At 49.3% G+C, this 70,620-nt stretch overlaps 1 protein-coding gene across 2 annotated transcripts; it reads left to right on the forward strand.

Annotated features, from left to right (window-relative positions):
- Window positions 1-22,938: 22,938 nt before the first annotated feature.
- Window positions 22,939-50,796, forward strand: KIAA0513 (KIAA0513 ortholog). 2 transcript variants are annotated; one of them, XM_065416753.1, is made up of 12 exons: window positions 22,939-23,429; window positions 30,183-30,282; window positions 30,729-30,802; window positions 31,401-31,471; window positions 33,992-34,199; window positions 35,409-35,449; window positions 36,043-36,130; window positions 36,662-36,739; window positions 44,665-44,694; window positions 48,719-48,799; window positions 49,811-49,905; window positions 50,724-50,796. In XM_065416753.1, exons 1-12 carry the CDS (start codon window positions 23,077-23,079, stop codon window positions 50,771-50,773), a joined length of 1,269 nt encoding a protein of 422 aa, XP_065272825.1. In that variant the 5' UTR covers window positions 22,939-23,076; the 3' UTR covers window positions 50,774-50,796. The 2 variants fall into 2 exon arrangements, with proteins under 2 accessions (XP_065272825.1, XP_065272826.1); XM_065416754.1 differs by lacking the exon at window positions 44,665-44,694.
- Window positions 50,797-70,620: the final 19,824 nt, after the last annotated feature.

A 70,620-nucleotide genomic window follows, 5' to 3' on the forward strand; every position in this document is an offset into this window, starting at 1 on the left:
GCGTGTCTTCCCCGGTGATTTTGATCAAATGTATTTACAGCTCATGAGTAATTCTCCCACCGGATCCCTTGTTTGAGTGGACAATCAGACGGCCTTTTGATCTGGCATTCAGCAGTGTCCTCTCCAGTGCCTGTGAGATGGGGGTTGGGAGTTGTGCCGCCTTCTCTCCCTACCTCTTGGGAGACTTCAAGAATTTTACCCTAGAAGGAGGAGTTACAAATGTCCCAGCTGCTCCCGTGTTGGACTCACCTGGCAGCTCGGGTGGAGGAGGCGCACGTGCTGTTATCAGTCTCTGTCTGCTCTGGGAGAAGAATGGTACCACTTTACACACAATCACAGCTAGCATGATTTTACTCCCAATGAGGACAGGGCTCAAGACGGCTCTCGAAGTGCAAGGGCGGAACTAGTTAGTGCTACATGATTCGCTGCCCTTGATTGGACAGTGTTTGTGTTGCCCTCTAGTGGCTGCAGCTCTAATTAGTACAAGGTCCTAATCCTGTGGCGAGAAAAGAGGTTCTCCCTTGTAACAGGAGCAGGTGGTAGAGTGGGGCTTTTGCTGAGATCTGTGAAGTCAGTTCAGTAGCCATGTTTATTGCTTGCTAGTGACCACAAAACACTTAGTAGCTGCTGTACTGTTCTGTGGGAATAGAGAGCAAAGAATACCAATAGAAAGAGACGGAAGATGCTAGAATAAAAAATGGAAGTGAAGGGGCTAGCTATTGTATTGGAGCAAACTGGTGCTTCATCAATAAAGCCTCCCTGATATCCTGCTCCTTTATAAATACAATACAACAGGCTCCTAGATGCTGCAGTGTCGCTGCTGTCAGATGCAGGGTTTGCACCGTTGTAGAGATCTCAGCCTTCTCCTTTCCAGAATCCTTTTCCCACTGAGTGGGGTAGGAAGGGCAGAGTGGTCGCATACCCCTGCTGTGGAGCTTATCTGCACCGGTTGTTTCTAGAGCAGGCTGGGAAGAGTGGTGATTTTTCAAAGAAAAAACCGTCAACGTTCCAAACTTTGGATGAACCTTTTCTGCCTGTTTCAAGGCTCCCACCCTCTCACTTGCTCTTTTGAATCCACATTTCCACCTCCACCACCCACAGGGAGGTGCAAGTGCCAAACGCTCCATCCGCTAACCTCTCACTTTAGTGCTTTGCGGAGGATGGTGAGGTGGGTTCCCGGCTTGTTAGTGATGCATAATTCACATAGCCCCTTGCTGGGTCGGGGGGAGAATGCTTTCAGACCCCTTGACGTCTAGGGTGACCAGACAGCAAGTGTGAAAAATCGTGACGGGGTGGGGGGTAATAGGAGTCTATGTAAGAAAAAGACCCAAAATTCGGGACTGTCCCTATAAAATCAGGACATCTGGTCACCCTATTGACGTCCCACCATTTACTGCTCTGATGCTCTGTGGAATTAAAATGTCAAAGCCTTTTGGTAGCTCTGGGACGTGCTCCTCGCTATCTGCTCAGAAAATGGCATTATAAAAAAAAGTCCCTCGGCGTTTGACCTTTAAGTGAAAGAGAGAAATTATTAGCTGAGTCAGTGAATATGTTGTGTGCGAATTGCTAATTGGAACTCAGGGGGTGGGGAAACTGACAAGAGCCTATTGTGATCAACAGGGTGCGTGTGGGTGTGCACGTGTGTGGCTGATTTGGAGACGGATGCACGAGGATTCACACACACACGCAGCTCTGGGGGCTGCTGGATGTTGCGTGCTGAATTGCTTTGCGCACTGCGCTGAGCATCTACCCCTTGCTGTTGGATTGTTCTCTCCTCCCCTCTCAACAGCTGCCTAGAGTTGGACGTTTCTCCCTCTCTCCTCTTCTTCATTTTCCTGGCACAGATCACCAGGCAAGTGGCAAAGCAGGTAATTTATGACCCGCGGTAGTTACAGTAATTGCATTGCTTTCGAACGAGATCACCAGAAAGCCGGAGATATTTATTTTAACTTTGCTAAACTTAAAGATGCATGAAATTCTTCATAGTGGAACTATCTGTCTGGTTTAGGGGTTGGCATGCTGTCCATCAGTACAGCATCTAAGCCCAGCATGCGAGACGATGCCCTATAAGTATATTGCTTCGGTTCTCAGACTCCTGAGTGGAAGAGGTAAACCGCTGCCGATTCTGACCAGTGTAGCTTGGTTAGTTTTGCAGAGAGGCAATGCCCTTGCTTTGTGTTTTGTTCTATTTGAGGTTTGCTGTTGGGGAGTTTAGTTGCAATGTTGTCTGGAGTGTGCTGTGCTTGGGAACAGAAACCCACTGGTGTGAACCCTGTCAAAATTACACAACGTTTCTGCCCCCCACACCCCTTCCTTCCTCTTTGAGCTGACATGCAATGAGTGCTGGGCAGGCATGGGGAGAGGAGATGAGGGGTGTACGTTTGGGGGGGGGGTGGATTAGGTGCATATGAGCTCCTGAGAGAGGAATTGCAGCTTCCTCAGTGGAACACCATGGATAATCTTGCCTGTTCCCCATTCCCGTTGCTCCTGTGAAGTCGGATAAGACTCTCTCTGAGCTCTGATAACCTGCCACTGAACAAGCAGAACAGCACAGGGAACAAAGGCGCTTTGACAGGTAAAATCTAGGTGAGGTGAAAAGGAAGGGAAATGACTGAGTGCCAAAGCAGGGAGCCTGACGTGTGCGGGACAGCCTGGAACTGGAGAGATCTCAGTTTTTGCCTGAGAAGCGCAGCTTTTGCAGAGTGGTCTGAATTATTTGGGTCAGGGTGTGTGTGTGTGATTTTTCTCTGTTCTCTTTCCACTGGGGATCCCCCTTGCAAAACATCCTTGTCCCTTTAAAATCTTCTCATTGCACTAATGCAGTGGGTTGCAGATGGCTGGATTGCATTCCCTTCAGAGCCCATTGGTGCAGTGTGGAGCAATCCGTTTTACAGCTTCTCTCCCTGGCTGAGAGGTACCTTTGTGCACGGACAGGCCGCCTGCTGGCGTGGGAAACTCATGATCTGAAATCTTATCCCGAGGCATTGGCAGTATTGTGCTTCAGTGACAGGCTTCCAGCTTTGCTGATCAGCTTCTTGGAGTAATATCCCAGTAACTCAATAAAAGGCTGGAGGCAGCAGTTCAAATTAGTCAATGCCTGAGCTTATTTCTGAGAGCTCTAGTGCGTGAAAAGCTTGTTAAAAATATTTTCATTTAAGGGGTTGCAGCTATGAAAGTAGCTGGGTCATCAAATGGCTTAGCAAGGTCAATCTGGGCTCCTGTCTCTCTTCTCCCCCCCCCCCCCCCCCCAAAATGAAATGAATAGAAAAAAGGGATCTCTCAAATATCTGGCTTAGTCTAATATCTCCTCTGGATGCTGAAAAATATGTCCTGCTGGATGGAATTAAAGGGAAAACTTTCAGTGCAGTGGAAAAGGTGGTCTAAATGGTGCTCTTGAAGAGCCTGTCCCTTTAAGAGATGTTTAATTTGTTTTTTTTTTTTTAAATATAATAAAATAAGAAGCTGGCATCTGATATAATGGAAATGATGCGGTTGGGATGCACAAGAAAAGCAAGAGACTTCCAGAATTGCAGGATAGTTCTCTTCTTTAAAAAATAAAATCAGCTTTAATATTCAAGGTTAAATTATCCATCTCTTTAAAAGAAAAGAAGTGGTCTGGGTCACCCTTAAAACGAAAATGAGTAGAACTTAGTTGACCGTGAACAGTAATTGGTCTACCTGTGCCTCAGTTTCCCCATATGTGAAATGGGGATCATGTACTGACCTTCTTTGTAAAGTGCTTTGAGATCTACTCATGGAAAGTGCTAGATAAGAGCTAAGAATTCTTACTGCTATTGCCACTTTCCCTTTTACATTCCTGTACTTCCTAGGCCTGAGAAATATCAAAACAGCATCTTCCTGCAGACATACTAGCACAGTTATGAAATAGTGACAGGTTCTGTAATTTTTAAATGTTTTGAAAAATTGTGTGTTTTGTATGTATATTCTATTATGTAGGTACATTTTTTGCGAATACAGACTAACACAGCTGATACTCTGAAACCTGTCATTTATTTAAACAGTTGCTTTCAGGTTCAGTTCAGCCCCAAAGTTTTGGGGGAAGGGTTTTTATAAAACCTTCATAATTTATTTTTTTAAACTCCAAAGGAAGCAATTTTTTTTTTTTTTTTTTTAAAGTCAGTAAATGATCTCTGTAGTGTCTGCAACCCAAGCATTGCAGCCCTATGTTGGTAGTGGGAAATAGACCAAAAAACAAACCGGAATTGATTGAATTTCTATTTTATTGTCCAAGAGAGAGCAAGCGTCAGCAAACAGCATTAATAGTGACAAGTAAGTTAGTGTATGAAGCCTTCCAGTTTTAATGATTTAGAGGCTGTTGGTGACATAGACAAGCTTATTGGTGTGTTGGGCCAAATTCTGTGTGCTCACACCAGTATAAACCTGCAGGAGCCAATAGAGTTACTCCAGTTTTACACTGGTGTACAAGCAGAATTTGGTCCCCAGTGTTTAGCCTGACCACATCCCTTACACATTTCCCTTTCTAGCTTAGATGGGGATACAGCTCATCACTGCAGAAAGACTAAATATGTGTCTTTTTAATAGATACCAGGGCCTGTGATTGACTGACGGTTGATTTCCTTTACAATTCAGAGTGTTACTTGTCAGAAGTAAATGATGGCAGGTCATTGACATAATTGGCTCTTGTCTCTCAGTGTCTCAGGCTCTGTTTGTTTGTTCCTCCCTTGCAATGAGGGTGTGCTGCAGGAAAGGAAGAGGGGGTTGATGGGATGCAGGAGGAATGAGGCAGGGTCGTTCTGACGCAGCTGGAGAGATGTTAAACTCACTTTGCAGCAACTATTTAGGCTGTCTCTGGTCTGCGGAGACTATATTGGCATAGCTATGCTGGCATAAGCCCATAGAGGAGATGGTCTACAATGGAGGAAGGGGCTTTTCTATCTCTGTAGGAACACCACTTCCCCAGACGACTGTGGCTACATCCCGGGAAGCATTTTTCCATTGACACAGCTGCGTCTGCACTGGGGGTTAGGTCAGCATAACTATGCCAGTCAGGGGTGTGGCTTTTTCACGTCCCTGACCAACGTAGCTTTGTTGACCAAACTCTTCCGTGTAGACCAGGCCGTAGCTTCTGAGAGGGTCCCTCTTCCTGCTGTCGTTGGGCTTTGCTGGGAGGGGAATGGTTGGACTTGGGGACAATGTGAGTCAAACAGGAGGCTACAGGAGTGTTCGGTATGAGCAGAACTGTTTCTCAAACGATTAAAATGTGTGTTCGGTAGATTTGGAATGAAGATTCGGTTATGTGGGGGAGGGGGGAGTGCATGTGGAGAAAGGAATTCAGTTTGTCTCTCGGATTTATTCACAGATGGTGCTAAATAAGAGCAACAGTGAAAGGAAAGGTTGGGTCTCCTGGAGATGATCTACCCATTTGGGGAAGTGGCACAGGGGACCTTTTAGGCCATGTCTACACTACAGCGGCACATTTCTGGCTGCCACAGCGTGAATGCTGCTGTGTCGATGGAAGGGGTTTTTCCGTTAATGTAGTTAATCCGTCTCTCCGAGAGGCAGTACGTAGGTTGACAGAATGGTGCTTCCGTTGACCTAGCCGTGTCTAAACCAGGGGGTTAATGGACCTAACTATGGTGCTCAGGGAGCTAGGTCTAATTTGATTTTTAAATGTAGACCAGGGTTTAAATGGATTGTGAAGCTTTGATGTCCCTCTCTCCTGGCTTTGCCTGCATGTTAGCATCGTGCATAAAGACTGGCTTTTCCTCACAGAGTTAGACGATATTGTTACTAGAGGGTCACACGCTTTGTTGCTTCCGTTGGCTGGACCCATTGCACACACCTGGGGCTCCTTGCATCCCTCCCTTCCTCACTCTCCCCTGAAGCTCCCTGGGCACCACCCTCCCATCCCCCTCTGTCAGGGACTCCCAGCAACCCCCTACCTTCTTCCTCTTGCGAGGGGCTCAGTGTGCCTCCTCCCCTATATAGCAGGATCTCTGGGTACCCCATCCCGCTCTTTCCCACCATGGAGCGAGCTCTGTGTCCCCCATGTCCTTCCCCCCCAATACCATTGTCTCCCACTGAACCTCCATGCCAAGAGCTCTGTGTGTCCCCTTATTCCGTCTTCTCACCCTTCGGGCCTCCTGTTTCCTTCTTCCCTACCATGGCAAGGGTTCTGCCTCCCCCTCCCCCATACCTTTGTCCCCCATTTCCCCACTGTATCAGGGCTCTGTCTCCCTTCCCCCACCATTCTTCTTTCTTTTCTCTGTCTGGCAGGTAAGTCGTCCAGGGTGTCAGCGTGTTAAACTGTGTCCTGGGCAGAGCGGAGATGGGAGGTGTGCCAGGCTGGAATGGCGCCATCAACCGGTTCTTTGATCTGTAGACGGTTACGGACTTGGTTGAAACTACTGAGCCTGCTAACCGGATGCCAATTTTTCCCCGTGGACACCTAGAACGTTCCCTGGAATTTTGGAACCGATCGGGTGCAGAGTTCCGTTCAAAAGTTGTCACGTTACAGGCAGAGAAATGCCGCCAGGCGTAAGCCCTCCATTTGTTCAGCCCTTTATTCTATGGGTACGTCTATGCTGCAGCTGTGCCGCTGCAGGGCGGACACTTCCTACAATGACAGGAAGGATTTTTCCGTCGTCGTAGGTACTCCGGTTTTCCAAGAAGCGGTAACTAGGTCGACAGAAGGAGTCCATTGACCCAGCCATTTCTATGCCAGGGGTTAGGTCGATCTAACTGTGGTGCTCAGAGTGTGAAATTTTTCACACCCCCGAGAGACTTAGCTAGATGGACCTACATTTTAGGTACAGAATCAGGTCTTAAACTGTTCGTGTTCTCTCTCGCCTGATCCGGCAGCGAGTCCTGTGACATCGTGATCCCTTCCAGAGGGACTTGCTCTGATTCTAGGATTCGGACATCGCTGCTGGGTCCAGTAGGAGGGGAAGGTATGTTGCAAGGGAGAAAGCTGGCCTGAGCTGATCATTGTAACGGGCAACAAGAGTACGGAAAATCAGTGGCACAGCATAGAGGGGATTTTGTTCAACTGGGTGGGTTTTTCTGTCCCTTCTGTGGTGATCTCTCTACTTGCCACAGTGCCTGGGTTGCAGGATAATATTTAATAAGTATATTGCATTCTCATCCCCGCCCTCCCATGAAGCAAGTAAATGTCACCATTTTACAATTTGAAAACTGAGGCACGGGGAGGTGAAGCATCAGTGGCAGAGCTGGTGGTAGAACCCAGGAGGTCCTGGCCGCTAGTCCCATGCTTTTAGTCTACTTAGACCATGTTTTTTAATACCGGGGACCGACTTACTGCCTTCCTAATCTGTGTCAGGGAGATCTCAGGGACCGGTGCCGGGGTGTTGAGAAACTGCACTAGACCACGCTGCCCCTGCCTGTGCTTAGACACATCACTCCAGTCAGTGCTTAAAACTCTGGCAACAGAATGATTCAAAATTCCGCCAGCGGCTGAATAGGCTCGGCCTGACGATGCGCTGTTTTCTTTGTTTGCACGTCTATCCCAATTGCTTGCACAGTGGCAGGAATTGCCGTCATGAGGGCATACGCGTTTTTGCATGCGCCCGATGCTGAAAAGATTGGTATCCCTGCATATTGAGCATCGGCTTGCTATCCACCGTAAACTGGAGAAGCTAACGTTTCTCTTCTCATAGACTCAAAGTGAGGGGCGCGGCAGATCCCTGAAGGAATATTTGCTCGCCAGGAGATTGCCAGCTGGGGTTGGGGAGAGCATGGGTGCAAGCTGCTATTGTGGCTGTTTTGTACGTGCAAAGAAAGCAGCGAAAGGTTGTTTCATTTTAATTACAGCTTTTAATAGCCTCTGACTTCAGGGCTGGAACTTGGTCTCCATGGAGCTCGCAGATGTGAATATGGGTTCCAATGTCATAATTATGCAAATTGCACCGGCACAGAAGGGATGACTCAAGTTTATAATTCCAGTGATAATAAGTGACACTGGTGGGCGGGGTCGAGTGGCCTTTTAAACAAATGCAGATGGGGAACAAAAGCAGCTGCGGAAATCGCAGATGCTAATTGTGATGAGACGGGAGCAGTTTTCTCTCTGGTCTGATGCTGAGGCCTCGCTGTAGTGGGGCTTGACAATTCTGCAGCTGGGCCGCGTTAATCTGCCCGCTAATCTTTCGCAGGCTCCCTGCGTCGCACCTACCTGGAGCACAGTGTGTGTTTCATGTTCCAGGGCAATGAAGCAGCCAGTGCCCTGCTCTGCTCTTTGTATTTCCATTGTAGTGCTAGAGCTCTTCAGAATAATATACTCCGAGCTCCTGCAGCGTCTTTATGTGAGGATCGCAAAATGCTGTGCTAAGCTATACTGACTCTCCTGCGAGGTACATAGGTGTTGCCTTGCATCTTCCAAAAGCAATCCATGAAGCAGAGAGAGTTAGGGTTAGTGCACACCAGCCTTGACTTGGGCACAAGGGTCAAGGCTGTGCACGGACCATAATTTCTCTTGAATATTTGGGGCTTTATTCCCATTTTACAGACAGCTAAAATGCAGCACAGAGATTAAGAGATTTGTCCCAAAGTTGCAGAACGAGTTGTTGGCAGAGCTGGGAACGGAACCCAGGAGTCCTGACTCTCTCCACCTTAGACAGCATCACATACGGTAGTGGGCTTTACAAAATTCAGGGCTTCACAAAGGGACTTCCGCTGTCACTGGTGCATATTAACAAGGATCTGCTGTTTGCTTTGACTCAGTATCCTACAGGGACCTGAAGAAATTCAGAGCGGGGAGAAACGTCCAGAGATGAATTGCTAAGAAAGCACCACCTGCAATTTGCTGAGAGGTGCAAACTGCTCTCTGTGGTCCCACTGGCGAGGAGGGTCTCACACCCGATGTTATCTTCTGCCTTCAGATGCCTGGGTTGGCTGTGTGTGCTGCTAGGCCTAAAGCCTCTGACCCAGTTCTAGAGAGGCTTAATCCATTTACCTGAGAGCTGCAGGGAAAAAACCTCCTCAATTTCATTCGTTCTTAAATCTGCCTTGCGCAAAGGGCCAGCGTGAGGCCTGTTCACCGTTTAAGACTGTGGCTGTCAATGATAAGTGATGCATAGGTCTGGTGCTGACCTTCTGTGAGCAAGCCAAGTATGAAGGCTCTTGTTGAGGGTGAAGGTCATGTCGGTAATTGTTTTATTTCCTTACTCTCAGAACCTTGCAGCGGGTGTTGGTCTTCCCACGAGACCCACTTCTCTGCTGCTGACACTTGTTATGCAGGATTTCCTTTGGCTTTCTCATGTGTTACCCCATGTCTGTGATCTGTGTGACCTTGGCAGGGTAACTCGGTTTCCTCTCTATGCAGTCGAAACAGTTCAGCCATGGATGCTAAACCCAGTCGTCCCTAGTTGGGCTAAAGCACATCCTTTTTTAAGGTTGTGTGTCCTGTCCTACGCGGATCAGACTGCTGTAACCCAATCGAGCTGTAACTATGTTGAACACCCTTGTTAAACTCCTTTTTTTTAATGTACGGAGACTGATTTATTGACCAAGAAGCCTTGTCCTTTCACTTTTTAAAAATGGATTATGCTGTTTTTGTAAATGAGTTTCTAAGCTGCACTGTCTTCCATTGGGGGGGGGGAAAGGATAATTAAAAGCAACTTAATCGTCTGATTGCTAGCATTACCTTGGCATCTGCATCACTTTCCTCTCTAATCCTGCTCCTCTGATGGTTTTCCAGCCAGTGGTTTTAAATCTTGGTTTCTTTGTCTTCCTGCTGGGCTAGTGAATGAGCTTGTCTTTGTTCAGTTCCCTTTTCTCTTTAGTTATAACATTAAAGTTGGTTCTGTACTTCCCGAATGACTCAGTCTTCATTTGGGGTACTGGGCTGTGCCCTGCTCATTTGCATGTCCAGGCCCAGAATTCTCCTCCCGCTCAGTTACAATCCATAAGGTTTCGGGGTGGGTAATTCCTTCTGGGTTAGCTGTGGGAGTGGAAGTGTCTGACTGCAAAGGCCGTGTCAGAAAAGGCCATGTCTACGTCGGAAAAATGTGTGCTGAGCCTGGAAATCCCAAGTCACCGTCATCCCCCAGCCCATCCAAAATGAAACCTACAAAATTACCTCCTGGCCTGTTGCTCTGATTTAAGCGCTATGCTCTTTGAACCCATCCACTGGCTCACTCCCTTTGCCTGCCACTCCGTAGTGCTGACTTACTGCCTTCAAGGATCTGCACAGCTCTGCCTGGGTTGCGTCTCAGATCTGCTTTCCCATCGCATCCCCCTCCCGCCCCAGCAATGATACCAGCCTCAAGGCTGCCTTTGTTTCCTTCCCCGCTCTCTCCTCTGTGCATCCGTGCATTGAACCACTAGCCACAAGAAGTCATTCCAACTCTAGCGTGCTTGCCTCCACCCTGTCCTCTGTCAAATCCTCCTAGACCGACTCTCCTCTCTAATGTGGCCCACACTGCCCTAACCCTTCGTCAGTCAAATGTAATGTTCTATCTTAACCCCTTCTTCTGGGTCACCCAGTACATCCGACCTTCTCCGTGTCTGTTAGACTCTACGTCGCCGGGGGCAAAGCCTGTTGCTGTTTGTATAGCAGGACCCCCAGTTGTGGAGCCAAGACCCCATTGTGTTAGGCGCTGTACAAAGAAACCTATCTTTGTTTGTATCTCTTGGTACCAACTCCAGCATCAGGCACTTGGCAAACATTGTGCATTTGAGAGCTGGCGATACTTTAATCTCAGGAAATTTACAGGGTTATTGCAACACCTATATTTATGCCATCACTGCCACGCATTACACTGTACTGCACCCCCCTGAGCTGCAGTGTTGGATCAGCAAAAGTCTTATTACGAGCTGCTGCTGAGAGAGCTGGGGTATATTTCATCTCACGCTTGATTAGGAAATCCACAGATGGCGGCAGCTTTTCTTCATTCTTAGATGCAATTTCCTCTCCAGCAGTGTATAAGTAGATAAATGGATGCAGTCAGATCTAGCATTGGCCTTTCGGAAATTTCATCATCGCTAAAGAGCTGTCAGGCATTCTTCTGGCTTTCTGTGCTCTCAGCGACCAAGGTTTATTCGGTAAACTCTGATCTTAACGTTCTTATGCTGGCAAAGCAATTGATTAGTAGCGTAGGCCTTGTTAGAACGGATATAAAAGCTCCCACCTGTATCCAATTCTGGATGATATGTTTGAATAAAACAAGTTTTACAGGGGTATTGGGTGAAATTCTATGGCCTGTGATATAGAGGAGGTCAGACTAGATGATTTAATGGTTCTTTCTGGTTTTAAACTCTATGAATCTATGAAATCGGAGTCTCCTTCCTGGTCTGTCTTCACTTGGATTCTTTTCAAGGGCTGGTTCATGGTGTCTGAGATGACCCTTAAAGACGGGCAGGCTACATCTGTGGTTAGCTGGGCACATACAGGTCGAGCTAACTTATCCCGCTTGGTTTAAAAGGCCACCAGCTGGTCAGACTGAGCCTGATTGATGCAAATAGGCCATTCCCAAACCTTAAGGCTGGCATCAGTATGTTTAAAATACATCGTTCCCCTTGGAATGTTTTTAAGCAGTCTGGCATTCCCTGGGAGCATTACGTCAAGGCAGGAGTACCAGGGAGTGCAGTTGTCTAGCAAATGAACACAACCAGTCTCTTTCCATTGTCCAAGCTGAGAGGGGCAAAAAGATAAACAGCGTCAACAATAAAAAGTCATTTCGCTTCCCCCTTTTTTTTTTTACTGTTTTGATAATTGGGGTGATATTTAACGTAGCAAAGGCTTTTTTTTTTTTTTTATGTGATTAAGACAGTGAGGGTCCCTTTTAAACTAGAAATGGGTGAATGTCAACACTGCATCTTCACTGTTAACTTTCGTTTATATAGTAAGGGGTTAAAGATGTAAATTCCATTAGCCCACTCAGAACAGCGGTTAGGTCAGGCCCACCATGCACTGCTGCATTGCAAAGTCATCAACCTGAATCTGAAAGCACTTGGAAAAGATTCCCATTTCCTTTCCCCTTCAGGGTACTCTAATAATAAAGTAGACGGTTTTAGAATGTCAGCTGGGATTACAAAATCCTCTTATGTGGTGAAACCCACAGGCCCAAGGCAGCTGAATTTACAGTCGGCTCCAGCCAACTATTTCTCTGCTGCTGCTATTTCACTCTTGGGTTTTCAATGGGAAGAAGCTGATTAGTGTATGTATTCCAACTTTTCTCCGCCTCTGAGGAGGCAGATGTACTCCTGGGTCTTCACTTGCTACCCAAGCAGGTTTGCAGCCAGCTATATGTACCACTGACCTTGTTCGGCTAGTTGAACGGTGTAATTTTTTTTGTTTAGAAAGCGGCCCTGAAATTGCAGTACCTAACAGATGTGTTAAACTCCCAGAATCTATTTCATAATCCTGTAAATGAATCAATTGGGAAGTCCCTTTCCATTTCAGTTCACTACTGAACTCAGAATGGGAATCCTAATCCAGTTGAAAAGAGCCTTGTGCCTCTGAATCCACAGGCTTTGCTGTTCCTAGCTGTATTTTGGAAGTTGTGGAACATGTCTGATTTGATCTAAATTTGCCCATGTAATTATTGATGATGGAGGGAGGGAGGAAGGGAAATATACCCTAAAGTTAGGAGCAGGGAAATGGAAGACAAGACTCTTGACCTCAATTCCCGGCTCTGTCACTGACTTTCTGTGCTTCAGAGAAGCAAGTTCCTTCACTTTTCTTTGCCTCTGTTTTCATCTGTGGAGCTGGTGTGATTTCCCGCTTTATGCGGGTGCTAAGGTTTAATTCATGTTTGCAAAGTCCTTCAAGATCCTATAATGAAAGTGCTGAGCAGTGCTAGGAAGGGACCTTTCCCAAGTGTTTGGGATGGTCTGTTTTTTTCAAAACATGATCTAGGTTCAAACTCAGAGCAGCTAAAAATATAGAAAAACTTCTTTTTGTTGCGTAATGACGTTTTATTAAAGAACAGTATAGTTAGATACCCAGTGAGCGATTACAAATCTTTATCGGCTTTCTGGGGGAGGTACCTTTCTGAGCCTGCTCACAGAGACTGCAAGCCTTCTAGAATAGAAATTCACCCCCTCCTCCAAAAGTTTGTTTTTCTTAATGCCCAGTTTTAACAATGTTCAGCTCAAACCTTCTTTCCCGGCTTGATTGCTCCTATGGATCCTCCCTTAGGACTGCTCAGCCCGCACACTTCTATGTCCAGGCAGGGGAACAAGCCACCTGCCTCAGTGAATCAGCAGATTCTAACTTAGCCCATTCACTGGAGATAGCGTCAACGCCATCTGACAGTAGGTGTGTGGAAGTACGTTCTAGACCAGGGGTGGGCAATAATTTTTGCAGGGGGGCCACTCCAAGTATTTTGGTAAGTCGTCACGGGCCGCACATTTCTACTATATTAATGGAGGGAGTGTGGGGTCTGGGAGGGAGTTGGGTGCAGGAGGGGGCTCTAGGCTGGGGCAGGGGGGAGGGATAGCTCAGTGGTTTGAGCATTGGCCTGCTAAACCCAGGGTTGTGAGTTCAATTCTTGAGGGGGCCACTTGGGGATCTGGGGCAAAATCAGTACTTGGTCCTGCTATTGAAGGCAGGTGGCTGGACTCGATGACCTTTCAAGGTCCCTTCCAGTTCTAGGAGATGGGATATCTCCATTAATTATTATTATTATTATTATTATTATAAGGGGATTGGGGTGCAGGAGGGGGTGCGGGGTCTGGGTGCAGGAGGGGGTTCTGACCTGGGGCAGGGGGTTGGGGTACGGGAGGGGGTGTGAGGTGCAGGCTCTGGCCGGGAGGCGCTTACCACAGGTGGCTCCCGGCCGGCGGCGCAGCAGGGCTCAGGCAGGCTGCCTGCATGCTGTGGCCCCATGTTGCTACCGGAAGTGGCTGCGGCTGGCTGCTGCTGCACATCTCTGCGCACCCCTTGGGGGGAGAGGGGCAGTGTGTCTCTGTGCACTGCCGGTGCCCACAGGCACTGCCCCCACAGCTGTGAGGATGGGGGTGGGCGGTGGCAGTGCTCGGAGCTGCCTCCCGCCCCCCTCCCTCCAGGTGCGTGCCGAGACATGCCAGCAGCAGCCGGCCGCTTCTGGGAGTGGCGTGAGGCCACGGCAGGCAGGCAGCCTGCCTGAGTGCCCCAGTGCGCCACGGGACTTTTAGTGGCCTGGAGATCCTGAGGGGGCAGCCAAAGAGCCTGGCGGGCCAGTCAGTAAGGTTAGAAGGGCCGGATCTGGCTTGCGGGCCGCATTTTGCCCACCCCTGTTCTAGACAAACATTTGCTAGCCTGTTACAGTGCTTTGCAGGAAAACTTGAATTAGATGTAGTGTGTTGCACTGAATTATCCATTAGGTTCTTTATAGGCCTGACTTCTCCCAGGCAGAAGCCTGGCACTGCCCTGGGTACCGTCCTAGGACCTTTATCCTGCTGAGAAGCAGATAATGGTGTCTAATGTGGTGAGATTTGTATTAGTCAGTGCTGAGGAAAGTGTTCTGCGTAGTTGTTTGTTACAGGGAGATGTTTGAGGGGAGAGTCCTGCTATTGTGTGTGTGTAAGAGAGAGATGAATGGCACACGGACAGCGCTAGGCTGCTGCCCGTGCATTTCCAGCCATGTGGTATGAACCTTTTCAGTGGTTTAAAGCGGAACAGTGTCAAAATGAGGGATCTTTGCTCTTTTTTTTCTTAATGCTCAGCTTCCCAAACCTTGAATATCTTTTGTCCCTAAGCTGTACTTGCTCGATGCTAGGATGCCTTTGCATGCCGTTCTGATCTGCCTGGTACAGGATTGATCGGACTCCGAGTGCAGGCTGGTGCAGAGGACCCTATTGATCAGTCTGTCTGAGAATAATTGTGCTGAGATTGAAAAGTGCTCTTAATGTGTAGCTGTCATGTTCCAGGAAGTGCAGCTAAATGGGAGCAAAACAGAGTGGGATGGATGTGTTTTAAAAACCTAAATAAATACCCGTGATCTTCCTTTTCTAACCTCATCCTTACTAAGCAGCTGCCCTTCTAAGAGGCCATCTCTCAGTCTTGCAGGTATACTGAATAAAACTTGGTTCCATCTTTGGCTCTGCGTTCTGCAGCGCATTTTTGTTGATCCTTTGCATGGAGGTTTCCTACATATTAAATTGAATTAGTGAGTTATTGGCTTTCATTGAGTGGCCAAATGCACATCTATTTTTACTGGGGGAGAGATGCTGTTGCTCTCCAAGCGCGTTTATTTCATTAAAGATTGAAATAAAAAGCATTTTTTTTAAAAAAGAGCACAATATCCTAGCCCAGTGGCTGAATATGGTTACTCTGGACACACACACTTGCAAATCTGTTTCCAAGCCTTGTTTTCAGAATTCAGTCTTTCCCCAGAGCAGTTGATGCTGCTAACACCCTACTGCAGAACTTCTACCTGGATTCCGCACTTGATTGTAGGTTTTCTCAGTCATTAGCTCTTGGGGGGGGGGGGGGGAACTGACCCTTGAACTCTGCTTTTGGTGGGTATCTAGCAATTTTGGCTGCGTTCCTGCTCAGTGAACGTCAGGCCCCTTTCAGGGGTCTCAAGCTGGGCATCCAAAATCAGTATTGCTTCTGAAACTCTTGGCCCGGTGTCTTTGGAAATTGGCAGACGAGGTCTGGAAAGCCTGTGGAATATGTGATGGGCGAGCGGAGTTAACCTGTGAATAGGGTATATTTGCTTCTCCCAGTACAGGAAGGTGGTTCTCCGAAGTAAAACAACCTTTTGTGGAGTGGGGGGATGTCTCTCAACCGAACGCTGCCCTTGCTTGTGGTATGAGATGATGTGCATGTCGGAGGGAAAGAAGCCTGGCTTTATTCGTGGCAGGGTTGCCGTGTCAGTTTAATTCCTAGCGTGCCATTCTGGGGAATAGAAATCCAATAAAGCAAAGCAAATCGCAGCCTTTAGATTGTCCTTTGTGTTACGCTGGGCTTCCTCCTGTGTCCTTTTTGGTGGGAATGTTTGGGTGTGACTTCAGGAAGGGAGGGCAATGAAAAACAGCCAGTTTTGATAATGTGACCTGAGCATGTAAAAATATGGCACATCTCTGTGGGGAGAGACGGGCATAAGTCACAGAACTCAGGTGCGAAGCTTGGGGCTGTTTAGAGTTTGTATCCTGGCCTGTCTCTAGTTAATGTGTTACATGCTCCGGGGCTGTTAAAATACAGTGTGGGATTGTGTGGAATAGCCTACGGTAAACACAGTGCTCAGTGGCGTGACTAGAACTCGGGCTCTGCACTGCTCTGCAGAAAGGCCAGGTCAGAGTCCGCGGCTCACTCCCAGGTCTGAGTCCGCGGCTCACTCTCTGAGGCTGGTGGCGAGACCCTGTGTATGTCAGATGGTAATCCGCCTGTTGGAGCAGCGCTGTCCTCGCTCAGAGGAGAGCCTGCTGTAGCCGCCTTCAGCGAAGCAGGTGGGGAGCTGTTCTGGGTTTGGGGCAGGCTGTTAAAGCACAGGGATGGGGGGGGGGGGGGGACCATCTTGGTGGCTCCTGCAGCTGCTGTCTGATGCCTCCTGAAACATCAGCACTCTGAAGGCGCTTATTATTGGTGATTGCAGCTGGCCATACAATTAGCAGATTACTGGGTGTAGCTGCTGAGCAGCTGGCGTAGCTGAGGGGGTGGGCCTGTGTACAGAATGGTGTTTATAATGGGCAGGTAGCCAGTCTCTCCCCTATAGCTTGTCCCTTGTGCTTTCGGCTGGGGCTTCTTGGACGTGTCTCTGCTCCCAAGAAACAGAAATTCTGTCCTCCCCAGTGGTTTTTCGTTGCTCCTGATTTAATAGCAGCAGTGAGTGCACAGATGGTTCCCTACGGGGGTGGGGTGTCAATTGAAAACTTACCCCTGGAGTCCTCCATCCCTTTTGGTTTATGTCCACACTGCAAAAAAGGTGCGTTTCTTCACTAGGGTTAGCTAGCATGGATTAAAATAACAGTGAAGACGTGGCAACTTGGCTTTTAACTCAGGTTAGCAACTCCAATTTAACCCCAGGCTAGTCTATCGGCTTGAGCTTGAGCTGCTAACCCGCCGTGTCTGCACTGCTGTGTTAACCCGAGTTAAGAACGCCCCCGTCTTGCAGTGTAGACGTGCCATGTATGTCGAGGGCAGGGCTGGGGATTGGATCAGGGAAGTGTTTGGGTGTGTAGAATGGGGCAGGCAGGAGGAGGGAATGCGACATGGGGGTGGGGGAGGCAGAGAGGAATCCCTTTCTGTGTGGGGAGCCTTTTGGAGGAACCTAACCAATGTGGACAGGAGTGTCTGTCCACGCTGGAGGCAATTGGAGTTAGTTGGGGGCTTCGCTGACGAGAGCCCATTAAGAATGGAGGGCAGGAGACGGCGCCATCTGCCCTTGGTACTGCTCTCGCTGATGGCGACGTCCTGCATGCCGCAAGAGAACCGCACGCCTGGAAGCTTTCTCCACGGACGACGGGATGAGACGAGTGGCCGAGGCGGTGGCCTGCTGCGTTGGGTGAATGACGGAAAGGGAGAGGCAGCCATCTTTGAGCCAGGAATTGATCACGATGATCAGATTGACGTTACTCACTGGCAAAGAGGTGGGAGAATCTTTCCCCCACCCCTCAGAGCTTTAAAAGAGCAAGTCCCTGTTCTTCCCAGTGAAGGAATGGGATGGGCCAGGGGCCGATCAGCAGCAAAAGGGATTCAGCTAAAGGCGATCTCTCCCCCCACCTGGAGATGTGACACCCTGGGATGGGACGCCAGCAAACCGTTTTCCCTTTCCTCTACAGCAGAAGGCAGATCAGAGAAGGACCCAAGCCCAGCCAATAGGCAGGAGTCTGCACTCCACGCTCCTGCCAGCAATCAGCTAAAACAAATCACATCAGTTCGGTGAAAAATTGCTCTGCCGGTCGGGAGGCAACAACATTGAATGGTGCCGTTTTTCCTGTGTAACTCCAGGTGACTAGGTGGGCAGACCTGGCCCCGTGCAATGGCTGCAAACTAATCGCAGATGCTAACACTGTTTATTGTAATCTGTTTTATTTATATGTGCTAGACCCACCTTTAGAGACAGTTAAAAGGGTAGATCCCTGCCCATGGGGCCCGATGTGGGGGGGAACGGTGCAGATGTACTCCCCCAAGCTCCACCCATTCATGAGATGCTGCTTGCATCTCATGTCCCCATATTATGATCCTCCTTTTCTTTTCTTCCGTGCTTTGTTTAGCAGTGAAATAGTTACATGTTGTTCGCAGTGTTGTTGTAGTTGTGTTGGTCCCAGGATATGGGATAGTCGGTTCCATGAAAGCTTTTGAGCTCCACAGAGCTCTTCTTCAGGTCTGGGCTCTTTCAGCAGCAGATGTTGGTCCAGTTACTCACCCACCTTGTCTCTCCCGTAGTTACATGTTGACATTTAAATGGCGACAATTCGGTTTCTCACGGGTTTGAGCTAGATCTGGGGCCTTCAGTACACAATGCCTGGCGAGACACCATCAGTGTGGTCCCGCTGGCTGGAGCCCAATGGTCCTTAGGAGACTGTGCGTGTTTGTTGATTTGAAATCAGGTTTCTGAGCTGATACCTCCCTCGTTTCAGGCTTGCTGCAGGCTCCGGCAGACATCGGTGTATTGATTGATTCTTGCATGTTTCTTGCCAGCCACGTGTAACCCACGCTAACATAGTGCAGCATGCTCCCTTCGTCCCCTTAGGGTCCCTCAACACCTCACTCGAGAGGGTGCTTCACAGCACGGGAAGACAGACACGCTAGCTCTGCTCAAGCAAGCACGCTAAGTGACTTGCCCAAGGTCACACAGGGAGTCTGTGGCAGAGCATGGAATTGAACCTGGGACTCCCGACGACATACCCAGAGGGTTGGGTGGGATTGCTGCCCATGCTGCCCCGGCCACAGCACGATTTTCAGGGCAAGCAGAGCTAGCACATGTCTGTCTACCTGGGCTGGGCAACATGCTCCCAGCTGCTGTGCAGACATACCTGGGCTAGTTCAGGACCAGCTGTTCAGGTCTGCTTCAGCCTTTGAACTGAGGAGCCTGGTTCTTTAGCTCTGGCAGTAGTGGCTCTTGTGTTTCGATCCTGAGATCCAAGGTTTGATCCTCATTGCCAGTGACCCATCCAAGAGCATCGTGTTACCTAGAGACTTAGGTTGAGCTTTTCAGACAACCATTTATTTTAACAGGGGTTGTGTGGCTAAATCCTCTAGTTATCTTTGGAAAAATCTCTCATAATTATATATATATATATATATATATATATATATATATATATATATATATATATATATATATATATATATATATATTATAATTATAATGAAAGCTGAGATTCTGGCATACAAAACTCATCTCCCTGGGGAAAGTACCGGCTCATTCAATCAGCCCAGTCCAACTCTGGATTTACTAATGTAAATTAGATATTGATGCAGCAAGTAATATTGGTACACAGAGGTGGGGAAAAGCAGTGTGGTAAGGCAAGGGTTAAAACGGTGAAAGAGTATGATGTGTGCTCCAGTTGTGCTCCTGGGTTCACTAGTTCCTAACCCAAGGAGAACAATTGAGACACCAACATGCCATTTGCCATCACATCCACTCTGCTTGTGTTATACCCCAGTCCCCTAGCTGATCTTGTCTTGTCTATTTCAATTGTAAAATGTTCAGGGCAAGGATTGGGATTGTCTTGTATTTTGTGTCTGTACAGCACCTAGCACAATGGGGACCCATTCTTGGTTGGTCCTTAGATGCTACCCGTAATGCACAGGATTAGTAACAACAGTACTTTGAAAAATAAATGCTTTTACTATCTCCGGGTTTGCAGGCATTGGGTGTGTGTGTCTGTGTCTGTCTGTGTCTGGACTGAGAGCCGGCATGCAGGGATTTCTGTGATTGCCTTTTCTACTCTGCCCGTGGTCCGCGGGGTGTTGCACATGCTGTATGTCCTGTTGGGTGGGTGCGTACTTGCTCCTGTTGAGCTGGGTTGTGGGGCCTGTCTCTCGCTGCTGCTGCAGCTTTTCTGTTCGTACTTGGTTTGCTTGTCTGAACGCATTCGCTGCTGTCTGTTGCTCCCTTTGGGTCAAACTAGCTCCTTGGGAATTAAGCTGCTGCTTCCTGATGCGGAGGGTCTTTCTGCAGGGCAATCCTTCACTTGGTGCATTGCTGGGAACAAGCTCTGCTTAGTCCATTCAGCATCCGCTGTCTGTGATGGGGTTTTAGAGAGCGTATGTGCACATGTGCCCTGTGTGGGAGGGGAGCGAGAGCCTGAAGAGGGGAGGTGTAGAGCTTTTCAGATCTCAGTCCCTAGTAAAGCTTTGTCTCCCTCATTTTGCATGGAGGATTCCTTGCGTCTCTGCAATCGAGGGGTGATGGCAGATTGGCTGTGTGGTTCATCTATCTCTAGGAAAGCATAACGTGGCCCTTTCTCCCCGCCTCTCCAGGGAAGGGCTGAGGCCTCTGCGTCACTTCTGTCATCTTTCTAAGGGGCTGTTACTCCTTACTGCTCCTTAAGGGTCTGCTCCAATGCCTGTTGCAGTCAGTGGAAAGACACCCACAAGAGTTGGATTGACAAGGAGTTTCAGGGAGAAATGCAGAGAGGTGCCATGCACTCATATCCCAAAACAGGAGGCTCAGGCCTTGTCTACATAAGAAGGTTGCACCAGTTTAACCTAAGGTGTGAATTTACACTGATTCAGTTAAACCGGTTCAAACCCTTGTGTAGATGCACTCTCATTTGGGTTTGAAAGTGAATTTTTTTCCAGTTGAGCGTAAATCAATTGGGAACAGATGAAGCTAAACTGAAATAAGCCACTCTTAAACCAAAACAGGAATGCCCATACCAGACTGCACCAGTTTAACTAAATTGGTTTAAAAACTAATTTAAGTTGAACCAGTGCCACATTCCAGTGTAGACAAGACCTCAGTCTCGATTGGTTCACTGGTAAAGCTTGTGTAGTTTAATTTAGGCTTATTCCTCTTCTCCCCCCCACCCTCACTCCCTCTTGCAGTGACGCCTGCTGGTAGAGAGTGGAACTGCCTGAACTGTCTCCCCAAAGCCCCCTGCCCATCAGAATTAGCTGTAACCCCTTGGGTCTAAGAATTAAGAAGAGAGGACAGGTGAGTAAGTTAGACAGGATGGTAATTAACAGCCTGTCCACCCCACCCCTACCCCCCGGGTCCTGTGACAGAAATCGATGGCAGACGGACAGGTGTGCAGGCCAGATGCAGGACTGGGAATGAGCACCTACTGAATTCAGCACTGACACTGACTCACTGTCCAGCCTTGGGCATGTCACACCACCTCTCTGTATCTTGGTTTCACTGGCTGGAAAACCGGGATTAGAATACCTGCTGCGGAGCTGAGGACTGGTTAAATGTCTGTGAAACACCATGAAGATCAAAGGCAACCCGGCTTGTATCAGTCAGTGCTAAAAATTAACTTTACGTTGATAAATTTGTATGTGAGGTTGATAATTCAGACCCTGTTCCTGTGCGCCTGAAACAGGCACAGATTCTGTTGTTGACCCGAATTTACCAGTAAAAGCCTGTGTCCCAATCAAGGACTTGTTTTCCTTTTCCCAGCACTGTGCATCTGTGCTGCCCGTTGGGACGTGAGTTACTCAGTATTCCTTCCTGATCCCCGTGTACCGCCACAGAGGTCAGTGTGTCCTTCCCTGGCTCCCTTCTGGCACTTGTGCCATGCACAGTTTCTCTCAGCTGCATTGTTATCCTTAGCAAATCAAAGTTAGTGACTTGTTTCCTGGGCTCTTCAAAAGAAGGTGTGGTCTTGTATGGTGCTGAGCTCTCCTGCCTCTCAGCCGAGTCAATGGGAACCATTGGTGCTGAGCCCCTCCCAGGATCAGACCCCACCCTGCCCCAAATACAGTTCTGAGAAAGCTAATTGAGAGTAAAATCTGCCTACTTTGCTATTATGCAGTGTAGTTGTTGGTCCCAGGATATTAGAGAGACAAGGGGGGAGGGGTACTATGTTTTATTGCAGTGGTTCTCAACCTTTTTATGCTCAGGACCCCTTTGTAAATGTTTATGGCCTGTTGCAACCCAGTAAATAGTCTGGGGGTAGAGGCCCTGGTGAGGCCACACCTGGAGTATTGCAGCCAGGTTTGGGCCCCCCACTACAGAAGGGATGTGGACAAATTGGAGAGAGTCCAGCGGAGGGCAACGAAAATGATTTAGGGAGCTGGGGCACATGACTTACGAGGAGAGGCTGAGAGAACGGGTTATTTAGTCTGCAGAAGAGAATAGTGAGGGGGGATTTGATAGCTGCTTTCAACTACCTGAAGGGGGGTTCCAGAGAGGATGGAGCTCGGCTTTTCTCAGTGGTGGCAGATGACAGAACAAGGAGTAATGGTCTCAAATTGCAGTGGGAGAGGTTTAGATTGGATATTAGGAAAAACTTTCACGAGGAGGGTGGTGAAGCACTGGAATGGGTTACCTAGGAGGTGGTGGAACCTCCATCCTCAGAGGTTTTTAAGGCCCGGCTTGACAAAGCCTTGGCTGGGATGATTTAGTTGGTGTTGGTCCTGCTTTGAGTGGGGGATTGGACTAGATGACCTCCTGAGGTCTCCTCCAACCCTGATCTTCTAGGATTCAACGCCGTGTACAGCAACAAGCCAGCAGAGCCTGAGCTAATTAAATTAACAGGTGAAATGGGCGAATTAGGGGAAAAGCTGCAACTGCCTGATGGGTGGGTTGGTTGGTTTGTTTAGATGGCATTAATAAATGCTGCAAAGCCAGCACCGGCTAGTCACTGTCTCCCTGTCCTGCTAGCAACCATTGTTGGTGGAGGAAGAGTGGGAATCGGCTGAATAAGTGTCAGTCACTGGGAGGATAAAGAGGGATGGAAGGTTCTGGGCCCGCCGCTGTTCTGGCTGGGGCTGTCGTGACCCCACTGAGTGGCTCCATGATGCCAGTTCCCGGGCTGTCCTTTCAGTGGTGATTGTGTCTTGCCTTTCAGATGCCGTCTGATAGCCTGGAGCCTCGGGGGGACGTGCCAGCTCTAGCCGGCTTATCCTAGGAGCGTCTTTGACACACCGAGCTGCAGATGGCCTTGAAATCTCACTGACAGGCGAAAGGGAAATCGAGTCACACCAAAGCGGCCTCCTGCCCTGGTACCTGCCCCTGCACGCCCGCTCTATGAGCCATGGAGGCCACCGACGTGCCGGTGGGGAACCTCATTGACTTTGATTCCGAGCCCCCTGCCTCTGTCCCCGCTGAGTCCCCTCCCTCGCCCCCTCAACCCTCCAGCGGCAATGGGTTACTGGCGGACCTGGGGGATCCAGAGGCTGTAGGAGAGGAGAGCGACACCACGGAGTCGGCCGATAGTGAGAACGACATGGGGGATTCGCCCAGCCATCACAGCTGGAACAACTACCGTCGCTCCTCGTCCAATGAGTCCTTCTCGTCCAACCAGAGCACGGAGTCAGCCAAGGACGAGGTGATGGTGGAGCGCCGGGAGTTCATGAGGCAGTACGTGGAGAAGATCTTCAGTGGGGGGTGAGTGAGCCAGGCACAGTGGGGGTTGCTCTGTGCAGAGGTGCATGCTGGGATAGGACGGGGTTGACTGAGCCAGGCCCGGTGGGGATTGTCCTGTGCAGAGGTGCATGCTGGGAAGGAGTGGGGAATAATGAAGCTGCCCCCTCCTCCAGAGCACGCTGCTGAGTAACTTCCACTGGCATGACTTTTCTCTGTTTGCCCTTTTTCTAAGCTTAAATTCTTCCCCCTTCTGCATTTGGCAAATGTAGATTTTCCCCTCCACACAGTGTTAGAGGAACTAGAGACTGGGATTCAAGAGGTCAGGATCAACTCTTACTTCTGCTTCTGCCACTGACTCACTCTGTGACCTTGGGCAAGTTCCTTTCCTTTTCTGTACCTCAGTTTTGTCGTTCTGTAAAATGGGATATTTCCTTATCTCATGAGTGGGGATGAGAGGTTGAGACTAAATTCACTCATGCTTGTAAAGGGCTTGGAGATCCTCCGATGGAGAGGGTGGTAGCCATGCAGAGGGAGATCAGGTTCTGCAAGTTCCCCTCCTCCTTCCAACAGGACTGAAATTAACCAGACTTATTGTTTCCCCTCTTTGCCCTCACGTGCTGGGCTGCTCAGGGGCTCGGCAGCTGGCCTTTTTCTGTGATCCGCAGCCTAGGGGTGCATGCCCTCATGCATGCTTCCCAGTACTCCATTCCTCCTGTCTAAAGCAGAGATTGGGTTATGAAGCGAGATAATGAACGAGTCGGGGGGTGACAGCCGGGGAGTGGTATGGGGCATCCGCTCTAGGAGCATGTCCGAATTCGGGCACTGCCTGTGCATGTGGTCCCGCTCCAGCCCTATATGCATGTGGCTGTGTTGCATGTACCCAGGAAAGGAGAGGTAGAATTGACCTGTCTGGTCTAACCGCTCTCTAGGCAGCCCCTATACCTGCCACTGTAGCACAGAGCTGTCTAGCAGAGGAAGGCTCTTGGCCAGTGGAGCTGTGCTAAGTACCTGGATTTGGGTGGCTGCAGGGAAATGGCCTTTGACATCGTGTCTTGCCATACACTGGAGCCGCTGAGACATCGAGCATGTCCCCTGCGTGCGGCTCTTCCTCAGACTGCGATGCCTGGAACGGCACGTCCCCTTCTGATTGCCTGCCTGCGGTGCTGACTTACCGACTCAGGCCCGGCTGCCAGATTCGATCACTCTGCCTAGCCTGGTGTAGGATCCGGGAGTGAGGGGGGTCGGCAGAGAGGAGCAGGGAGAGCTTTCTGCATCTAGTCACAATGGGGCTGTGTCTGGAGGCGGCGGGACCGTGTCCCCCGCTCCATTCTCGCCCTGCTGCACATCTCTGCGCTGCCCAAGCTCTGATGCAGACCTCCTCGCTAATCGTAATGTCAGGGGATCCAATGCACACGGGGGTCTGTTTGCTGTTTGTCAGCAACGGATGCCTCGGGCCCTTTGATCCCGACAGCAAAGCTTACTTGTTTCGGTCTGTGTAATATCCCGGTTCAGTGCATCCAGTGTGATTGAGCAGATTGTCTGGTGGGAAGCAATAGGCAGAGCTGATAGTTTGGCTCGGAGTGATTCAGTCGTTGCTGGGGAATTTCTGCGCTGGAAATCGGTGGCTCCTTCCTTCGTCTTGAGAGCAAAAGAGCAGCACGAAGCAGGGAAAGGGAACAGGGCCACCTGTCAGCACGGCCATAAAGCAGTCCAACTGGGAGGTTACCGCACCTGGGGATTGTGCTGGGTGGGGGGGGGCGCGGTAACATGAGACTGCCAAAGCGGCTTTGCTGAACCGCGGAGCTGGATGCAGGCTGGAAGGGAGAGTGAGTAGTTGCTGTAGAGCTGGAAGGATTCAGAGCACAGCTAGGGGTTGTCTGAGACAAAGCGCTCCTTGGACAGGGGATTGGAGCTGCCGGGAAGAGTCAGAGGGGTGGCAGATGGAGCCTCCTCCATCGTGTCAATTGCACAGGAGAAACTGGCCCGCTTCCTGAGTCCCTCTGGGCTGGGGAGGTCGTGTTCAGTGCAGATAAATCCTGAAAGGTAGATGGGACAGGGCATGTGGGGGTCCAGATTGTAGGGGGTCACAGAGGCCTGTCCCTTCTATCTGATTCTGCCAGAACGTGATAGGTGATGAAGTGGCTGAAAGGAGCAGTTTATTATTTGTTTGCATTACTGTAGTGTCTAGCAGCCCCAATCCTAGACCAGGCCCCATTGTGTTAGGTGCTGTACAAACACAGGACAAAAAGGCACTGTCTACACTAGAGACCTTACAGCGGCACAGCTGTCCCGATGCACCTGCGCCGCTGTAAGGTCTCTCGTGTAGCCGCTCTTTGCCGACCGGGGAGAGCTCTCCTGTCGGCATAATTAAACCACTCCCCGACGTAGCCCTGTCCACGCCGGCGTGGGGTGTTTTTTCACACTCCTGAACGACATACATTGTACTGACAAAAGGGCTAGTGTAGACGTAGCTTAAGACAAGAGAGAGCAGATGGATGCAACAGACAGACTGGGGGCAGATTCAAGATGGCAGGAGGACAATACTGGTCAGCATTAGAAGCAGTGGCTGGAGCACTTCAACTGCCGAAACAGTCGAGTTCTTTTTGTAAGAGCCAAATGTCCCAGAGTGATCAGAGTTAGTGGGGATTGGAGCTTTCTTCAGGCCCGCTGGTGCAGGAGATGCCATCCAGACTCTCATCCTAGAAACGTGGGGCTGGAAGGGATTTTGAGAGGGCTAGTCCAGCCCCCTGCCCTGAGGCAGGACCTAAACCATTGCTGACAGGTGTTTGTCCAACCTGTTCTTAAAGACCTCCAATGACAGGGATTCCGCAGCCTCCCTTGTAAGCCCATTCCAGAGCTTAACTATCCAAACAGGAAAAACTTTCTACCTGTTATCCAATTTTAGGTCCTAGCAAAGTTACTTAAGCTCCCAGGCTCATCTTTTGAAGATGTTGTGCAGGTTTCCTTTGGGGACGAGGACAGTGAGGTCAGATACAGAGCGCGTGCCCACCCACAAAACACCTTTCGAGATTCCTGGGTCCTGCGCATGCCTGTCACATGTAGGGGACCTCATCCAGTGGACTAAATGCCCCAATAACATTTATGTGGGTGAAGCCAAACAATCAACTACACACTTGAATGACCTCTCACAACAAAAAATGATAAAAGACAAAAACATTATCACCTGTGGGTGAGCACTTTCCAGAAAGCGATCACTCCATGTCTGACCTCTCAGTCCTTGTCCTCAAAGAAAACCTGCTTTGCTCGACACTAAAAATCATGGTCCTAAAAAGACACTGGGTTTATGGCTTATGACAACAATCTATAACCCACTTATCTGCGCCCCCCCCCCCCTTTTTTTTGTTTAGTCCCGTGACTGCAGAGCCACTGCACTTTGAATGGTCTCTGACAATGTGTGAACTACTTGTCCTAACCAATCTGTTCCACCTTGTATTAACTGTGATGCTAGGGCTACCTTTCCCAGACCTGAAGAAGAGCTCTTTGGAGCTCGGAAGCTTGTCTCTTTCACCAACAGAAGTTTGTCCAATAAAAGATATGACCTCTCTCTCCCTGCAGAGACATCCCAGATCCAAGCTGAGAACTGTGTGTCTGTCTGTCTCTCTCTCTCTCTCTCTCTCTGTGTCTCAAATGGAAACTGACCAGAATTTTTAGTACAGGTCTGTCATATCTTACGCGCATTTAACATGTGCAATTTCAGTTTACGCGGTCTACAAAAACAAAAAAGAGAAAAACAACAATTTTAATACTGTACCTGTAGTGTGGGCAATTCCACCCACCATTACACTCAATGTAATTTTGACTATACTCGATTTTCACTTTGCGTGCTGACTGCAGAACGTAACCCCAGCGTAAGATGCGACAGACCTGTATTGATGTCGTGAATCTTTTTTCATTTCCCCAATACCCAGGAGCTCCTGGGAGTGCATATGCCTGGGGAATATAAGCTCCAACTCGGGCCGGGTTGAATATGATTGTCTTGCTGGTGTTGAGGGGCTCAAGCCCATTGCAGCAAGCAGTGCTGTAACCGTGCCCAGGAAGCTGTCTAGCAGCGAGGGACATTGACCCCCTTGTGTTTAGCCAAAGCTTGAGGCTGCATCTGGCACGCCCAGCTCACTTCGGTAGTGTAGACAAAATTTAAGAGTGATGGGAGCTAGGGAAGGGTTGAGTCCTTGTGACCGGGTGCTGGGCAAAGGGTTGCAGATTCAGCCCTCTGTCTCGCCCACTCCTCGTTAGGCGAACAAATTAGAGTGGGCTGGAGATAACCTGGCCCTAATTGGGGAAGCGGAGACAGCTGCTACCTAATTAGCCTGGGGCTGCATAAAAGCCTGAGGGGAAGGAAGCCAGAGGAGAGCAGGAGGAAAGGGAAAAGGCAGGGAATGAAGCTGGGAGGTAGCTCTCCCCTCCCTCCTGCCTGCAGCTGGTGAAGGGTTACTTGTATGTTGTGAAACGGTGTGGGAACAAGCCTGAGAATAAAATGCACTAGTGGTTACTAAACCCAGGATCTTCGAGTGACTTTGTGAACCTAGCAGAGGCAGAAGCCAAGGGGGCCCTGCCACACCCTGCTACAGTCCTGCTAAAACTCTCTAGGTAGGTAGCACTTGGCAATGGTGAGCTTCCATCGCACTTTCATCTTACAAACCAGTTGACTCCTGCAGTGCTGGTCAGTGCTCCCCGGGCACTGTGTGTGAAGAGCGCAGGCCGGGAGAGCAGATGTTCCTTGGCCCTGCGATGCTCCCTTTCTATTTCCGATGAGGTTTTGCCCTCATTGAGTTGCTGAGTGAATAGCTCTTGAGAGTAGAGCTCTCGTTTCACTTTCAAAAGGTTCCTGGCAAGTCTGAGCACTCGAGAGAGGAGAAAACCCACTTGGCTGCCTCCGTGCTGGCAATTCTTTTCACTGAGAAACACTCTTTCTTGGCACTAGAGAAGCCCCTGAGATGTGTAATGTTTCTCTTGTTTACAAGTGCTATTGCCTGGGGACTGCAATGCTGCATCATCCCAACCCAGAGCAGAAACCTCGGCTCCTCACAGCCACAATGACTTGGTTTGCTTTGGGGGTTTTTAAAACTAAATTGAAACCATGCGCCGAAGAGGCCCCAATTAAAATGCATCACTCCCCCACTAAGCAGTGCGGCTTTGCCCACTCCCCCCTTCCAGGCAGCCATCTCGGCTCCAAACACAGAGAGAATCTATTGTGCATGGCTGGTGTTGGTTAGCCCCTGCCTGATTTTCATTAACAGCTTCTTCCCTGTGCTTCAGCTGCTGTATTGGTGTCTCGCCTCTTACTTCCACCGCAGAGCACTTTATACTCTGCTTATGGTGTGTAAAGAAATTCTGGTACCTCTCTCAGCCCTTCCCTGGCTAAGGAGGGTGACATGCCCATTTAACATGGTTTAGGAGTTGTCCAAGACTATTGGATCATAAGCTTGTCTTGCTACTCCTGTAAAATGCCACGTACCGCCTATGTTGCTATATTAATAGTCATGGTGTCTTTCAGCAGGTAGACCAATAAATGTAATACTCCCACAATCCCTCTCTTCCCTGCGTTGGCGAGAAATATTCATCCCCCGATCGTGTCTTGTCATTAATCCGTATTGCCAGTGTAATCTCTTTGGAGCAGGGACTGTATCTTTACCATGTATTTGTACAGTGTTTAGCAAAAGTCAATAATTGGGATCTCTGGGGGTTACTGCAAGATGAATGTGTGACTCCGGGTATGTCTACACTGCAATGTAAGCCCAGCGTTCGTGGGACTCGAGTCAGCTGACCTGTGTTAGGGAACCCTGGGCTTGAACGTCGACGTATTTTAACCCTATGTTAAGATGTTTTTCTAATCGGTGCTCGAACCTAGGGCTCTGATGTCCACACTGACGTGCACAGACCTGAATCAAAGTAACAATGTCCGAGTCCCCAGCTACCACTTACCCCCGAATGTGGTGCACTGTGGGAAAACTTTACTGTCTGCCCTGTATGTTACCAGGAAGCAGCTCGCTTTTGCAGAAGGCTTGATCGATTCGCTCTCCATTGCAAACCCAGGCAGCTCTCTGGCAGCATGCTTGCAGACTGGTGATCAGAAGGGTACGGGTCAACGCCGACCTGAGCTGCTGCCATTCGCAAAGCAGGGATGGCTTCCGTTTTCAATAGAGTGCATTGCAGATTGTTGGGATAGAGAGGACTAAGGAATCTGTCCCATGGAATTATGGGATACTTCACCTGACTCCTTAGCCCCCAAGTCAAGCGGGGCTGCATCTACACTGCAAAGCAATAGAGCTCAGATCCTGGGTCCCGGCTTAACTTGAGCTTGGACCCTCCACCCCTGCAGGGTCCTGGGACTCTGTGTCGGAGCCCTGAGTTAGCGCAATTGCAGCATAGACTCAAGGGGGATTAGACGTAAACTTGGGCTCATGTTGCAGTGTAGACATACCCTTGGTGATTTGTGATACACTGAACAAAAAAACTGCTCCTATAGACGTCCTATAGACGTACTGCATCTATTAGTGAAGACCAGGAGCAGAATGGAGTGGCCGAGCAGCAGGTATGTGCATGACAATACAGATGTGTCCTGTACATGTAGCGCTGCTGATACAGCTGCGTCCTTGATTGATTGTGTCCTTGATAGAACTCGTGGATTCTTTCCCCCCACGGTCTGCTCCTGGCTCTCCGAATACCTCCGCTTGTTTCACAGGCTGCAGGGATTTTCTGAGCAGCTCAGTGCGGGAGGGGAATTTAAAGTGTTTGATTTCTTGTCCATTCCAGGGAGGACCTGGACCAGGAAGAGAAGGCCAAGTTTGGGGAGCTGTGCAGCGGAGAGAACGGAAAAGGCAGGGAGTGGTTTGCAAGATACGTCAGTGCTCAGGTGAGCAGGGGATAACAGCTGCCTGATGCTAACTACTCTGTGTCAAAGCAGTTGAGGGTGCCTGGCAGGAGGATGGGTCTCCTGGACGTCTGTTAGAACAGCAGAGTGGTGTGTTTGGAGACCATGCCTCATCTCAGTGGGGAGAGCTGGGGGCAAAGGGATGCATGTATTGAATTGCATTAAAAATGCAACTGTATCAATCACTGGGCTGCGGAATGTTAGAAGCCGTCAGTTTCATTGAAAAAAAAATCAAAATAACTCATCAAAACCTCTCCCAGCTCCCAGGTAAAATTCCACACGGTCAAACCAGCATCCAGTGGCCCAGCCCCACTGTGGGGAATTCTCTGGGAGCACTCACGTCAGGTCTTCGGAGCTTGCGCTCTCAGTGGCAATGGAGAGGAAACGGTGCTAACGCTGGCATGTGTCGGCTTTGTTTGTCTTTGCAGCGTTGTAACTCCAAGTGCGTCTCGGAGCAGACTTTCTATCGGCTGGTGCAGTCCTTCGCGGTGGTGCTGTTCGAGTAAGTAATGGCAGATATCAAAGCAGGATTTATTTCCTTTTTCACAACTGAGCCCCCTTGTAATCTACTCACCGAGCCATCAGAGGGACGCTTTGCTTTCACGCCACCTAATTCCGGGAGACCAGCCTCAGCTAAGTAGAAAGCCAGCAACCGGTGCTAACTGAATAGCTGCCTGTCCCCAGTTGAACCGCAGAGCAATGTCTCTGGAAGCACCTTTTGAGCCAGCTGCATTGCACCAAAATTGCTTTGAGGGCCACGTGTCAATTGGCAGCATCTCCAGTGTGAATGCACAGTGCTGCTTGGAAGCGGAGTGTCTGGTTTAGTGTAAAGCATCATGGGGGGGCTGCTCCTGGGTAGGTAGGTGGATTTAGAGACGGTAATGCTGGGGTGGATGGGGCTCTGAGCAGTTGGGATGCGGGAAGTCTGACATTTCCCAAATGGGATCTACAGTACCTGGAGGGTGAGTATGGTTAAGCTGACACTATGGAGGAGGTGGCCTGGTACCAAAACATCTGGTACCTCTGGGTATCTACCAGTTCTGCTATGCTGCTGTAGGTGTGGCTGCTAATTCCTTGTGTCTCTTCCTGACCCATTTCAGGTGTCACCAGCTGGATGACTTTGGTCCTGCCAAAAATCTAATGACCATGTGTTTCACTTACTATCACATCGGTAAGCAGCTTGTGCGCACGGGTGCCTTTCTCGTATTGGCTGAAGGAGCAGGGGTGTTGAAACGACTCAGAATAAGTGTGAGGGTGGGTTGTTAGAACAGACGTGTGTTCACTCGGAGGGGCACAGCTGGCTCTAGGATGACGTCCCTAATCCCAAGCAGAAACATGCTCTTGATTTGAGATTGGGAGGCAGTCACTGAGAATGGTATCTGCGGGGGGCTGAATTTTCTAACCAAAGTTTAAAAAACTAAAGCTCAAAGTTTTCAAAATTAACTAGTGATTTGTGGGGCGCCAATTTGAGAGACTTCAGCGGCTTGATTTTTCAGAGCGGGGGGGGGCCTCAGGACCACCTTAAAATCAGGCCTCCTTCCTGGGTCTCTGGTTGGATGCCCAGAAACGGAGGCACCCGTAATCACTAGTCACTTCTGAAAATCTTGGTCTAAATCCAACGCACTTTTAAACCGGGAACTCTTCAGCCGTAGGAGCCATTTTCAACAGAAAATTGTGTCCATTTTAAAAAACAGGAGCTTCCTCGCTTCTCTCGCTCCTTGTCCATGTTCCTCTGGCTGCGGGTGCTGCTCCCGCACCAAATGCCCAGTGCGGAGGTGGAATCGGTATCGCAGTCGCTGGAACTAATGTCCGGCATGAGCTGAGCAGTGTTTGGGAGCCTGGCGTTGTTATGGCATTGAGGGTTCTTCCCTCTTCCTGTGCATGATTGTCATTAATGCTACTGTGAGTTATGTATATGCAGAGAGAGGGGAGCGTGTTTCTCAGTGTATCGCGGGTGCTCCAGATGTCGTCGTCTGGCAGCTCACGGCTGCTTTGAACCCCTTGGTGCTCAATGTCTTACCACAAATGCCCAAGGGGGGACAAACTCTGGTGTGTCCTTGTCCATTCAACAGAAGAGATGTCAGCTGGCTATTACAGTAGTGCTTGGCTATTGGGACGATGGGAGCCATGATAGATAAATATTGAAACCTGGGTCTGCGGCGCATGCTTTCTCTAGCTGCAGTAGAAGGGGAATCCGGCTGTTCTAAGCATCTCTCCTTTATTATTAGAGGGTCCCTGTTCCTGTGTTCTCGGCCAGGAAATGCACCCATTCTAAGGCCCGTGTTATCAGCTCAGCACAGCGTGAGGGGGTCATGGCAGTGCTGCGTGATTGAGTTTACTTCATTTCAAAGTTTGTGAGCTCAGGTTAAAACAGACTCGTGAGGCTCAAAGATTCCCCCTGTTAGGAACCCGGGCTCCTCTGATTCTGCTGAGCTTGGAGCTTTTCAAATAAGAAATCAATGTCCAGTGACAGCTTCCGCGCCCCCCCCCCCCCCCCCCTATGACTGGGGCCAGCTTCTTTTAATTGCTGAGTTTCTCTGAATTGCCGTTCCTGTCACGCTGCCAGCTAGGGAATACTATTAAACTGTCTTGGGGAGTCAGAGAGTGGAGATGGGCTGATGCGGCCTCGTAGCACAGTGAGGCGGTGATTAGTTGGTCCCAAAGGACTAAAGGAAATAGATGGGTAGCCTAATGGGAGACCCTGAGCAATGTGGGGGCTGGAGAGTGAGGGACTTGGTGAATGCGGTGGAGAGGGGAAATGGCATTCATAAAATATCCGGTCGGTTGCTGGAAAGAGTGTTCCTCTAGAACAGTATCAGAGGGGTAGCCGTGTTAGTCTGGATCTGTAAAAAGCAACAGGACTCTCTGTTGCTTTCCTCTACAACAGTGGTTCTCAACCAGGGGTACGCAGAGGTCTTCCAGGGGGCACATCAACTCACCTAGATATTTGCCTAGTTTTACAACAGGCTACCTAAAAAGCACTAGTGAAGTCAAAGCAAACTGAAATTTCATACAATGACTTGTTTATACTGCTCTATATACTATATCAGCAGTTCTCAAACTGTGGGCGAGTTGGTTTGAATGGGGTCGCCAGGTCCTGTGTTAGACTCGCTGGGGCCCAGGGCAGAAAGCCAAAGCCCGAGCCCCACCACTCAGGGCTGAAGCTGAAGCCCAAGTTTTTAAGTGAGGTGGAACTTGGGGGTCCGCAAGACAAATCAGACTCCTGAAAGGGGCACAGTCGTCTGGAATGGTTGAGAGCCACTGCTCTAGATCTCAGACCAGTGACGTCCCGAGTGACTGTTCCCCCTCTGACTGTTCTTGCAGCAGCCAAGAGAATCTCTCTGCTCTCTAGCTATGAGGATGCCAAACCCCTCAGCAGTCTGTCTTGCACCACCTGTTGGTTCAGGAGATGCTGGCCATCATGCACACGCTGTTGGCTTTAAAGCGAAGGATGCATCCTGGAGAGACGGAGATGCTGACACAGGGGATTTGCCTTGTAAAGCCTTGTGGTGTTGGTTTAGTCTCCATGTGGCTAAAACCTGGTGTCTTTGTAACCTTTTTAGGAGTAAGTACTTGAGGCGCTTGTAGCTAAAGCCGTGCAGCCGCCTTTGCAGTAGGGAGCAGCCTAGATTTAGTTATCCTGGGATCCCTTAAAAGAGCCATTTCTAGAAACCTCCTGTTTCTCTTCTAGGTAAAGCCCAGGCGTTGCCCTCAGAGGCTAAGGAGAAGCCCATGGGGAGCATCGACTCGTACCTGAAGTCGGCAAACAGCTGGCTGGCTGAGAAGAAAGACATTGCCGAGCGACTCTTGAAGAACACGTCAGCGAAGACTGAGAATGTGAAAGGCTTCTTCGGGGGGCTGGAAACCAAGCTCAAGGGACCCACGGGCAAGAAAAGCGAGTGAGTATTGCTCCAGCAGTGCTCTGACGCCCTGTTAGGGGATGTGTGCTGTGGGCTAGACAAACGGGCTGTGCCCTTCATCCCTCAGCGCGTGCTATCTGGGATAGAACAGGCGACGTCCTGCTCTGAAAGCAGGTGCCTCTACTCAGGTGGTTAAAGGAGGACCTCCGTTACCTGTCAGGGCTTTATCCCCCCTATAGCACGTGCACCCAGCTCTGCAGTCACTAGAGCGTGAGACAGACACATGGATAGGTATGATTCCATCCAGCACAAGGCCCCTAGATCTGAGAGCTAATTCAGGCTCTCCAGTTGTAGCTCTTAGCATTACGTGGGCTTCCTAGCGAGGCCTACGTGTCTGTCCCTATCTGTGCTGAGACAGGTGGTCTCCGGAGATGGATTTCTTTGGGCGTAGAGCAGTGGTTCCCAAACTGCTCTGTGGACCATCAGCAGCCCAGAGAGAACGTGCCGGTGTGCGGAAGAGTTTTTGCAGGCCACGTGCCGCTGGTTGCTGCGCCTCATTTCCAGCCTGTAAAGTTCATTAAACTACAAATGCACTAAACGCCAGGGAGGCGATGTTTGACCACCAATGGGAGCGGAGGGAAGGTGGCCCGTGTGATCACAAATGGGCGTGCAGGTGTCCCCAAGACACCCTCTCCGTTTAGATGTGGCTTCCTCAGTGAGAAAGTGTGAGAACGCCCAATGCAGAGAGAAGGGTAACAACCTTCCAGGGGCTTTCTGACTGAGCGCCCCAACTCTGCAAGGGTGGTGATTCCAGAGCTGGAATGTTCTCTAATGGTTAGTCATGGGACCAGAAGTTGGGAGAGCTGGATTGCACTTCCTGGGTGACCTTGGGCAAATCAGCCAGCCTCCCTGTGCCTTGGTTTCCCTAGCTGCAGAATGGGGATAATATGCTTGCCCACTTCTGAGAGGAAAGTGTGGCTGCAAAGCACCGGAGACATTATGGGGAAATAGTCTGCGTGGGCATGAAGTTATTGGGTGAAACTCTCCCAAGGGCTCCCATGTACGTTGGCCATGGCTAGCACCTAGGTCAGCCTCTTGTGTCTCACCACTGCGTCTCGCCCCAATGGCTGTGATGGGGGAGGTGGATGCCAGCAGGCTGAATGGCTTAATTATGTGGGCTGATAGGAGAGGGAGCTGGCTGCTGTTTCTGAGAGGGAGGAGCTGACTGGCACGGTTTCTTTGCTGTAGGGAAGGGGAAGACAAACCAAAGGAGAAGCTGCAGAAGACAGGTAAGCAGCGCGGCCGCAAATCAATGGCTTTAGCAAAGGGATCCCCAGGACCTTAGGGTGGGGTTCAGGGGGCTGACACGGTGTGAAATGCCCCGGCATAGCCAGCGTCATGTAAAGTGACCGGGAGAGTGAAATTGCCATGGGGAATGACTGACAACTTCTCAGTGTGGTTTGCAGGGGCACTTACGGAAGCTGCAGTGAAACCAGAGGACGTTTTTCCAATCCATTGTTCAGAGCAGTAGCATCTCCCGTTCCATAGCAGCATCCCTTGGATGCTGAATGTAACCTGCACACACGTGGTGTGGTGCTTTGTGTTGTTGTGTTGTCCCCCTTCCCTGTATAGAGGTTTGTGTCGGCTACTGCCTCTGAGCTAATGGACCAGCTCCTTTAGCTCAAGCAGCAGCCATGAGGAGGAAAAACAAAGCAGGGCTGCTTTTCTCTCCCCCCATTAGGGATGGTCTGAGTTGATTTTTTTCCTCGATACCTCGGGGTGACTGCTTGGGGGGTGGGGTGAGTAGCTGAGTAGTGCTAAGTTTGTGTTCGTACAGATCAGCCTCCTCACAGCCTTGGTGTGCAACTCTGCTTCCCGACAGTTTCCTTGTACAGCCCCGAGGAGGAGGAAGAGGAGAAGAAGGGAGAGAAGATCTATTTATATATGCACCTGAAGCAGCAGCCTATCTGGTAAAGACTGGTTATCCACCTTCAGCTGCAGCCCCCGGTGACCAGCTGTGCCTGGTACCTCTGAGTCAGCTGGCATTAGCATCCACTTGCACAGCACCAGCAGTATATGGGGGAACCCAGGCCCTGAGCTACTCAGAGAACAGTGCCCAGAGCTGGTCCTGCCATGCTGGCCGAGTGACGTGCTGCCGTTCCCCATAACTCAGCCATGTGCCTGATCCAAGTATTCTACTCTTTGCACATGCAGAGTTGACTCTGCCTTCCCCCTGCCCGCCCCCAAAATGATGAGATCTGTCAACGCAGCCACTGATCAAAACCCCCCAAAACCAGGAATTAACAGCTCAGTAAAGCTGACTTCTCTTTGCTGCATGCTGTGTGCATAGAAGCCAAAGGCTGGATCTGTGGGGAGGGCACTTTGGCAGGACCCCGTGTACGTGCACAAGTGCCCCGCACTCGCTCGGAGGTGCTGCTGGGGTGGCGGCCGTGCTCTCCCGTGCAACGCGCCGTCTCCAATACCTTCTCCCTGTTTTGCAGGCACACCCTGAGATTTTGGAACGCAGCCTTTTTCGATGCTGTCCATTGCGAGAGGAGGAAGAGATCTCCCACCACCAGGTAGGGTGTGAACATGAAATCCTGGCTGCCCTTGGCAAGGGAGGGCTGGAAGGCAGGGGGAAAACAGCCCATGTTTCACACTCAAACTCCTCAGCCCCACCAACAGTGGAGATGACAGGTTAGACCCTTCCCGCTGCAGCTGTTTGCTGAGAAATCCGCCCAGCTGATCGCAGTGCAGCAGGATTTAAACAGCTAAGGCAATTGCCATGGCTAATGCTAGAACTAACTGGATGAAGGTCCGAGGAGCTTGGAATCCCAGGTGGAGCGTTATGGGGGAGGAGTACGGTAAAAGGAGCCTGTCCCCTCCTCCAGGCGTTCTTTCTGAAGGCCCTTTCTCTGCATTGGGTACAGTGCATAGTGAGGCTGCCTCTATTGCATAGTAGCTGTTGGAAAGGGCTGGTCCTTGCAGTGCAGCCCCGGCCATTAGAACTTGCAGGGGTGGGGATCAGCGCTTCTCAGAGGTTGCAATTTCATAGGGGAGCATCTAAGGCAGCTTCTATTCGATCACAGAACGTTGTGATCAAATAACATTGAGGGGCTTGGTTACCATAGGCTTAGAGGGGTTCAGCTGTGCAGTTCCCATCGATGTTATAGAGGCCGTGTGCCTTTGGGGCAGGAGAAATCCACTGAAATCATCTCTCCAAAATAGCTACATTTGCATAGCAAATAGATGATGATGAGTCTCCTTTTACCTACCTGCCAAGACCTGAACCCAAAGTCCTGCTTTGGCCCTGCCGCTATTGACCTGATCTACCGAAACAGAAGCAGATTGCAGGGAAATGCTCTGCCTTGTGTGTTTGATTACGGGGCTGCTATGGAAGTAGAACCCTGAACTTGGGTCTAGGCAGCTAAGCAAAGGAAAGAATACATTTTCCAGTGTTCTTTTTGAATATAGATACACGTGTCATTTAAGTCTAGACATTTATCTTGTTGAGGATTTGGGATCTCAAAGATTTTCTTGTTTTTAGTTGCTTTTAAAGGGACACAGTCGCAGAGCTTGGGTCCAAAATCTAGTAGGGGTTTTTTGTCAGTTTTATTTATTTTTTTAAATGCAAGTCTTACGAGAGCTGTGTTAATAGAGACCTTTCAGGGAAATGATAAAATTATATGGGAGGTTTCATTGCTAGGATTGCAAAATCCTCTGTAGTGTTGTGAAAGGGCGGCGGCAGCAGCATGGTACAGGGAGAGGAGGAGCAGAAATTAGATGGACTCAAAAGAGAAGTGAAATTGACCTTTCAAGTTACTGAATTAAATGTTGAAATAAGCTTCATAAGTGGTGAGGAATCAATTTGGGTTTTAAAATGCTCTCTGACTTAGTATTCTGAAATGTTGCTTATAACAGAGGGTGGGTCACTTACTTTAAAAGAAATTGTTTTTAACCTGACAGTGTCCCTTTAAGAAAGAAGGCACTGGATTGGGAGTCAGGAGACCTGGCTTCTGTTCCTGCTCTTCCACTGACTCAGTGTGTGACCTTGGGCGAATCCGCTCTTTGCCACAGTTTCCATACCTGTGAAACGGGGACAATGCTTCCTTACCTTTGTAGAGTGCTTTGAGACCTGTGGTTGAAAAATGCCAAAGTCTAGGACTCAGCTACTTAGCAGATATGAAGTGCCCTGATGGACCGGAAAAGACTGGCATGTTTTCAGTATTTTTTAAACACAAACCAATGAACGATCCTACTGAACATTAATACAACTTACATTTATGAAGCATGAAATTAGCAGGAGCAAATGTCTCGCACGGTCATGTGCCTTTGGCAGCTGCTCTGTGATGAGAATGCCTTTCTGAGCTAACCGGATGGCTGATTTTCCTTGTCTGCAAAAACAAAACATATTTGTAATAAATACGTTTTCTCAGCTGTGGCCAGGATATTGCAAATATTGCCGAGCTTTTGAAAAGCTGCAGTGTCTCATGTGGCACCGTTGGGAAGGTAGGAAAGGCCAGCTGCATAATGTGAGCCTGGGCACAGCTTGTTGAATGAAAATATCAATCAGCGCTGGGAGAGCAGATTTAAAATGAGTAGCGTCCTGCAACTCGCTTTGGGACACTGTAAAAATATCCGGTTCAGTGGCTTACCTTTTAGCTTTAATGAAAGGACAGCCCTAAATCCACAGAAAGCATCGCTGTGGTTTGTTTTAGCAGCTCCAAGGAAGGCCAGGGGAAGCCCTCTAGACTCAGAGTAACATTCTGCGCTGGTTTGAACCCTTCCGTATCAATATCCCTTCATTCAGACCTGGCACCCAGCGGGTGATTGGCCATGGTAGAGTCAGGTGCGTGCTGGCTGCGGGGGAGGAGGCAGGCGCTCGGGAATCTAAGCCTCAGGCTGGAAATTCCAAGATTCCCCCTGGAACTGCAGTTTCAAATCTTGTTTCAGCTCCTCATCCTTCCATGGCACGTGTACAGTCAGTGCTATGCTCAGTGGGGGTGAAACCTTAGCCCCCTGTGGCCACGCCCCACAGGCAGGATGCTAATTCATGGGAGAGGAATGGTTTGTCCTACTGTCTTAGCCTGAATGGCCCCTACTGGCACATGCAGTATGCTGTGCCCACCCCAGAGCTGCGTGCATTTCTCTGGTGCACACGTGTAGTTTGCGAAGTGTTTCCCCTTCCTGAGGGATGGAGGGCTCAGTCTGCTGTAGAAGTCAAATGTTAAGAAATGGACGCCTGACCTTAGTCAGAAGGTAACTGGGAGGTGGGCCATAAACTCTGCTCCCAGTCAGTCAGTGCCTGGGTACTGTGGGGTGTTTCCATGTGTGCTGTCACTGGTACCTAGACACACACACATACACAAGTCTGCCCTTGCCGCCCTTCTGGTTTGGCTGTTGTGGGGAGGGATATAAGTTGCACTCTTGGTATGTATTGCACCAAGGCTTTTTGTGGCATCATTAAGCCTCAGACTGGGCCAATTCCTGCTACAGCTTTGTAGCGTTCTGTTAACACTTCCATCTCCCTCCCCATACACGCAGCTCTGACGAAGGGTCTCCAGGGTTTCAGCAGCTATGCAGGGATGTGTGCTTTCTAGCACGGGCTAGGGCATCATTCAGAGACTCCATCGGGGTATGTGAAAGCAGGGTAAATTGCCGACTCGGGATAAGGCAAGAATGACTTTGCCTGGTCTGTGGTATCAGTTAGAGACTGTTCAAGACATAAGTGATAGCGTGAAGGCCCTTTTTCTAGTACTCAAGCCAAAACTGAGCCCTGAAGTATGCAGGTGCGGTACTCGATGGGAATGCATTACACCTGCTTACACCAGAGGTGCATTTGACACTCATTCTTGTTTGTAGACAGGAATCCAGAGGTAATAGATTGAATCTTGAGTCTAAACCTCCTTGGAAACTCTTCTCTGCTGTGCTTGGTCGTCCTAATTTGTCCCCATAGTTTTTTTTAAAAGCGGTCGCTTCTCTGCAGTCCTTGTTAATTTGCCCCCGGTAGAGAGGTCATCCCCCTATTGGAATTAACTTAGTCACCATTTGGGAGACCCAGCTCTTCATTCTCACTGCTCCGCAAATGCTTTGCTAAACTCTGCTACCAAAACTTTGCTGTAAGGAACCTTCTAGTGTTACCCACATCTCCTGGGGGCTGAGATCCCCTGGTGAACGTGGTGTCTGACATAAGCAGCTTTGGTATGCTGTAAACATACCCCATGGTTATAGTTATGAGCAGTAGTTTTGTCACTGAAAACTTCAAGATAAGTCTGATGACAGTAATCAAAAGAAAATTCCCAAATCAGACAGACAGGATAAAGTTATTTCCGCTCCATTAGTGACTGAGGAGGATGCTAAACATCATCTCATAGTCATAAACATATTTCAATCGGCAGGTCCAGATAACTTCACCCAAGAGTCCTAAAAGAGTTGGCTGAGGAGATTTCTGGCCTGTTGATGATGTTAGATTTTTAATAAACACTGTAATATCAGGGAAATTCCAAAAGATGGAGAGAATGCTAATGTCGTATCCGTATTCAAAAAGGGCAAGCACGAAGACCCAGGTCAGGCCAATTAACCTGGTATCAGTCCGGGACAAAATAATGTAAAAGTTGATATGGAATTGAATTAAAATATAGGAATATAATTAATGCCAGTCAGCATGATTTCATGGGAAATAGATCTTGTCAAACAAACCTGATTTCATTCTTTGATGAGATTACAAGTTTGGTTGATAAAGATAACCGCGTAGATAATAATACATTTAGGCTTTTGTAAGGCGTTTGATGTAGTACTACATGATATTATGATTAATAAATTAGCACTATGCAATAACAATGGAGCACATATGAAATAGATTAAGAACTGACTGACAGATCTCATAAACCAGCTGTCAGTGAGGACTCATTGAGAAGGTGTGTTTCTAATGGGGTTCCTCAGGCAGCGGTACTAGGCTTGAAACTATTCCATATTTTTATCAACGATCTAGCAGTAAATATCAAATCACTGCTGATAAAATGTGCAGATGACAGAAAGATTGGCAGAGTGATCAATACGGATGAGGAGAAGGCAGTTATACAGAGAGATCTGGATCAGTCGGTAAACTGGGCCCATTCAAACAAAATGTGTGTTAATACAGCCAAATGCATAGTCTAGGAACAAGGGATACAGGCCAGACCTGCGGAATGGGGGAACGTATCCCGGAAAGCAGTGACTCAGAAAAGGATTTCTGGGTCAGAGTGGATAAGCAACTGAACATGAGTTTCCAGTGCTCTGGCAAAAAGGGCTGCTGCTATCCATGGGTGTATAAACGGGAGTCGAGAGTAGCTGTGGGGATGTGATTTGATCTCTCTATCTGGCACTGATGAGACCGATACTGGAATGCTGCACACAGTCATGATTGCATTTTAAAAAGGATGTTGAAAAAATTGGAGACGGTGCAGAAAACAGTCTCATAAAGAATCAACGGCTGAAGAAAATGCCTTGCAGTAAGACTGAGGGTATGTCTACACCCAGCCGCTAGTTCGGCGGCTGGGAATCGAAGTTCCGGGTTCGATTTATCGCGTCTGGTCTGGACGCGATAAATCGATCCCGGAAGCGCTCGCCGTCGACTGCGGTACTCCAGCTCGGCGAGAGGAGTACCGCGGAGTCGACGGGGAGCCTGCCTGCCGCGTGTGGACCGCGTCTGAACCGCGGTAAGTTCGAACTAAGGTATGTCGACTTCAGCTACGTTATTCACGTAACTGAAGTTGCGTACCTTAGTTCGAAGTTGGGGGTTAGTGTAGACCAGGCCTTAGAGATCAGTCTGTCTAGCTGATCACAAAGAAGATTGAGAGATGACTTGATTACAGTGTATAAATGCCTTCCTGGGTGCCAAAGGGCTTTTTAATCCAGTAGAGAAAGGCCTAATGGCTGGACGCTGCAGCCTGACCAATTCAAAATGGAAATTAGGCACAAATTTTTAACAGATTTACCATGGGAACAAACTACCAAGGGAAGTGATGATTACTGCATCTCTGGGTGTCTTCCAGTGAAAGTGGAAACCTTTCCAGAGGGTAAACTTAAGCCAAATGCAAGTTGTTCGGTTGAACAGAAGTGTAACTGGGTGAAATTGAATAGCCTGCAATATGCGCAGATCAGGCTAGGTGATCAAATGGTCCTGTCTGGCCTTAAAAATCTATGAATCAATGAATATAGTTAAAATATAAAAGCTGACAAGCTGGGTTTTCTTCTTTTCGAAAAGAAAAGAATCCATTTTATATCCACCCCCACCAACAGGTGAACTCGGCAGACATGCAGCAGTCTGAGCATTGCACGTGAGTTTCTTGTCTTGGAAAAGAATATTGTGTGTTCCTAAATTGGATCCCATTCTCTGTCCAGGCACTGCTGTAGTTGATCGTGAACATGCTGCAGATGTGCAGTTGGCTGATAAACGCCTTGCAAAAACAAGTGGTTGCCAGGATCACATTGCACATGGCCACAGTTTCCAAAATTTAGCATGCAAACTGCTGAGACACCTTGGTCCTGGCAGAGCTCTGAGACAGCCAGATCTGCTGATCACAGCCCTTCAGTCAGGGATGGCACAGTCTCTGCAAATAAAATAAAACCACTGCAAATCCTTTTAAGTTAGAAATCAGGGGGCGAAGCAACAGGCTTGGTTCCAGCTCTGCCTGCTCCATGTGGGTGCAAGGTAAGGTGGCATGCAGACATGGCGCTCACTGCTTCATAGAGAGGAATGAGATGAAAATTGGGTTCATACCTGCAAATGGCACAAGAAGAGATTCACCAGCAGCTTCTTATCATAGCAACCAGTGATGAATACCAGTTCTAGGAACCTGCAGTGTCTTCCAGCTGTGATCATTAATGCAGGAGCATGTACGTATTTAAGGGTGACACTGATGCTGCAGCTTCCTTTCATATAATGGTGATGGAGTATTGAATCTGAGCAATCAAAGCAGGCCTTGGCCTTCTATCCTTTTCCCCAGAGCTACAGAGGGGCTTCATGCAAAAGTCATATGCAGATGTAAACCCCTTCCGGATTTACAGCCCTTCTGGCATGGACTGTGGTGTGGGGGTCTGTTTCTAAAGATCTCTGTGCTTTAAAGATCATAGCTGCATTTCTGTAGGCACCACGAGGTTCATTTTATAACACCTTGGGCTCTTCATTCTCAAAGCATTTTACAAACATTAATCTTTGCAGCTCCCTGGGAGGCAGGCAAGCATTCTCATCCCCGTGGTACAGATGGGGTGACTGAGACGGAGGGAAGTGAGTGTGTCGGGGACGGGGTTAGAACCTGCAAGCTCCTGGCTCCCAGTCCAGTGCTCAGACCAAGTCTCTCACCATATTGTATAGCTCCTTGTATGGTCTCCAGTGCATAGCATGAAAAGGGCTTAAACTAGTCCATTGCATTCCTTGGTAGCGACAGTTTCAGTGCCTCGGTTAGGGTTTGGCTCGGCAAAGAGAAGCCGCTATCCTGATGTCGTTCATTTTCTCAGCATTGGTTTAGAATGGGTTCTGGTCTCCTGGTTACTCGCTAGGGTTTGGCCTACACTGAAGTCCTGACTGAGGTATGTCTATACATGGAGCTGAGGTTGCAGTTCTCAGCTTGAGGAGATAAACACACGCTAGCTCTCACCAAGCTACCATGCTAAAAATAGAAGGTAGCCATGGCAGTGTGAGCAGCGGGACGGGTTAGCCACTGCAAGTACATGCCCGTCAGAGACCCATGGTACATACTCAAGCCGGCTAGCTCATCCCGCAGCTCGTGCTGCTGCAGCTTCACTCATCCGGGAATCACGCCTCCAGCTCCAAGTGTAGACGTACCCCGCGGCAGACTCTCGTTGAAGCTGATGGGAGTTTCTGAGTTAAGGACCTTGGCGTTTGGCCCTCGGAGGTTAAAGGTGAAGAGAAACTCATCTTCTGTCCAGAGACTGGTCTCTTTTGGTGTTAGACTCCAACCCTGCTTTATAGATGGGAGCTTCCCATTGAACTGTTCACCTGCTCCTGAGACGCAGTCATTGAGTGTGCCCAGCAGTCACTGACCCCCTCTGACCAGGCTAGAAAGACACGCTAGGTCCCTGCAGTGAGACACCTTCCCCTGTCCTTCCTTTTCTTAAAGGCCTCCAGGAGATAGTCTGCTTTTGTGAACGCCTTTTCTCACCGAGCTGGGTTTGTATCTCTCACTTCGCAGCCCTCTGCAGGAGGAAAATCCCTAAAGCAACAACTGCCTAAAGTCCTTCCCCAGGGTGGCTGGGGGCGTGTAGTAGAAATGTTTGGTTTCATACTTGGTAATTGCTTTGGAAGAACAGGAGAAGAGTTGAGATCACTGGGAAGGCGATTTTCCTGCAAGGGGGAAAGAAAAATAACACAAATCCTTTTTTCTTCTCTCTGCCTATAATGACTTTCTTTCTTTCATCTGTTCTTCTCTTTTTCTCCATCCATATATCTTGCATGATCTTTAACATGTAACCTTTGTTGACCCTGTTTCTGCTGCCACTCCAGAGGGAACACTGGAGAGGAAGAGGAAAAGAGGTGTGTCTGTCCGCATTACTTTGTTGCATTTTTACAGTAGCATTGACTCACTTCAGGTCCAAACTTTGCCACCGTGGTCAAATGTCTCGGATGCAGGTTGGGCTCAGGAATGCCACCTGCTCAAACGAGAAATGGGCACAAATTCAGATCTGGCTCCACCGGCGGGAAACGGGGACGGTGCTATCGGTGAGACTAGAAGAAAACTGGAAGCAATTCTATCCATAATCCTTCCATCTGGTGGATTTTAAAACAAAACTTAATCACAGGCCGCTGCATGGAGGTCTCTCGGTAATGAACTAGCTCCATGATGGATAGAGCAGTTGATGGCTTGTACTTCTGTTCTCTTGTGCCACTTCACACACTGGCAGCTGTGCGATGCTCCAGTTTCGTGGGCAGTTTTTGGACACAAACTGAGTCTCCTAGCATACAGGGGGAATGTCATTCTATCCTCTCTTCCTTATTTTATTTTTTCCTTTGCTACTGACTCTGTGAAGTGGTGTGGTCTGGTGAGCATTGCTTTTTTCGCGTTCAGTTCCTGACTCCTGTGCAGTGCTGAATCAAGGTATATTCAATCCCCTGCCTTAGTGCGTTTCCAACGCCGCTGTTGCTTTGAGGTTGTGAAGATGTTTTGCTGGTTTGAAATCTTGCCTTCTTATTTATTTATTTTTCTTTAAATCGTGGCTTATGTTTAAAAAAAACAACAACACAGTGCCCATGGGGGGAAGCTAGCAGGTTGCATTGAGAGTTATGTTCTTGAGCTTTACAAGTTCAAGAAACGATCTACTGGGGATCAGAGTCGAGAACAGACTGGAATTTGGGGCTGGGGAAAGATTCTTTGATTTAAAAAAAAAAATTTTTTAGATCTTGATGTCTGATCCTGGAACAAATCATTTTAAGTGACAACAAAAAAAGCCTACCTGAAAAAAGGACTGTTTGGAGCTCACAGATAAGTTCTTGAAAGCGCAGCTAATGTCTGTTAGGGAAGGAAATGGACTCACTTTGTGTAAGCAGAGCACTGCTCAATTAGTTGCCTGGTGTGAAATTTACTTGTGCACGGGGCCTAGACTAAATGGGACTTAATTGATGCAAGGGCCTTGTACAGCTCCTCTGCATGCAGAGGGGGGTGAATTTCAACCCTCGTGCATCACAAATCACACTGCTGACCAGAATTGGACCTGTACCTGCTCAAACCTGGAGTTCTCTGTCGTCCAACATCCTGAGCTTGCTGGTGCATTGCCCTGCTGAGGAGCTAGAATTTTAGAAGCTCATTTTGCAGAAATATCCTTTCCCTAGTACATTGTAAATAATAGTTAAAGCTTTAATCCACATGCCCTTCTAATAGGGATTAAGTGAAGAAACAAATCGATCTTACAGTGGCCTTTTATGCCAGTATAAAGATCCAGGTATTTAAGTAGAGACACATTTTTTTTCCTTTTCAAACACATTATTTCTGAATAACAGACCTAGAAGCATCATGAATCTCCCTTGGTCACTTTGATCTTGTTTTCTCTCAGCAAGAATATACGAAGAGAGCAGAAAAACCTAAATACGCTTCCTCTGGGACAGTGAGATCTGTAAAGTTCTGCTTCCAGCGTTTAAAGCACCTTGCTGATTTTCTTTCCCCGCCTTGGCAGCCTTCAGATTTAGTGCATATATTGGTTGCTATAGTGAACCTGATCCTGACAGACTTTGTGCTTTTAAACGTACACCTAAACTTTCTAGTATGGCACAGAATTTGGCCCCACAAACTCCACTGAAGCAGCTAAATCCCTTGCAGTTGCTAGGTCCAATCTTGCAAAGCTATCTAACAAAAACTGAACATACGAGGAAGGGCTTGCTGGATTGGGCCCTACACGAGATAACTACGGCTATTCACCAATCCCAGCAGGAATTAACACTTGTTCTAGTTAGGGTTCCACTATGGAATTTGCTGAAAAGATACCCTAGTGCCACCATCTATTTCCAGTTGAAGCAGCACCTCCAACTCCAGTTAGGTGCAGGCGAGTTAAACATGCAGTGGAAGTTTGTGTGCTGTTCCTTTTATTCTCTGTTATTTCTTCTTCCTGTTCCTTTTTCCTTCCCTTTTCTTTATCCTCTTCTGAACCTTGTACATAACCCCCCACCGGATTTCTGTTCAGTAGAGGGCTGTCTAAAACCCTGACCTCTAGTCTTCCCCATGTGCATGTATTAAATGAGTGTAATGAACATACCTAGAATGACTTGTGTCCTGGCATGATAGTGGCTTTGTGAAAGACCCCCTAGTAAAACATCTGTATGGGGAGCCCCACAATCTCCTCCTGTTTTAGTTTTGAATGCACACAGTAACCTTTCATGGGCAATATGTGAGAGGGAGCATACAAAAAAGGTGCTGGCTATGACCGAAATACAATAGGCTGATTTAGTTTCATGGTCAAACATGCATCTAGCTCCTGGGAATAATGTAGTGTTCACTGATAATGAAATGCTCCACAAGAACACAAATGCTGTGTGTATTCTAGGTGATTGCATCTGTCAATCCACTCGTTTTTTCTCAGTGCTCCTCACTAATGAGAGGAGGGAGTGGATGCAGACTTGTTGGGTAAAGAGCTCAAAATACAGTCCAAAAGGTGCTGATCCGCCGGTGCTGTTGGGTATCATCTGCCATGGCGCTTGCACTTCAGAGTATTAATTATTTCAAGGCTTTGTCAGTTCCCCCAAATGGGAATTCAACAAACGTAGATCCTGTTTTCAAGGTTTACCATTTTGAAAGTGAAGTTGCAGTGGCAATAAACTTCAGTGACCGTGCTAGACCTCCGGAGGCAAGTTGAGACCGTATCATCTAGCTCAAAATATTCCTCGGAGAATGCAGGCTACATGGCTAGCATTGCGTACTGAGCCCTCCGTAATCCTCAAGGGGAGGACTGTTGTCTCATTTCAAACTCCCTTGAATCAAACTCCATTGATTCGTCAGCTCCCTTCTATGTGATGATTGCCTGTCGGACCTCGCTCACAATGGCCCAGTGTGACATGCCATGCAGCGTAATCTGGAGCGCAGCATAGTAATTAAGGTAGTTGCCTGAGTCATGTGACTGCAGCCCATGGAAAAAGAGGCATAACCAACGCCTTTTCCCTTGGTTTTTTGTTATCCAGGAGTCCAGATCTCTCTGCATCTTATTTTTTAGGAGGTGGGGTGAACCTTGACTGAGTCCTGGTCTAAGCCCATGTCTGTGCCACAGCAGCACAGCCATGGCACGGGAGCTGTGCCGCTAGAGTATAGACCCTTCCTACGTCCACGGTAGCGTTTTTTCCCTCCGCGAGAGGTGGGAGCTCCATCGACCCAGCTGCGTCAGCAGTGGGGGTTAAGGCAAACTAGCTTTGACGCACAGGACGTGAAATTTTTCACAGCCCCGAGCGATGTAGCTGGGTGGATCTAATTTTTAGAAGCCGACCAGGCCTAAACACAGATGTTACACTCATTTAAATAAATCCATTAAGTCCCTCCATCCCCATTAGTTAAACTAGCGCAGGCTGATATGTAAACTGGGCCTGAGACGTGGGTGAATACTTTACCTTCATGCTACTGCTTTCAGGGACTGCTGCTTCCAGACGGTGAACCCCCAGCACCCACCCCCAGTAACTGGCATTAAAGGCAGATTTCAGAGCTGCGTGTGGAAGGCACATGCTGATGTGTCCCTGCTGTCAAGCTCACCCTTTTGTCATCGGCGTAGGGACTCGTTTTCGTGTACAATAAAGCAAGACACTGCAGATTTCCCTCACCACTGCAGGAAATGCCTACAGTGTTTGCCAGCTCCAGCCTAGGGACGGCTCAGCCGTTTGCCCAGAAGAGAGCGAGCAGGGCATGGAGGCAGGTGTTCTGCACCTGTGATCTCCTCCAGGCTGCCTTGATATGTTCTTCATCAGCTCCACAGTTCCTACAAGCCTGCTGCTGGGTCTCGGCAGCCAGCAGGGTTTGGATGGATGTGAGGGTGGGGAGGGGAGGCTGCACGGGGACTTCCTGCTACAAGATCTGTTCCTGTGGTTGCAGGGAGAAGTGGTGTCACATGACCCAGGAGGAGCGTGACGACAGCCTACGGTTTAACGAGAACATCACTTTTGGGCAGCTTGGGTAAGGCAAGCGCTAATTGACTGATAACGCCTGCGTCTGGGTGGCCAGGAGGAGCCTGTCCGTTGTCGTCATGGCCAAAATCTCAATAAAAAGAGATGGGGACAGAGCTGTGAAGCTTGGATCGGGGCCCGAGCATTCAGATTTAGGGCTTTGGGTCGGGTCTCTCTCTGATAATGAAGGACAGAAATTCAGTCTGTCTGAGGGGACGAACAGACTGACACCAAAGCGGAGGGGTTGTTGGGCCATTGGCATTTCCTTCCTTGATTAAACAGCTTTGGTGGTGGAGCCGAACGCTGTCCTGGAAATGCTGTCACTCCTGTATTGAGATTGTCCATTCATGGAAAATGCTGTAGTGGTTTTTTTAATCTATATAAAGATTCTCAGAACCAGCATTCTAGTGTCCAGGGTTTTCCAGCCCCTCTTCCTCATGCCTACCCCCTCCTAAGAGTAAACACAAGGATTCTCCCGCCTTGATAGGAAGAAATCCACTAAGTTCCTCTCGCCCATGGCTCGGACTGGGATTGGAAGAACCTTCCCCTTTGCCCTTGTCACGCTTGTCAGGTGGGGGCTGAAATGGGGTTACCTTGATGGCTGCAGCGGGTGGGAGGAAGGGGGAGAGTTCAACAGACACCCCCAGATTGGTGGGGAAGGTGAGAGGCTCTTTGCAGCCACCAGGGGTGTACGCTGAACTCTAGAGCAGGGGGCTTCACCTGTTCCAGACCAGGACCCCTGCCCCATGTAGCAATACGGGAAGGGCGGGGTATGCCCAACACACACACTCCCGACGCCTGTTCCAACCCCCGAACTGTAAGGGAGACCCGATCCCAACACCGCTGCCTTTTGGGGCGCACCAGAGCCGAGCGCTGCGGTTAGGCCCGGCCCTACTGGCTAGTTAGTGAAGTGGGAGGGGGGAGTGGTGTGGTCCAGCCTGGGTTTCTCATGAGAGAAGGGCCGGGGGCTCCGCGGTGACTCTCGGCAGTGCCCGTGCCATGCGTCTCTCCTCTTCCCCAGCACCTTCACTCACAACATGTTGGCGTTCGGCCTGAGCAAGAAGCTCTGCAACGACTTCCTGAAGAAGCAGGCCGTGATCGGCAACCTGGATGAAGGTAGGGCAGGCGCGGGGGCTGTGCGCTGGAGGGAGGGGAACATGGCTGGTGGGGAAGTAATTGACTTCCAAGCTGGCTTCCATTCCCAGCGACAGGCGCATGCCAGGAGAATCAAATTGCAATGGCGGAATAGAGGGCGTATCTGTTAAATACTGTGGGTATCCTGGGCAAAGAGCACTGGCTCCTCCTAATCTCTGGCAAACTCAGACTATTTCACCATATTTTCACTGACGCTGTCTGAAATGCCTGGCATGTTTCTTAATGTACAGGGTGGGTCAGATTCAGAGTGCAGCGCCATTGGAGTCAATGGGGCCAGACCCCCAGATGGGGTCAATTGCTAAAGTGCCAGTGAAGTTAATGGTCCCAGATTCCCTGCTGGTGTGAACTGCTGCAGCTTCATTGGAGTAAATAGGGCCAGATCGCCAGCTGGTGCAAATGGGCACCATGCCGTTAATTTCAATGGGGTTGGAGACCCAGCCGGGGTCAATTAATGTAGCTCAGGGCGATTACAGTGGAGAGATGCCACTTCACACCAGCTCCCAATCTAGCCGTTTGTACCGTTGGTTTGTTTACAGTTCAAGACTCACTTGGGGAAACTCCCCATCCAGTAGTTTCTAAACCAAATAAAAAACAAAAATGCTGGTACCTTGCTAGTTGTGTCACTGCCTTGATTTATTTAAAGAGCCCCCAGAACCCTTAGGACTGCATCTGCCCCCCACTGCATCTGCCCCACACGCGCGTACCACCGCCCCTCTCCTTTCATCTGATCAGAACGATAAACCGTGGCCTCACAATCTCATTTTCTCTTTGCGTTGCAGAGCAAAACAAGCTGCTTACTGATCACATTGAGCAAATGGCTGCTGAATAGCCATCTGGCCCGTGTCCGGCGTTTGGAGAGAGGCGGAGAGGCGCGGCAGTGGGTGTGGGTGCAGAGTGGGAGGACGACTCTTCCTCCTCAGAGACCACCCGCAACTGAAGATGGGCTACGTAAAACCACCACAATAAACCTGCATGCTTGTCAGCAAACCTTAGAGCTGCGCCGTGCAGCCCGTAGAAATAGGAGCTCAAACAAAACCAACCCTTTTCAGATGCTCCTTCGTCCCTGAGCCCCGTCACATTGTCCGAGTCGAATATTCCAAGAGGTGTTTTTGTCTGTAAAATGGAGTAACTGCTCAAGATCCCTGTGTGTTTGTGGGCTCGGGGAAGGGGCAGGATTGCTGTATCCCAGGCACCCAGGAGGTGCCTTGCACTGGCCATGCTGCTGAAAACTTTGTTTCCTGAAGTGACTGCTTCAGTAGCCAACAGCTGATGAGGTCAAGAGATACTGTAGGCAGGGTGGGGGGTTGGATGTAAAGGGTGGGAATTAAATGGTAGCACTGCGTGCTTGTTACTTTAGAAGGTTGGTACCCAGTGGCTAATCCAGGTGAAAACAGGACTCTAAGCCCCCCCAGCTCAGAGATCAAGCGTTGTACCCTCCTTGTAGTGTGTCGTGCATTGAAAACTTATCCACAACAGCTGCACCCTGCGTTTTGTTCTGGCAGATTAGCAGCTGCTGCGATAAGAACCAGCCTTGAGATCAGAGCGCTCTGTCCCATCATCTGGGTTGACCTACTGTTCTGCAGTGAGATGGGCTGATGCCCTGGCAGTTTGCACAGCCCTTCCAAAGGAAACGTTGATTGCTTCCATTATTGGGGCTAGAGAGGGAGAGAATTCTTTAGTGACAAAATCTGGGCAGATGGGACCGCTCTGGGAAAGGGTAGGAGACTGATTGTGGAGCCGCAGATAGTCTGATTTTTGTGTCAAAGTGCATTTTGTTATCTATCTGAAAACATCCCTCTTGGTCTGGGCGATAGGCAGGCATGCAGAATCTGCTGCAGTCAGAGCAACGCAGTAACTGGCTAGCCAGCCCCCTCCTTCAATACAAAGATTCTTCCACTGTGACCCTTTGAGAACATTATTGTATTTGCTTCAAGGAAAGCGGGTGAAGTGTGTACATCTCAGTATGAGGGCAAATAAAGGAACTTCCTTAGTACGCTTGATAGACTGGTGGCAGCCTTGTTCAGGGGAATCTGTGGTCCACAGCCGTCAGCTGGAGAGAGAAGGAGAGGGGTTGCTTTGCTTGGGTTCTGTTGGTAGAGATGGTGCATTTCCTCTTGCAGATTCTAAATTGCTCTGAAAATCCTCCAAGTGGCGCCTTCCCACCAGGAGATGCTCAGCAGTGGCAGCTGCCCACTCCCCTAGAGCTTCACCCCTTTTCAGTTTGCTTGGTGGAGCAATGGAGTGTAGTTCAAGGCTTGGACATGGAAATAGATGGGATGAGAGTCTGGCCCCCAGATCGGGGAGTAACTCGGGGGCAGGAGACACACCAAAAATGATAGGAGCATGGCGTGTCCTTGTGACTTGCCCCAGTACAAAATAAACCCAGGTTAATTTTCCTGTTAACCACCACTTCCAGCCACCAGTTTTTCAGACGTACCAGACCAGACTGATGCGCGTCTGTCTGTACTTTTAAATAACACTTCCAGTGCAGGTGCTAGGGAGTCACTCGGCCTCTGGGCTTTCTGCGTGCCAGGCGACAGATCGTGCTGTTCTTGTTCCAAGTGGAAACGAAATATTAATCTTCTTATTTTCCCACAAATTTAATCATCCTCCGTTCTCCTTCCTGACGCCTCCCATACCAATCAGCTTCATGAGCCATCCTGAAATGGCCTTTTGTAAATACTCATTTTATTCCTGGCCTTGTGACTCCAGCCTCCTGGATATATTGTAATCAGTAGAGCAGAGTACACAGACTTTCAGTTCTTTCCGGGTCCCTTGTTACCAGTGTGGCATGCAGCGTGCGTCAGTGAAGCTTGGGTGTCAAGTGTTTAAAGAGGGATGGAGTGACTAGAATTATCCAGGTATAATGTCAGTGACTTTAAAAGAGGCCGCAGGCTTTACTATATAAACCTTTTTTTTGGTAGGGGCAGATGGCTCGATAAAAATGGGAACCTTGTAGCAAAACTCAGGGACCTTAGAGCTCAATGCTGGAATTTCTTCTAGAAAAGCCTTATGCAAGGGAAATTGGATTGCTTCTCCCGTGGGAACATAAGGCGTGTTGAAAGCCCATGTTAAAGGCTGTGGAGCACAGACACATGCAAAAGGCAGGCAAGCTTTGAGCCCCTTCACATGCTCGGTGACTGTCAAACAAGGATTTACAGCCTAGTACACGCTAATTTACAATAGAAATCGTGCAGTTGTCTACATGAAATGCTGCTTGTGTTGTGGTGTTCAGGTGACCATTCTGCTGTGTGTGTTCAATGCTTTGTGTCCCCTCAAAAGTATTACTGTCGCTGAACTCTGTTTACATGAGCCTGCGTTTCAAGGGATGTTTGTCCGGGGCTGCTCTGTGCTGTCGGTTACGTACTGTAAAATTCATAGTGTCGCAGGTTTGTTTTAATGCTGCCTCTTGACTTGTTGGCCCTGCAGTGTAACTTCCTAAATCTATAGAAGGGTATTTAACATCGTGAGTGACCTCTCTGCCAATATTCCCAGTCGTGTTGAGATTTTTAAGTGTGCTGTGTGATTCTTCCTAGCCCCCAAAGCAAGCCAGTAATCGTAGACTGATGCTCAGGAAATGAAAAAAACGTCCTACGTAGATGTTTGTAAAAGTTCTAAAGTCTCCTCGGCGTGTCAGAAGCAGCGGCATTTGGTGTTGGGTATGCGACCAAATATTGTGGTGTTCATGAGCTCTGGGGTGGGTGATCCTTTTTCTGCAGATTGCAAATGCAGTAGATCTGCCTCTTCTGATCCATGCCAGTTTTGATGTGTCCATGTTGTCGTCAGTTACTTACTACTAAGACTTGTTGTTCATCATGCGTTAATAGGAAAAGTCTGTGCTTCGGTCCTGGGTTAAAAGGCAGAAGCCACGACTAAGTGCAAATGAGAGAGATCCCAGAGCAGTCTAAGGAGAACGTGCTCTAGGGTGGTTTTTTTGTTTGTTTGTTTTCCATATTAAGTGGGAACAGCTGAGTAGCACAAGGCAGCAAAGCCCTCTATGTTCCCCACAGCTCCCAGTCGCCTCTCTTTGCCCATGCTATCTAGCTAACTCCCTTGACACCCACAGCCCAGTTGCCAAGTGCACTCGCCCACTGTCACAATCCCCTGCCTCAGCCCTTTCAGATCAGAGCTGCTTTGTGCCAAGTACACCTCCGGGGAATACTGGGCGAGCCGCCCTGGTCACTGCTGTCTTGCGAGGCTCCTGAGACTCCCCTCCCCTGTGGAATGCGGGAGAGCTGGGGTAGTCAGGCTCCCAGAAAGCTTGGCAGATGCTTCCCAATAACCCCTCTCTCTCGCTCGGAGACACCCAAGGAGGGGGTAAGAGGGGAGTCGTGCCAGCGTTGCAGGGTGCTTGTCCCCACTTGGAAAAGAGGCAGACACCCTGGATCCAGTGGCCATCCATGACAGGTGGCCAGCCTGACTCATAGGGCTGGATCTCCTCTCCTGTGCCTGTCCAGCATATGGACGCAAAGGTCAGCTCCTTGCTTGCTGTTGGATTGGGAGCAGTCACCTTCCACCCCCACTCCCCCTCGGCTCCAGGGTCTCCAGAGTGCTCTGCTGGACGAGAGGCTTGGTTCCCTGCTGAAGTTAAGTTAGGAGACCACTGTCTGTGGACCAGCCAGCTGGTTTGGAGGGAGATCTAGACTCCACTAGCCAGGGCCAGCAAAAGCACTCAAGCCATAAGCAAAACTTTAAGCATGTGACTAGACCTACTGACATCACATGATTAAAGTTGCCCACATAGGTATGTAAGCACTAGGCTGGCTCAGAGCCCCCAGCCCCGATGACCTTTCCCATCAGTTGTTTTAGTTTATGAACTTTACCCCCTTTCTTCTTCAGAGCTGTATCTTCGGGGGTAACCTCCTGCCCCTCAGCACCATGCAAGGTCATGTTGGCGCGATGAGGATTTTAATGTCGTGAGATTCATCTCTGTAGCAAGGAGCTCCTGAGTCAAACCCTCCCCGTAATTACCGGCCTTGGGAGCTGCAGCACCTGTTTAAAAAAACAAACAAACTGTGACAGCCTTAAGGCTTCAGAAATGAGCTTTGCTCCGTAGCGTTTCCTTCCCCAGGCGCCCCAGCGCTACCCTCCAGATCCAAGTAGAAATGAGTTGACTTGGATGTGCGTCAGTGTCTCTGGCATAGGCTGAGCCTTGCGTTTCTGAGCCAGAGTAAATACAGTGATGAGTGGGGGGTTGGGGCAGCGGTGAGACCCATTCTAAAATCCCCTCTGTGCCGCATGGAGAAGGGGCTTTGGCAAAGTCAGTTCCAGGTTTGTGCTGCTCAGGCTGTGGAGGCTGGTTTTAGATTTCACCTTGGAGATGCAGTAGAAGTGATGAAGGCCCTCGTCTTCACTAGCCTGTCAGGGAAAGTAACCCCAGCCGAGATGACCAGCACCCCAAGACCGCGCTCAGCCTGGGAGAGAGAGTTTGACAAATTGGCCTGTTTGTCCCCTTTTGAGATCTCTCGAGACACACGAGGAATGATTGCAAACCTCCAAGGTGGACTGAGAAGGATTCCGATCTGTGCAAATACACAGGGGTTGAGCCCCGTGCTCTGAAGTGTGCAGCATTGCCAAGCATCTCAATTGTACACATTACTTTTGGTACCTAACCCCCAGGCGGACTCCTGTGGGACGTGCTTATCCGTAATTGTGCAAATGTGGTACTGAACTTGGGGGAAAGCCAGGCCCAAGAACTGGGAGCACACACTCTGCTCCATCCTGGTTCCCAAAGGGGGGATGAATTTGAATGTTGCATCGCTTAACTAAAATTCTGTGGTTGTCGCTTTCCCAAGGATTGGTGGTATGGGATGTATTAGCCTAGAATTGTATTGTTTGGGGAGAAATCGCTGCTCTAGGAATGTAGCCTGCACTTAGAATTTTATTCTGCTTATTGGTGGTTTGATGGACATAGGCGCAGCTCCAGCAGTGAACTCTCCACCCTTGGCTGGTAGCGGATGATCGTCAAAGTGTAGCGTACAGTATGTCTGATCTCAATATCTCTCTCATTTCTTCCTTTCCTGAATTCTGCGGTTTTCTTCCAACACTAGAAAAGTTTAGCAGTGAAAATGTTATTTGCACGTGTATTTTTTCTAAAAAATATAAAAATTAAAAAAAACTAACGCAAATGCAAAGAAAATGTTTAAATGTATTGCCCCACGTTACAGAATGTTTGCTTCCATTGGGGTTCCAAATGCTGTATTTTACTCTTTATATAAATATAATTATATATATATTTGGTCTGAGTTTGACTTTGACACTGTATTTAACACTTACTGCCATATCATGTGCTGAGGGTGATTGTTAGACAATTGATGTGTTTTACTGGGATTATGTGACTTGATTTCCCAAGGGATCTTGGTTTAAGGATTTGTTTGAGAATATTTTAAGCCTGAAGATTGAGAGGGTTAAATAATGCATTCCTGTTTTGGACTGTGGTGAGGGATTGGAATAAATTGTCTGTAAACGCCCTTTCTCCCCACTCCGAATCAACTTCCTTACATTTAGCACATCACTGTATATTAAGCGTGAGGAGTGTTTTGGTTTTTGTAGCAATATCAGTGCATGAAGAAGCAATGTTCCCATTCTCCCCCCCTTTCCCCATCTGATTATTTGCAATATTTCCCCATCTCTCATTCCATTCAGTCCCCCTTCTCCCTGTGCTAACCTACTTCTTACAAACGATAACGTTGTTGCACCTTTTTAAAGCATGAGCATTTGCCCTGGAGCTGTAGAGGCAACAAAGCCTGATTTATTTTTTCCCTACACTGAATCTTTTTGAGAATGGCCTGAAGATCCCACAGTGGAGACGGGATTCTGTAGAAGCCCCAGGACGTTTCACTTTGCTGTATTTTAAAAAGCAATTATTCAATGTTAAGATATAAAAGGAATTTCCTTTGAATAATGGGCTTTGGCTTTCATGCTCCCCCTGCTGTTTAGCAAATCTAACCCAGGAAGCTTATTTAAAACTCTTCTATCCACATAGGTTTGCAAGGCTAATTTTGTAGCTTATTCCCTATTTCCATACATCTGCCACCTCTCCCCCCGCCTGTAAAAATGGTAATGATCCTCGCCAGTAAAATCGGTTCCCAGATGATGCTTTGCATATACAATAGGCTAGAACAAAACTGAGCATAAGATTTCCTTTGCAAGGCATCTCCATCCCCAGCTACCACCGTGTGTGCACATGGGCCCAGACACCTGATGCAACTTGTCCTCTTCTCTCAATGGTGGGGCTATAAAATATTTCCTGGGGGAGAGGGTGGAAGGAAAACCATTTCCAATGGGAACAGGAGTTCTGCACTTCTAGGTGTCTGGTTCAAATCTAGCCTGACTGGTGGGTAGTGGCCAAGTCTCCTCCCTTTTTTGTCGGCTGTTCAGTGACTAGTGTGAAACAAATTGGTATAGATCCCAGATCTCCTGCATTCCAGTCCAGTGCTCTACCCACTAAACCAGCCTGCCTCCTTATAGATTGTTTTGTTCAGGGAACTAGTAATAAGCCATACCGGCAAAATAACTTTTGCTAGTGTAAGCTGTGCCCCCACAATGAGGTTTTACTGGACTAGCCACACTGCCAAACCCTTTCTAGGGTATGTCCACACTGCATATGGAGGTCGGGTTGCTGTGCAGGCAGGTACACCCACAGTAGCAGTGCAGGTGTAGCGGCACAGACCCAGCATGGCCTAGCAACTCGAGTATTTAGCCAGGGTCCTGGGCAGGCTTGTACAGGGGCAGCTAGCCCTCACTAGGACCTAGATTGCAGCTAGCGTGGGTGTGCCTGTTTTGCTGCAGCCAGGCCTTCACCTTGTGGTGTAGTTGTACCTGTCATGTAGACAAGACCATTTCTTAGCAGTATCAAAACTGTATGCACAATGTCATGAGTACCTTGCCGCTAAAGACCAGACTACTTTCAAATCGGAGTCCCTGGTGTTCTGTGGCATTTCTAGGACTGATTTGTGTAGTCTCACATTAAGGAAGACGGAATAATTACAAGGAGAATAACAAACAGCTGCCACAGTTTTATGACCATCCTTAGGGCACTATATATATTTCAGATAGGGGAGTGGGGAAATAGATCGACTTGCAGCCTTTGCTTAAACATTTTATAGGACTTTTTCTACATGGAGAAATTTGGTCATGGTCTGATTACTGTTCAAAAATAGGCAAATGCAGATGTGAGAGCTCACAGTGTGACAGATAATGCCTTTTATTGCTGATCACTGATTGGTTACTCAACACTTCACAGCAGAAACCAATCCATGTTCTATAAGAAAGTCCGTGTATCTTCTTAAAACCTCTGTAATCCAGCATGAGTGTGGAGAGCAGCTTGGTTTTCCACTCTGCCTATGGCCAATGTAAAAAAAAAAAAAAGGATCGGTCTGAGAGGCAGGCTCTATCTTCCAATATACGTGCACTGTTAGGCAATCCACTCCAACGCTCATGTGACTTTCAGCTCCTGACACACTCCCCCGAGTCACATGAGGCATGGCATGGCAGTGGCATGGACACACCGATCCCATTTCTACAGCACAGGGTGTATGTAACCAGGAGCTTGGTTCTGCTTTGGGGCAGTCCCGGGCAATAGGCTTCCTACAGGAACTGGGAAGTTGTTCGGAAGCCTGTCTGGATAGACGTGAGTGTTTATTTAAGGAGGCACAGCCCAATATTTGTTGGTTACTGTATTTTGTATAGGAAATGCCCTGATTCTTCCAGACAGCAGATGCCCCAGTATCACTTTCCCGGGCACGGGGGAAGCAAGATTCAAAACCCATTGAAGTAGATGGGAGTATTTCAATTAATGTGGCCCTAGATCTTTCCCTGGGCCATGCTGCTAAGGGCTGAAGCCATGTATAAACATATTGGCTGCCTAGAATTCTGCTTCTCACTTTGACCATGGGGCCAGACGGTTGGACTTCATCTGAACACCAGCAGAGCTTCCACGTGAGACCAGCTTCTTTTCCATGTAACTGACTCGCTCGAGGATGCGTAGCCACACATTTGATAGAGGGCCCTTACTTTCTAAAGTGAGACTAATCTTGGCTCTATTTTGTCCATGGCACATACTGGGAGGGGCACAAATTGAGAAGGGAAGCTGGATTTGGTAACTTTCAAAGTTCTGGGTCCATTTTCCTGTTCCGCTCATTCAAATCAACAGTAATAAGATGTCGGAAATTGAAGGTGCTTTTTGCACGAGAGAACTCTTGTACAGCAAAGATAGGAGGGGATGTTTGTTCTAGGGTGACCAGATGTCCTGATTTTATAGGGACAGTTCCGATTTTTGGGTCTCTTTCTTATATAGGCTCCTATTACCCCCACCCGCGTCCCAATTTTTCACATTTGCTGTCTGGTCACCCTAGTTTGTTCCCCTAGGGGGAAAACAACGGGAGATTGTCTATGCTCAGTAGAACTGTCAGGGAGGCCCGGTTCCCCCACAGTACAATAGTTCCCTGATCTGTCTGACTTTAGCTTGGTCCCAGGACCAGGTAACAATATGCTTAGGTCCCATCTGCACTGCAGTCTAGTTATGCTGTCCCCTGAGGTAGTTGTATTTGTAGCATTAGCAGGACGTGACTAGAAACTGTCTTTGCACAACACAAGTGTTCACAGTACAGTGGCTCTGACCAGCTGGGGTAAGGAGTCTTCCCCCTTGAGAATGGTATTGTAAAATCCAGTTATAGACTTTCTACAGGTAGGTAGTTCCTAACTCTACCCCCTTTTGGTGGGAACTTGGCCTGCTTCCCTTGCCCATGCGACCTGTGACCTTTCAGCCCTTTGGATAAGATGGGATGTGTGTTCAGTACAAAAGCCTACCGGGGAGGGGGAAGTGCCTGCCTGTTGAGTTCAGTCTCTCCCTGCGCTCTGCCCTCTATTGAAATGCTGTGGTTTCTCTCCCATAAATGACCTTTCCCTGCACACCACCCTTGGGCACCGGCTGAAAGCAAGAAGCTGAACATGCCGCTCCTAGGGCTTTGCAAGCTGATGGCCGTGCTGGCCCTGGGGGGTGTGCAGTTGCCACTGGCCCCCACCCGAGTTGCTGCAGAGGAGTGTGAGCCCCTCGTGGCGAGGGAAGGAGACCTGTACGTGCTGGGGCTGTTCGGAGTCTGCGACACTGAGCCGGACAGTTTTGAGTAAGACGATGTGGAGTCTCCGAGCTCCCTAACCAGCCCTGTCTTTGCTGGGGACGTGCGGTGGGGTAGTGGGAAGTAAGCAATATGAGGACAATAAGCCAGGTAGCTGGGCTAAGGCAGATGGGCCAGATGGGGTTTTCCAGGCAGGGGAAGATGCATGGCTGGGTTGTGGGGGGATCGCTGCTATGGGCTAACTCTGATTGTCCAGCAGTTCTGGGGAAAGACAATTCAGCAGGGGATGAAAAGTCAAGTGCCCAGTTCCGTGATTTCTTTACTCCTCTCAGTGAAGCTGTTAATGAACTGCTGCTGGTGACTTTTAACCCTTGACTACAGAGCAATCGATGGCCACCAGGGAGTGGCCCAACCATCTGGTTTGTCACCTCTAGGTGCCCTGGAGCTGGAGGTCCAAATCCCATTGGGAGACAACCTGGCTCTTTGTTCTGCTGAAGCAGACATGCTGAGTATTTCAGATGAGACCTTACAAACCCAAATCCTGCCTAGTCTGCGTGGATAGCAATGAACCTGTGAAGTTTTTCCATGTACATAGGAATTCCCCCGCTGTCCTTGGCCAAAATTGCCACCAGCCCGTCCTGCTACCTAATATGATATGTACCAGCAGGCTGCTGCTTTATGGCTTTCCACTCCAGAAGTAGCTGCATTTCAGTGGTGTATGATGTCGTTCCCTTGTGTGTATAGGCTCCATTTACATGAAAGTTGCATCTAAAAATATCATTATTACTCTCCTGTTTGCCTGACTCTGGTGACCTTATTGGAGGCATCATGCTGGCTGTTTTTGCCATGTTGGTTTAGCTATTAACTGTGTATACACAGCAGTCATTCAGGGCAAGGTGTCCCAGGGACATGGCCCTGTAGTGTCTCTAGTATTGTATGTCAAATTTCCTTGCAGGGGGAGATTGGTACAGAATCAGGTTCCCCTCTAAGCAAGTTACTTGCTACCTTAGATGCTAAGACCCAGAGACACCAGCCCTGTGAAAGAAAAAGCAAAGATTCTTAAGGAGAGATCAGTAGGAGTCCTGTATTAGGAAGCCTGTATTTACCAGTGGAAATCACGCCCCATGAGATCTGCCAGGTCATTTGCAGTATGGATTTTACACAGCCTTACACAGCGGCCTGTTTTGCTTTGATTCCCAGTCTCCAGCTGTACGTCCTTGCCCAGGCGTTCAGGTTTGCCGTGCAGCATGCCAGCCCAGATGGGGCTGGCTCCTTGGGGTATAAGCTGGTTACGTACTGCGAGCAGCCCCCGGGCTGCTCTGAGAAGATCCTCGACGAAATGGACAGGGCTCACAGGGAAGGAGCACAAACCATTGTGACTATCTTCTACGCAGGCACTGAGCCAGCACACTCGCTCTTCGTTAACGTGCTGCAGGTGAGTGATGGCCTATGCCAATTAACGGCAGGCAGAGGAAGGAAAGCATGCCAAGCAGCTGCTGGGAGGGATGATACCCTCTCCCCCAATAACTTTACTGTAGGGTGACCAGATGTCCCGATTTTATAGGACAGTCCCAATTTTTGGGTCTTTTTCTTATATAGGTGCCTATTACCCCCCACCCCCGTCCCGATTTTTCACACTTGCTGGCTGGTCAACATACCTTACTGCAGCCCCTTCCACTCACTGCTGCTTCTCTCTTACGCAGGGACGCCCGGGGGGGGGGCGCAAGTGGGGCAATTTGGACGCGCTGAGGCTCCGGGAGAGGGGGGAGGCGGGGGTAAGCGGCATGGTAAGGGGGGCCAGGGCCGGGGGGGGGGGTTGGATAAGGGGCAGGGAGTCCCAGGGACAGGGAGGGGGCAGAGGTTCTGTGGGGGGCGGTCAGGGGACAGGGAAAGGGGGGTTGGATCGTGGGCGTTCCGGGGATCTGTCAGGACTCGGCGGGGGGGGGGGTGGATAGGGAGCAGGGGGGATTTGTGCGGGGTGGGGTCCTGGGGTGGTGGTTGGGGGGGATCTCGGGGGGCGGTCAGGGGACAAGGAGCAGGATGGGTCGGGGATTCTGAGGGGGACAGTTGGGGGGCAGGAAGTGGGTGGGGGTCAGATAGGGGTCAGGGCCAGGCTGTTTGGGGAGTCACAGCCTTCCCTACCCTAAAGCTCATTCAGCAGTTTGAGGCTTGCAGACAGCTATTTAACACAAAGAGCCAAGCTGTTCTCTTTTCCCTTAGGGCTACCATCCCTTTCACGTCTCAAATGCCAAATTATAGTCTACATTTAATTTCAGTGCCATAGGGAGATTCATGTCGGGGGGGGGGGGGGAGCTTCATTTAAAAGTAGCCACTTTAGATTAACAGTGATAGAGCCAAGAGAGCCATGGGGGAGGGATCACACGAGAAGAGCAATATCCTACACCACCTACCTCCTTCCCAACCCTACCAAGGGAGACACCCCCCCCTCCCCTGCATTCCCCGAGGCTCCAGAGGGGTTATTTCAGTGATTCTCAAACTTTTGTACTGGTGACCCCTTTCACATAGCAAACCTCTGAGTGCAACCCCCCCCTTATAAATTAAAAACACTTTTTAATATATTTAACACCATTATAAACGCTGGAGGCAAAGCAGGGTTTGAGGTGGAGGCTGACAGCTTGCGACCCCCAGTAATAACCTCGTGACCCCCTGAGGGGTCCTGACCCCCAGTTTGAGAACCCCTGGGTTAATTTAATTTTAGCACCCTGTGTCCATTCATAGGCATGTGCTATTTTGAGCATTTCAGTTTTCACAACATAGGCTCATCCCAGATTCTGGAACAAGCTCAAATGCTCAGTTCGTGTAGTATGTACATAGTCTATACTAAAGACAAACAGTAACCGTCTCCAGTTTGTGAGGGACCCCATGGAGCCAGTCTCTAGGAAACAGATAAATTCATGGAGGTTAAGTCCATTAATGGCTATTAGCCAGGATAGGTAAGGAATGGTGTCCCTAGCCTCTGTTTGTCAGAGGGTGGAGATGGATGGCAGGAGAGAGATCGTTTGATCCTTACCTGTTAGGTTCACTCCCTCTGGGGCACTTGGCATTGGCCACTGTTGGAAGACAGGATACTGGGCTGGATGGACCTTTGGTCTGACCCAGTATGGCCATTCTTATGTTCTTATGTTCTAACCTAAATGAACCCAAATTTATGGAGACAGATGAGAGTCAAGGAAGCCAGCAGAGTATCAGAAACCTGGAAAAATCTCTGTCTGGATGGGCTCAGGCGTTTGGTCACAAGCTGAGGTGGTTCAAAAGTTCTGGATTTTTTTTAAGCAGAATTTTTGTATTGTTTCTTTAAACAATCAAACACAGCAAGCAGCAAATATTTGGCCACACACTTCTGAAACCCCAAGCCATGTTCAGGTTTTGGCAGACTAATTTCAACTTTTCAATTAAAAAAACCACAACAAATTTTGAAGGAAAGCAGACATTGTCCGTGATTTTTTTCTGCTTTTAAAAAACCCCTAGTTTTCGATCCAAAAAAAGTTTTGACGGAAAATATTTGTCCAACCCTTTTAATGAGCTTTAGTGCCTTTTAGCACTAGCTGATGCTGAGAACCAATGATACCTTGTAAAGGTGACTTGAAAAGAAGTTTTCTCAAAACTGGGTTTGTGCTGAGATGCGGAAGGTTTTTAAATGTTTATTTTTCCCAGGGCCACCCGGCGGGGGAGGGCAAGTGGGGCAATTTGCCCCAGGCCCAGCAGGGGCCCCCATGAGAATATAGTATTCTATAGTATTGCAACTTTTTTTTATGGAAGGGGCCCCGGAAATTGCTTTGCCCCCGGCCCCCTGAATCCTCTGGGCGGCCCTGCTCTTACGCAGTGTTAATTCTGATTTACTGTAATTAGTTTAAGAGCGCCAATAAAGTTCTCAAGTTCTAATGTTCAGCCACTAAAAACCAGAGGTTAATTACAGAGCCCACGCCAGCTCTATTACTTTCAACCTGAGAGCAGGGAGCGGTGGTTTGCCCCAGCTTTCCTCTCCTGTGGGATAAAATGAATGCCTTGTCTCCAGGCTGTGTGGCGTTGTACTGCATCTCTAGTACGGCTATTAAGAACTTCCCAGTGCTCCTGTGTCTGGGGGTCCTGAGTATTAATACTGAAAGTGATTCTAGATGGCTTTGTCTTTTAAAAACCTCGTCAGATTTATGGCTGTTAGATCAGCCCTGCTCTGCTCTGTCACAATCTCTCTATCCATTAATCACCATAACTTCACACCGATCAAGTCCCGTCACCATAACTTCTGCTACTCTGCCAAGAACAAGGGAGGCAGTTTCCATTATCAACCAGCTAATGATTTCTGTAATCCCATCCTTTTAAGCCAGAGAGACTTTTACTCTCGCTGAGAGACGTTGTCTGCAAGGCAGTACCCAGCATACTCTGCCAGCCCTCAGCTGCTCCAGGGCAGCACTGGTAAATTTAAGAGAAAAAGTGGAAAGTTTGATGGTGGCAGTGCTCAATTTGTGCCAGATCTTGGCAGTTCATAGCCCTGGCACCTGTGGGCTTGGCATATGAAAGTGTAAAAAAAAAAAAAAAATTGCTTGAGCCCCATCACCTTGTTCATTACAAATTAAGCACTGGATGGCAGCATGGAAAGTCTGGGTCTGTTCAGATCTGCAGTGTGCTGTGCAACGCAGAGCCATGGATCATACCCCTCTGTTAGACTCCTTCAGTGTATGCTGGGTTAGTCACAGCCCTTCTCTCTGCTCTCCCCTCTTCCCAGACATGGTACCTCCGGTTTGAGAAGCGGAAAAGTTGCTGTAATTCAGTGTCCAACTGATGCAAGATTTTTTTTTTTTAAGGTGGAAATTAACCTTTCCCAGATTCGAATCCACCGCTCCACGCTAAAGATGAATTTCAGAGGTGCCTTGCCAAGCATCCTGGGGCTGCTGAAAGCTTTCCAGTGGAACGTGGTTGGCTTCATTCATCGGTATGAGTTAGAAGCCAGGGATGTCATTGCTGGCCTTGAACAAAGCGACCGAGGGGAGATATGCATCGAATTTACAGAGCAGAGCGTCTTTGATGGTCGGAAACTGATGGATAAGGTTTCCTCCTCCAAATCAAACGTCACACTGGTGATGGACGAGTCTGCTCTGTATTACATGTCAAGGGCAGGGCAGGAGGAAAACCGTACCACGGAGAAACACATCATTCACTGCTGCTATGGGGTCACTTTTGGACTTGCTGGGTTAGAGTATAAAGTTTTCCAGGGAATGTGGTCTCTGCACCAGAGGCCTCGCCTGGTTCCTGGGTTTCTTGACTATTTGCTGGACACGAATACACACCCGTCTGCAAATGCAACCGTCGGGTATCTGTTCCGCAAGGTGTGTCACCAGTGCACAGCCAACCCCAGCTCAGAGAACCCCTGCAGGAACTTCAATAACCCTGGGCCAGTCAACATCAGTGCTGCACGTTTAAGCCATCATGAGCCAGACATCTGCCTCGGAGCTCCAGCTATTAACATGTGCCATTTGTGCCTGGACCGCTTAGCCTATCTGGATGTCATCTTCATCATGGATTTGTTCATGCAAAAGCTAGCGAGAGCGATAGAAGAGCTGTCCCAGAATTACCCGCCATCCCGGCCACAGAACAGCTCTGACTTCAATAGAGAACAGGTACCATTTCACACTACAAAACTACCTTCAACAATTGGTTTCTTAGCCACGCCATGGAACAGCCAACTGAAAGCGCTGATTCTGAGCCCCATGGCAGCGTCTGTGCTAAACTGCACATGATGCTGCTTGTTATAAATATACCCCAGTACAACTAATTTGGCTGGTGTTTTTTTTTTGGTTTTTTTTTTTCAGATTTGTGAATGTGGCAAACATGAATGTCCAGCGAATTGTGCCGCTGTGACTGTATTTCAACCAAAACAGTCACAAAGATGCCACTGGGCTTAAATGGCCAAGCACATGCTTCAATATCATTGATTCTTTACATCCCGTAATACTAGAGGGAGCAGCAAACCAGTGTGTTTCCCTCTACTTGTAGTAGCATCTTTGGTACACACAGACGTGTCTTCTGGCTCTGTTTAATTTGCACAGCTGGTGTCCAAGCTGCTCTCGTTTCTGTCTCTCTTTCAGTTGGAGCAGTTTCTCATGGATAATTATTCCCCCCTCCTGCCCGTCAATCCAAACCCCTTTGAGGTCTTCTACTGGAACGTCACCGACGACGGAGAAGTGAAGCTCCCCCAGCTGGACGTAGATGTGGAGAGAGCGGCCTCCGACAGCTACGACCCTGTGGCGAGGACTGTGGGCCTGCGGGGCGGGGGAGCCATCCGGGTGAGTGAGGCCGCTCTCACACCTGTGGCAATAAAGGCCATTGCTTGAGCCTTTCGTAGGAGGATCTCAATGTTCCTCACGAAGAGAGGGTCAGGGTCCCCATCCACCTTTCACAGACAGGGAAACTTACGGCCTAGAGAGTTTCAAGTGACTTCACCAAAGTGACAGGGCCTGTAATGGAACCCGTCCATCCTGACTCCGCATCCCATCCCCTAGCCACTGCCTCCCACCCTCCCTGCTCCCTCCACACAGAGAGCAAACACGGGTGGTAGGAGACCTGCACTGGATCCAGAGACTGGAACTGGGCCTTCTCCTGGGAGGTCCCACTCAGACAGCGGGAGTGAGGGGAAGGAGGAACATTGTAGGAGCCAGGCAGGCAGGTGTGGGAAATTGTCTAACTCAGCTGGGCAGCATCAAGTGGTTGGGTATATAGCCCTGTGAAAGGGCTGGATCCAGGAGTCAAAGCCGGGTTACCTGGAGAGCGACAAGGCTGGGTCCGGAGCAGAAGCTGGACTGGGGCAGGGCAGGGAACAAGCATACACAGATGTTCTCAGCTGGGGGCAAATGCTTTGAGCAGCTGCCAAACTGCTGCTGCTGGACTTAAGAACCAGTCTGCTGCCTCTTCTTACCAATCAGGCAGCCTGCTACAGGCCAGCTGAACTCGACTGGTTGCCCGGAGACTGGCTCTGCCACACACCCTGATTCCTGACGCCGACCCATGTCTGGCAGGTGCTTCTGAGTGAAACCACCTGTCCCACCTCTCCCTTGGGTGGGCTAAGGGGTAACTGTCCCCCAGAGGGGCTGGTGGGTTTGGAACTTAGTGCAGTTCCTGATACTGCCGATGCAAATTCTCCTGCATCAAGGCAGCAATAAACTCCCCACAGGATTTTAGGCCTCTCTGTTGTTTCCCAGTAGCCTTTGCCCACAACCCTGTCTGTGTTTGACCTGCAGATCCTGCCCTCTCACTGCTCCCGAGGCTGTGGCCAAGGGGAAGTGCAAAAGCTGCACCCGGATTTGCCTCAGCACTGCTGTTATGCATGTGAGGTTTGCAGCCCTGGGACATACAGCAACGGATCAGGTGAGTTTATTTTGCTGGCACAGTGGGCACCCACCTGAGTTGAGGAGTGACCTAGAGCCCTGCCAGATGCTGAGAAGCTGGCTAGCTTGTGAAAGGGCTGGGTAATTCTACAGCCATTCTAAACACTGGCAGGTGCAGACCATTAGATCTCATGCTCCAGGGTGCAAGTTGATCCTCTCTGGGGGTCTGGAAGGTGGCTTTTCACCCATTGCACTACACAATTGTCTTGGTGCAACTGAGATTAAGGGGAGTTGCTGGGGACTCAGCAGTTTTCAGTAGCTCAGGCCACTGATCTAGATGTTTAAATATGGACTTCAAGACTTTTTAAACTAGGAGGCTCTCTGAGCCTTTGTTCTAGAGCTACCCCGCCAGGTTGCAGAGAGAATTCCTTCTAGCTGGAAGGATGATGGGGCATAGGACTCCCAGGGAGCGAGCATAAGTGGCAGTAATTGTAATAATGAACTGGAAGAGTCCTCTACGTAGTGCATGGAAAACATGACTCCTCAACAGCTTGTCATTTTGCATTCCAGCTTTGGAGAGCTGCTGGTCTTGTCCCCAGGATGAGTGGTCTCACGGGGGCCAGGTCTCCTGCTGGAAGAAGGCCGTGGTGTACTTGTTCTGGTCCGAGCCCACCAGCGTTGTGCTGATCATGTTAACACTAGTGGGGATGTCCCTCACTGCTTCTGTCACGGCATTGTATGTGAGGCACATAGACACCCCTATCGGCAAAGCTGCCGGGGGGCCCATATTTTACTGCCACATGGCCAGCCTGCTGGGCTCCTTTGCCAGCGTGTTCCTCTTTGTTGGGGAGCCAACAGGTTGGAAGTGCAAACTTCGCCGGCCGGCCTTCGGGGTGAGCTTCACGCTGTGCCTTGCCAGCATCCTGGCCAAATGCGTCCGGATTCTGGTTGCCTTCACCACTCCCGTGGGAAGACCGACAAAGCTGCAGACCAGCCTTTATCTGATTGTTCTTGGCGTCCTCCCCGCTCTGCAGTGCATCATCTGCTTTTTGTGGCTCCTCCTTGACCCTCCTGGGGTCAGGCGTTCCTACCCCAGGAAGGCAGACTACCTGATCATTGAGTGCTTCAACGAAACAGGCATCGGCTTCTCCTTCAGCATCGGGTATCTCTGTGCCCTGGCCTTCTGCTGCCTCACAGCTGCCATCAAAACCCACTCCCTGCCTAAGATTTTCAGCGACTCCCAGGGCATCTCCTTAATGATGGTGACTTTCTTTGCTGTCTGGCTCTCCGTGATGCCAGCTCTGGAGTCGGGAAAGGAGCGAATGGTTGATATGGTGGCCGTCGTGTCTATCCTGCTGTCTTCCTACAGCGGCCTGGCCTTCCTGTTTTTCCAGAGATGCTACGTTATGTTATTCAGACCCCATCACAATACTACCGAGTGGATCAAGAAAACCACGTACGCGTACTGCCAAAAGGTTGCTAGCAAAGCCAATCTGAGCATCCAACTGGAGCCCAGCACCGCCACCACGGACATGTCCGCCTAAGCGGGGGGTGGAACGAACGTGGGGATGCTGGGTGTTGCTCAAATTGTTTGTAATTCTGCTTTTTGCTGTGTAAAGGCCTCTGCAGGGCTGGGCTCAGGCAAAGCCTGGTCCCAACCAAACAAATCCATCAAGCCCCAAAGCAAGGGGAGGGGGAGAGGAAAATGGGCTTACAAATTTTGGAGGACCCTATGGAGAATTTTGGAGCCAACCCCTTCAGAGCTTGTCCCTCAGACCAGCCTCTCACTTGCTCTTGCCTTAATCTACCCTCGCTGTTTGGGCTCTGGCCCCAGGCTCTGTGACTAGCTGATGCAAGTTTCTTCTCGCTACATAGACATACCTTGTGTGACTTTGGGCAAGTCACTTCGTCTCTCTGTGCCTCAGTTTCCCATCTGTATTTCCTTTCTCTCAGCGTTTGTCTGTCTTACCTGGTTAGACTGTCAGCGTGCTGACGCAGGGATTTGTTGGCTCTCACGGTGTACAGCACCTAGCGCAGTGGGGGTCCTTCCTGGATTGGAGACCATGAGTGGTGGTGTTGCAAATAATAACAAATCCACCAATGTTCAGGGCTGTTTGCATCCACGGGGTTGATTCAGTGCCATCGCTACTGAAAACAGTTGAAGGTTTGGGGGTGGGCGGTGTCACGGAGCCACAGGATCTCTGCTACACCCCCCCCCCCAGCTTGTAAACAGTCTCTTGGAGGAACCCCTGCCATGTGCAGACCCCCAAGGAGTCCCACTATAATTTCAGGGTAGGCCCCGCAGCCTCACCCCCTCCTAGGCTGAGCTCTTGAGCTCCAACGCTCCTGCTTCACACCGTGAGCTCTGTTAGGCGTGTCCGACTGGAATAGACTCCTGGCAGAGACTTGCCCACTCTTCAGGGACTAATGTACCCCAGCCAGTGTTTGCAGTTCCCCCAAACAGCCTTTTCAAAACAGAATAGGGTTTATTAGTCAAGTGGAACACAGCACGGGAAGTCCTTAGGTTAGCAGAGAAATAAAGGTTCAAACGTTGTCCATTCTGGCCGAGCCAGCACAAGTCACCAGCCAAGCTGTAGCGAGCTCTATTTCAGGCTCTGTCTCTCTGATCTCCTTAGTCAGTCCCAGGAAAGAGCAGCATCCTCCGGAAACCCACCCTTTATCCTCTGCTGGTCACTTCTCAGTCCTTTGTTCTTGAGCTGTGGTCTTTGCTCAGCTTCCCTGCTGGGGGGTGGGCGGAGAACCTCCTTCCTGGTTGTTTGTTAGGCTAGGTCTACACTATGGGGGGGGTCGACCTAAGATACGCAACTTCAGCTACGCGAATAGCGTAGCTGAAGTTGAGTATTTTAGGTCGACTTACCTGGCTGTGAGGACGGCGGCGAGTCGACCGCTGCCGCTCCCCCATCAACTCCGCTTCCGCCTCTCGCTGTGGTGGAGTTCCGGAGTCGACGGCAGAGCGATCGGGGATCGATTTTATTGCGTCTATACTAGACGCGATAAATTGATCCCCGATAGATCGATCGCTACCCGCCGATCCGGCGGGTAGTGAAGACGTGCCCTTAGGTGTCAATGTTTGGTCATTGGGGTTTTTCCATTGTCTCACTGGGGTTTTGCATCGATGTGGGTTGCTTTCAGCAGGTTCCTTAACCACCCTGCTCCCTGCGGCCCAGACAGCCAGACAACACCCTCACCTCATGACCTGTGCTGCCCCCAAGAGCAGATTTAACACTTTTAACAAA

Source organism: Emys orbicularis, chromosome 14 (assembly GCF_028017835.1).
Source record: "Emys orbicularis isolate rEmyOrb1 chromosome 14, rEmyOrb1.hap1, whole genome shotgun sequence".
Taxonomy (NCBI): domain Eukaryota; kingdom Metazoa; phylum Chordata; order Testudines; family Emydidae; genus Emys; species Emys orbicularis.

What these genes read in the sequence shown, in the direction of transcription:
- KIAA0513 (XM_065416753.1), top strand. Translation starts at nt 23,077, where the DNA reads ATGGAGGCCACCGACGTGCCGGTGGGGAACCTCATTGACTTTGATTCC. An exon ending in TTTCACTTACTATCACATCG is followed by an intron (nt 31,472 to 33,991) that starts GTAAGCAGCTTG and finishes TTTCTCTTCTAG; the next exon opens with GTAAAGCCCAGGCGTTGCCC. An exon ending in CTGAAGCAGCAGCCTATCTG is followed by an intron (nt 36,131 to 36,661) that starts GTAAAGACTGGT and finishes CCTGTTTTGCAG; the next exon opens with GCACACCCTGAGATTTTGGA.